The sequence below is a fragment of the Trichosurus vulpecula genome, chromosome 3 (assembly GCF_011100635.1).
Source record: "Trichosurus vulpecula isolate mTriVul1 chromosome 3, mTriVul1.pri, whole genome shotgun sequence".
Classification (NCBI taxonomy): domain Eukaryota; kingdom Metazoa; phylum Chordata; class Mammalia; order Diprotodontia; family Phalangeridae; genus Trichosurus; species Trichosurus vulpecula.
Window position 1 is genome coordinate 294,584,193 of NC_050575.1, and position 72,089 is coordinate 294,656,281.

General features: G+C 39.8%; 1 protein-coding gene across 1 annotated transcript; it reads right to left on the minus strand.

Moving 5' to 3' along the window:
- Nucleotides 1-31,891: 31,891 nt before the first annotated feature.
- CHMP7 (charged multivesicular body protein 7) lies at nt 31,892-44,999 on the minus strand. Its single transcript, XM_036751636.1, has 10 exons — nt 44,112-44,999; nt 40,909-41,080; nt 38,134-38,319; nt 37,888-38,021; nt 35,524-35,572; nt 35,167-35,286; nt 34,646-34,744; nt 34,297-34,357; nt 33,576-33,755; nt 31,892-33,321 (listed from the first exon to the last, which is right to left on the minus strand). Exons 1-10 carry the CDS (start codon nt 44,408-44,410, stop codon nt 33,269-33,271), a joined length of 1,353 nt encoding a protein of 450 aa, XP_036607531.1. The 5' UTR covers nt 44,411-44,999; the 3' UTR covers nt 31,892-33,268.
- Between the last annotated feature and the right edge of the window lie 27,090 nt (nt 45,000-72,089).

The window sequence follows — 72,089 nt, forward strand, 5'->3', positions numbered from 1 at the left end:
AAAGCAGCCAATTTGACTGGTGTGTGAAGAGCAGTAATAAAAGCAGAAAGGTTGGACCTGGGTTGTGAAGGGTTTTAAATGTCAAACAGAGGAATTGTATTCATGTTTAGAGGTAATAGGGAGCAATTGGAATACTTCAAGTTGGGAAGTAACATGGTCAGACTTGTATTTAGGAATGTTACTTTGGCAGCCATGTGGAGAGAGACCTAAGGCATGGAGGGACCAATTAGGAGGTTGTTGCAATAGTCCAGGTAAGAGCTGATGAGGGGATAAATTAGGATGGTGGCCGGGAGAGATGCTATATAGGTAAAAACAGGCTTTGACAACTGATTGTTGAAGTAGAGTGAGGGAGACTGAAAAATTAAGGATGACACCAAGGTAGCTAACCTGGGTAGCTGGAGGAATAGTGATATCCTTCATAGCAATAGAAAGTTTGGAAGAGAGGTAGGTTTGGGGAGATGATATGTTGAGTTTGTGATGCCTATGGGACAACCTGTTTGAAATGTTCAAGTAGTGATGAGTTGGCGATGTGAGACTTGAACTCAAGAGAGAGACTAGACCTGCATTTATAGATCTGAGAGTTATCTTATAGAGATGATAATTAAACCCATGGGAAAAATATAAGTGAAAGAAAGTGGGGAGACAAAAGGGAATCCCGGGAAGAGTCTTGGGATACACCCACAGATGGGGGCATGATATGAATGATGATTTTTCTCTTTTTTATTATTACTTTTTTGGGGAATGCTATTTTATTTTCCCCCAATTACATGTAAAAACAATTTTCAACTTCTGTTTTTTAAAATTCTGATTTCCAAATCTCTCCCTTCCTCCCCATCCCCCTCCCTGAGAAGGTAAGCAATTTGATATAGGTTGTACATAATGCAAAACATATTTCCACATTAGTCAAGTTGCAAAAGAAAACACAGACACCCCCAAAAAAAACCATGAAAAAATAAAGTGAAAAATAGTCTGCTTTGATCTGCATTCAGATTCCATCAGTTCTTTCTTCGGAGGTAGACAGCATTTTTCATCATGAGTCCTTTGAAATTGCCTCAGATCATCGTATTGCTGAGAATAGCTAAGTCATTCACAGTTGATCATTGTACAATATTGCTGTTACTGTGTACAATGTTTTCCTGGTCCTGCTAAGTTCATGTAAGTCTTTCCTGGTTTTTCTAAAGTCACCATGTTCATCATTTCTTATAGTTCAATAATATTCTATTATAATCATAAATATACAACCACAATTTGTTCAGTCATTCCACAATTGATTGGCATCTCCTCCATTTCCAGTTCTTTGCCACCACAAAAAAGAGCTGCCATAAATATTTTTGTACATGTAGGACCTTTTCCCTTTTTTAAAAATCTCTTTGGGATGCAGACCTAGTAGTGGTATTGCTTGATCAAAGGGTTCATTCAGTTTTATATCCGTTTGGGCATAGTTCCAAATGGCTCTCCAGAATGGTTGAATTGGTTCACAACTTCACCAAGTACATTAGTGTTCCAATTTCCTCACATCCCCTCCAACATTTATCTGAATGATCACTTTTCAAAGAAGTCTAAGAAACGGTCAGACAGGACAGAGGAGAGCCAAAAGAATGGTTCCATGCAAATCCAGAAAGGAAAGCATGTAAACAACAAAGAGTATGGTCAACTGCACCAAGAGCTACAAAAAAAAAATAAAATCAAGAAAGATGGGGATTGATAAAAAGTTATCAGATTTAAAAATTAAGAAATCATTGGTAATTTCAGAGAGAGTGGTTTCAATTGAATAATGAGGTACAAAGTCAGTTGCAAACTGTTGAGAAGTAAATGAAAGGAGAGGAAATGTAGGAAATGAGCATAGACAGCTATTTTCAAGGAGTTTGGCTGTTAGAAAGGAAGGAGAGACAAAGAATGATAGAGGGGATGTAGGACCTAAAAGTATTGGGATTCTTTAAAATATATTTTATTTTTTCTCCCAGTTACATGCTAAAATAATTTTTAAACACTTTTTTAAGTTTTAAGTTCCAAATTCTGTCTCTCCCTTTCTTCTCCCCTCCCTGAGATGGTAAGCAATCAGATATAGGTTATACATGTGCAATCATTTAAAACAATTTCATATTAGTCATTTTGTACACGGAGACTCAAAAAAAAGAAAAAGAATGGAAGAAAGTGAAAAATAGTATGCTTCAGTCTGTGTTCAAACAATATCAGTTCTTTCTCTGGAGGCTGATAGTAAGCTTCATCATTAGTCCTTTGGGATTTTCTTGCATCATTGTATTGCTGAGAATAGCCAAGTCATTTACAATCCTTCATTGAACCATATGTGTTCTTCTGGTTCTGTTCACTTCACTTTGCATCAGTTCATGTAAGTCTTTCCAGGTTTTTCTGAAATCGTCCTGCTTGTCATTTCTTATAGCACAATATTCCATTACAATCATATACCACACACAGCTTGTTCATTCCCCAATTGATGGATATCCCTTTGATTTCCAATTCTTAGCCACCACAAGAGCTGCTGCAAATATTAGTGCTGGGGGTTTAAGGATGAAAGAGACTTGACTACATTTTTAGCTGACAGAGAAGGAACCAATAAAGAGCAAAAAATGCATTATATTTCATGGATAAAAGTCTTATAACCAAAATATGTAGGAATTTGACACACATGTAATACTCAAGAGCCCTTCCCCAATAGATAAGTGGTTGGAGGACACGTTCCTATTAATTTGTGTAACTCAGACACTGTTCTGTTTGGGTCTGAGTTCCTACCTTTTGTCTGTGAAAAGAATGTATAGTTTTTCTAAGAAGTTGATTTGGGGACCAATTTTTTATTTCTTTACTTTTCTATGTATCTAATTTCAGTTGATTTTCATTTTTTATAGAGGACTCATGAAATTTAATTTGGAGTTTTTATTTGTGAAGCTTGAAACAAAGGATCATCTTTTTAATAGCAATATTCTCCTGGTGTTGTTATATGAGTGGGAGTCATAGAACACTATCATCTCTGAAGAACTGATCATGAGTCTCACCCAGAGGTGCACAGTGGATGTGAGTAGGCTGCAATAGATTTTCAACATGTAATCACAAAAGAAAAGTGGAGCAAAGGATATTGTCAAAGAAGCATATAAGTGAAAAAGGAGATAAGTTAGTAATGTGGTAAGAGCAAGGGATAACCAAACCATTGGATGGACCATATGCTACATCTGTATTCTCACTGCATCAAGAAAAAGCAAGGAAGGCCCTCTCCACCCACCCACCCCCAAGGATGTTGAATGAATCTCACACGGTTAACTTGAGTGAACATATGTGGTACATTAGATTAGATCAGCTGTTCCATTAGATCAGCTGACTGGCCCTGCAGTTGTCTCCCAACTACCTTGCCTCCAAGAACATAGAGCATGTGCTGGAGGACTTAACCCTTTAAGCCCCAGAACTCCCTCCCTGGGGTCCCCGAGGTCCTAATTGGTAGATGTGTCTAATATGTGGCTCATTATATCACAGGCTGGATGCTCCAGCCCTGCTTCACTTTATTCTCTCCTATCTTCTCACCAATCTCATTTCTTCCTCCTACATTCTCCTCCTCACCTCACCTGGAATCATAATCAAATAAGTACTGCCACCGCTGCGGCCACTAGAAAAAGTAGATCAGTCTATTCTCTTATGGTTCTACTGACTATCCCTTTAATTTTCCAAACTAAAACATCTCCCCCTGGCCACAACTCTCCCATACATGTTCTCTCATTATTATTCATTGTCATTAGAAAGTAAGCTTCTTGATGGACTGTTTATTTTTGTATTACACAGTGTTTAATTCATTCTATCATTTATTGATTCAAGAACCACAAAGTATGGTTCAGCAAGTATCAGTGAGCTGTGAGGGAATACCCACATCATTGAGACCACAAATTTAAGCATCTGTTACACCATTGGCTTGGTGCTTTATAGCATCTTGTCTAGTATGTTGGGGGGAATGACAAGGAAAGTTTTAGCATATTCAGCTGTGGACAGATTGAATGTGGAGATAACACAAATTTTTATTCATATCCACTTGGGGTTATAAACAGAAGATAGAACATTCATTTAGAAACAAAATTAAATTACAATTCTGAACCAAGGAGTATTTCCGTGCAAAGCAGAGCCATAAAACACAGAGAGAGGAATTTTCAGATGGGCTGATTTCATCTACTTCCCACTGTATTGCTTTCCAATAGGATTAGCAGACTTTCTGCTCTCTGACATATTCCACAGCTCAGCTATGTGCCACCTCTCAGTGGTTGGTTTTCACGTGAAAACCAGTTATTTGCCTCAGGTTCTGTTCATACCAATTCGTTAGGATGTGCTGACTGTGAAACTGGCCCAGTCTACCAGGAATGAACTCTCCCTTGCCTGATTCTAACTCCAACTGTCATTCCTCCAATGGCCCTGGCCGCATAGTTCCTGTGTCTTACTAGATAGAAACAGGCTGGACGGTACAAAAGGCTTTGTCCCCAACTAAAATCCTACACACAATATTTTATGTGTGTGATTGGCCACATGACATCCCAGAGCAGGATTTCATTCATAAATTAAAAGAAGATATATGTTTAGGTATAGATAGGACTGAATGATTTGTGAGTTGCCTTTCAAATCTGAATTTCTGAGATTTTGTGTAACTCAGGGTTTTTGAAGAGACTGATGGATTTAGATGGGCATCCCAACTAATAGCTGTATTTTATCTTTTGCATCGATACCATCAGGTAGTGCCAGTTAACATGATAATGGAAACCTTATGGTCTGGCAAACTTAGGTATGTATTAGACTTTATGTGGTGACACCATAAATCTGTGACTCTTATTCCTTCTACTTTATAGACAAAAGAGGGGTCAACTGTTTATTATTTGAGGCAACATGGCACATTGGAAAGATTACTGGTTCTGGATTTAGAAAGAGTGGGTTCGAACTCCATTTTCCTTTTTTGTAAAAGGTTGGACTAGAAGGCTTCTGAGGTACCTTTCAGCTCTCTATGACCAATGAAACGAAACAATGATGTGGAATCAAGGAAAATTTTCATTTAGAGCAGTTACAACTTTTAGTAAGATGTTCATCAGTCTATCTCTTTGGCCTTGATTTCAGACAGAACAGACTTCTCAGGATCCGAATTTGATCTGTTAGTTGTGTTCCCCAATGAGTGCTTCACCTATTGCTATTTGTTATCTACAGCAATTCACTGATTCATATAAGTTAAAGTCCTCACTCATACTAGTTAAGCTATGCCTGCTCTGAAACTGGCCTAGTCCTCTAGGTCATGATAAGTCAGCCCTCTGTCTACCTGATTCTAACTCCAACTGCCATTCCTCCCAAAGACCCTGACACATACTTTCTCCCTCCCTGTAACCATTATAGAATGGAACCCCAAGCTGAGTGGTTGTATCCTGAACCCATATCTTAACTTTAACCTTAATCCCTCACAGTGTCATATGAATGTGAATGATCATAGCAGAGTTAGGAGCTTTATAGTGGGGTTCACATTAAAATCATAAGAGATGATATCTCTTTTGGCGCAGGTTGGACTGAGTGGTTTCTGGGGTCCCTTCCAACTTTAAATTTATGAGGGGTTTGAGGTTAAAGTCTATTTGGTTGCGATCTCCAAGCAAAGAGTTGTTAACTGTACCCCCCTCAGACTGCTGCCATCAGATATGGGGTATAGCTCCTTATATAATAATGGAAAATAATTGGCCTGGCAAGCTTATGTCTGGACAGACTGAACCTTGAAATATCATACATCCTGATTCAAATGGCTAATGATTTATAAACAAAAGGTAAATGATTTTGCTATCCACAAAACTAAATTATGAGATTAAAAGAACTCCCACTCAGAGCAGGGCAACAACTAATATGAATAAATAATGAATAATGACTAATGTTATCGCATCAGTCTACCTCTTTGGCCTTTGGTGATTTCTGACAAGTCTAACAGCCATCTCTGGGTCCAGCTTTGTTCCCCCTAACTAATTCTAACTCCAACTGCCCTGTCATGCAACCCTTACCCTCTTGCAAGATGGAACCCAGCATGAACTCCTGGTGGTACCCCAAACCAAATAACTCTAAAATTTCATCATTCAGTGTCACATGTGCTTGAGCATATAACCATTAAATAGTTGTGTTTCTCTCTCTCTCAATAATCCAAAAGATTTGAACTCATTCTTTTCCCCATTGCATATGCTTCTTATAGTGGTGTTTGCCTATTAATTGTTCAGAAGAAACTAGTCCTTCACTCGAGTTGAATTTCCAGGGCCTACTAATCAGCTAAGGGTATCACTGCTCTGATGGAAACAGTTTCATCATCTCAGGAAGCTCTCTCTGCCAGATTCTCCCTCCAACTGCCATTCCTTCCCCAGACCCTGTCTCCAACCCTCTTGTCCCTCACAGAATGGAAGTTAAAGATGAACAGTCAGATTCTTTTAAAGGGCCAGTCCCTGAGTTGTTCCCTATGTGATGACTGAGTAGAGAAGCTGGCCACAAGGGCCATATGTACGTGCATGTGTGAGTGAGTGAGTGTGTGTGTGTGTGTGTGTTTGTGTGAGTGTAAATAAAGGTGATGGCTTTATTTTTTGCTCTCTCTAAGACTGGATGTGATTATAAGGTACAAAAGCAGATTTCTCCAAATTAGTGGCAGACAAGTTCACTGTGTAAACAAGGATTCATGTAAGGCCAGGGCCTAGCCAACCTAATAAGGCTTCAAAATGAACAAACTGGGAAGGTAAGTATGAGGAATCTTGTTTGCTGTGTTCTCTTTTGCTCTTCAGAATTGTTCTGGTTGCTCTAAATCTTAGTCTATTATGCTGGATCTTCATCCAGGTCATTCCCACTAACCTTGAGTGTTAGCCCACAACCCATGGGGCTGTGTCCCAGGCTCTCTTCTCTTCTCCTTCTCTACTATTTCACTTGATCTTATCAGTTCCCATGGATTTAATATTTAATTTCAATTAATTAATTAATGTAAATTAATTAATTTTATTTAATATTTAGTATGTAATTTTCTCAAATCTACTTATCCTGCCTCAACCTCCCTGCTGACCTCCAATCTCACGTCTCTAACTGCCTTTCAGACGTCTCAAAATGGATGTCCAGTAGATGTCTTAAGCTCAACTTGTCCAAAACTGAGCTCATTATCTTTCCTCCAAGTCTGCCCTCTTCCAAACTTCCTTATTATCATCGAGGACACCACCATCTTTCCAGCCCCTCAGGCTCACAACCTAGGGGTCATCCCAGACTCCTTGCTATCTTTATCCTCATATCCAATCTGTTGCCAAGGCCTATCAATTTCACCTCTGCAGCATTTCTCAAATATACCTTCCTCTCTCCTCAAATATTTCCATGACCTTGGTGCAGGCCCTCATCTCCTCATTTTTAGACCCTTGCAATAGCCTGCCTATCAAGGTGTGCCTACCACAGACCTCTCCCAACACCATTCCATTCTTCATTCAGCTGCCAAAGTGATCTTCGCTAGTCCAACTATATCATCCCCCTACTTAATAAATTCCACTATTTTTTTTTCACCACTAAGAGGTAATACCTCCATTTGGCATTCAAAGCTCTTCATAACCTCACCTCTCCAGTCTTCATATACCTTACACTCCTCTCCTCACAATTACTCTTTGATCCCGTGACTCCGGCCTCTTTGCTGTTCCTCAAACAAACTACTCCATCTCTAGGCTCCAGATATTTTCTCTGGCAGTCCCCCCTGCCTGGAATGTTGTCCTTCCTCATGTCTGCTTCCTGCCATTCTTGACTTCCTTCAAATCCCAACTTTCTAAAAGAAGCCTTTCCTAATCCCTCTCCTCTCTTGCTTATTTCCCATTTATCCTGTAGATAGCTTTTTTCTGTATATATTTGTATGTATGCTGTCTCTTCCACTAGATTGAGAGCTTCTCAAGGTCAGGGACTTCTTTGTATCAGCACCTAGAACGGTTCCTTGAAAATAGTAGGCATTTAATAAATGCTCATATGGCATCACATGTAGCAGAGGCTGAGTCCTCCTCTTTCTTGTGGCACAGAGGAAAGAGTGTAAGATTTAGAGTGAGAGCAATGTTTTGTACTTCTGTCCTTCCTGTCCCTTCTCAGTAAATTTCCATTTGTAAGAATGCTAATTGATATTATTTGGTTTAATGATATTGTGACCATAATCACTGGAGGGTATGGATGTATAAGAGAGATATATTAACTGTAACTGGTGATTTAATTTAGGGAGAACACACTGGAATGGGATGTTGAGCCAATGGCATTAGAGAAAACAGCACTGCCCCTCAGGGGAGCAGTAGTTAGCCTTGACTCTGGGGACCTGATTCATCAATGTGAATGTGAATTGGGATAAAGACCCTAGTTTCTTTTTTTAAAAAAATTAGGTCAGTGGCAGAGTCAACAAAAGGTCAGGATAAGTCATTTTTCCAGTGCAAGAAAACTTAGCAGGACAGGAAAGGTCTGTGACACCAGGGTGGAAGCCTGTTTGGAACCCACAGATGCATAACAGCAGCAGCAGTAGCTTCAGGAGCTCTAAGCCCAGAGATGGTAAGGGGGTTGGATAGTAACTGATCAGAAAGAAATTACAAGGGATTCTTTGCTGTTACTGGGTACAGCTAGCACTGACTGGCAACTCTGTTGCCCACATGCAGTTCTGGATTGCAGTTTCAGGGAAAAGAGAAGGACTGGTGGTTGGTCACAAGGGAGCAAGGGCCCTCGTCTTAGTCAGAGTTGGAGAGGAGTGCTAGCTCCTGTGAGTGAGGAAAGCAGGGTCCAAGGCCTCAGTTCCAGGACCAAGAAAAGGGCTAGCACTTGTGGCTGAAGTGGAGCAGGGACTAAAGACCAGAGTAAAGACCAGGAAATCACTGACCACACCTCTCCCTGGATCACACCACCTTGGAAGCACCAAAAAGTTGCAGAACCCCACAGTTAGCTCTGAACACAGGCACACACACACACAAAAAAAGCCTGAAATTGGTACAGTGCCTCCCTACCCCGAGGTGAGCAGAGCCTAACTTTAACATAAAATTAAAAGTCAAGAAATACACTGAAATAATGAGCAAACGACAAAATAACTTGACCATAAAAAGTTACTGTGGTGTCAGGGAAGACCAAGACACAAACTCAGAAGACAATAATGTGATAGCTACAAACAAAGCCTCAAAGAAAAATGCCATTTGGACCCAAGCCCAACAAGAATTCCTGGAAGAGTTAAAGAGATAAGCATGATAGAGGAAAAATTGGGAAATGAAATTAGAATATACAAGAAAATTATGTAAAGAGAATTAACAGCTCCATAAAAGAGGCACAAAAAAAGACTGAAGAACCACTTAAAAAACAGAATTGCCTTAATAGTGAAAGAAGTGCAAAGTTCACTTAAAAATCCTTAAAAATTAGAATTGGGCAACTGGAAGCTAGAAACAATAAAACAAAGTCAAAAAATGAAAAAAAATATGAAATATCTCTTCACAAGAAACAACAGATCTGGAAAATAGATGGAGAAGAGGTAATTTAAGAACAAGAAGACTATCTGAAAGCCACGATCAAAGAAAAAGGCTGGACATCATATTTCAAGAAATTATTGAGGAAAATTGCCTGATATCTTAGATCCAGAGGGTAAAGTAGAAATTGAAAGAATCCACCAATCATCTCCTGAAAAAAATCTCCAGAAAATGCCAAATTTCAGAGCTCCAAGGTCAAAGAGAAAATACTTCAAGCAGCCAGAATCAATTCAAATATTGTGGGGCCACAGGATCATACAAGATTTAGAAGCTGCCACATTAAAGGAGCAGAGGGGTTGGAGTATGATATTCCAGAAGGCAAAGGAAATAGAATTACAACCAAGAATAACCTGATGAAGAAATCAGAGCTGAATAGAAAATTTGACATTCAAACACAAAACTCAAAGGCAGTTAAAAGGAGTTTACATAGAGGGCATGAGTGTGAGTTGGTTGTTTTGGAATGATCTCCAAAAATTACAAATGAGTGAGAAAGAGGGGTGCACTAGGAGAAGGCGGAAGGGTAGAGATAGAATGGGGAAATTTTTTTCATATAAAAAGGCACACAAGAAAGAGTTTTTACAGTGGAGGGGATAATGGGGCAATGCATGAACCTCACTCTCACTGAAATTGGTTCAAAGAGGGAAAAAATATATACATGCAATCAGTTGTGTATAGAAATGTAACTTACCCAATAGGGAAATAGGAGGAGAAAGGGTATAAGAGAAAGGGGGTTTGGGATGATAAAAGAGAGGACAGATTAAGGGAGTCAGCAGTTAGAAGTAAAATAGACTTTTGAGGAGGGACAGGATAAAAAGAGAGAAAAAAAAAACAGAAGAAAATGGGATGGAGGAAAATATACCATAATCATAACTGTGAATGTGAATAGAATGAGTTCTCCCATAAAACAGGAGCAGATATCAGAATGGATTAGAATATTTTGTGTAAAAGAAACACACTTGAAGCATAAAGACACATACAGAGTTAAAATAAAGGGCTGGCCAGAATCTCATACAATTCAGCTGAACTAAAGAAAAAAAAAAAGGCAGGGATAGCAATCATCATCTCAAACAAAGCAGAATCAAAAATAGACCTAATTAAAAAGGATAATCAGAGAAACTATAATTTTGCTAAAAGGTACCACAGACAATGAAGTTATATGAAAAAATTTTACAGGGTTTCTCTGGTAAAGGCCTCTTTTCTCAAATATATACTGAGTATAGAACTGAGTTAAATTTACCAAAACGAGGGCTACTCCCCAATTGATAAATAGTCAAAGGATATGAACAGAGTTTTCAGAAGAAATCAAAGCTATCTATAGTCATATGAAAAAATGCTCTAAATCACTATTGATTAGAGAACTACAAATTAAAACAACTCTGAGGTACCACCTCACACCTATCAGAAATGACAAATGCTGAAGGGAATGAGGAAGAATAGGGACACTAACAAATTGTCGGCATAGTAGTGAACTGGCCCAACCATTCTGGAGAACAATTTGGAACTAGAACCAATACTGAATACCCTTTGACTCTGAAATGCCACGACTAGATCTTTTTCCCAAAGAGATCAAAGAAAAAGGAAAAGGCCTATATGTACAAAAATCTTTGTAGCAGCTCTTTTTGTGGTAGCAAAGAATTGGAAATTGAGGGGATGCTCATCAATTGGGGAATAGCTGAACAAGCATATGACTGTGGAGTACTATTGTGCTATAAGAAATTATGGGGGAGGGGTGTTTCAGAAAAACATGGCAAGACCCATATGAACTGAGGCAAAAATGAAGTGAGAAAAGCTGGGAGATCATAGTACACAGTAAAAGCAATGTTGTAATGATGATCAACTGTGAAAGACTTGGCTACTCTGATCAATACAGTGATCCAAAACAATTCCAAAGGACTCAGGATGAAAAAATGCTATATCCGAGAGAGAGGGGAGAGAGAGGCGGAGAGAAAGAGAGAGAGAGAGAGAGAGAGAGAGAGAGAGAGAGAGAGAGAGAGAACTGATGAACTCAGAGTACAAGCTGGAGTATAATTTTATTTATTTTTTAATATGACCAATACAGAAATATTTTTGCATGATTTTACAAGTATAATCGATATGATATTGCTTGCTTTCTCAGTGAGTGGAGAAGTGGTAGGGAGGGAGAGAATTCGGAACTCAAAATTTTAAAAGAAAAGAATGCTAAATGATACGCATGTGGCCTATTTTGAATTGCTTGCCTTCTTAGGGAGGGTGGGCGGGGAGGGAAGAGGGGAGAGAATTTGGAACTCAAACTTTTAAAAACAGACGTTCAAAAACAACAACAAAGAAAAAAAGTTTTTGCATGCAATTAGGAAATAAGATACACAGGAAATGGGGCATAGAAATTTATCTTGCCCTAGAAGAGAAGAAGGGAAAAGGGGATGGGAGGGGAGTGGGGTGACAGATGGGAGGGCTGACTGGGGAATGGCACAACCAGAATATACGCTATCTTGGAGTGGGCGGGAGGGTAGAAATGGGGAGAAAATTTGTAATTCAAACTCTTGTGAAAATCAATGCTGAAAACTAAATTTATTAAATAAATTAAATTTAAAAAAAGAATGCTAATGAATAAATATTTTTTTAAAAGAAAAACTGGCTCTATGTCTAAAGGAGTCTATGTGGAAAGCCCCCTTCCTACTTTGAGTAACGCTGATTCCATCACAAATACAGCTTCTGGAAAGTGGGAAATCCAACTCTGATAATTAGCAGCATGATGAGAGTTGCTGTTTGAGAATTCTTTCAAATGTTCAACAATACCAGCTGCTTAAGGATAATCCTTGGTGAATTAATTCAACTCTTCACTAGAATCCCTTGCCCCGTTGTCCTTTTGCCAGTACCTTACCAAATCCCAATCTTGGATTACTCCTACCATCTGTTACTTCACTCCAATTCAGGGCTGCTGAATAGAACTGAAGAAAATCACATGACCATATCTGGGTCCATTACAAAATTATGTTACATAACCTCAACTGAGCCTTTATTGCAGCAAAGTGATCATTTTATATCTCCCTACTTGGTTCACTATCCCCCTCACTGTAGTGGCTATTCCAAACCTTTCCATCCTTCCTCAAACCTCTTGTGGGAGGTTTGAACTCTGGTCCTCCTGACTCCAGGGTTGGCACTCTATCCACCGTGCCATCTAAAAACTTCTGTACAAACATGTCCATGTCTCCCCTGCCCCATCCTTAAAAAATAAATGAATAACCCTCATTTGATCTTACTATTCCTCTAGTATTTAGTATACCATCTAACCCATCATAGGTGCTTAATAAATGTTTGCAGCAGCTAGGTGGAGCCATAGTGCATAAAGCGCTGGGTCTGAGGTCAGAAAGCCTCATCTTCCTGAGTTCAAATGTGGCCTCAGACACTTACTAGCTAGTGACCCTGGGCCTGTCACTTAACCCTGTTTGCCTCAGTTTCTTCATCTGTGAAATGAACTGCAAAAGGAAATGGCAAACCACTCCACATTCTTTGCCAAGAAAAAACCCAAAGACATGACTGAAAATGACTGAACAATATATGTTTATTGACTGACTGATAGCTATCATCCTCTAGTGTCCCTCTTTTTCTTAGCTAAAGTTGTTGAGAAAGATGTCTAGACTAGATGCCTCTACTTGGAAGAATGAAGCCCATTGGAACAGTTCAAATCTTTCAAAATGTTGTGTCCCCAATTCAAGTTCCTACCTCAAATTCTAATGGCCTAATTCCCTCACAATGGGGATAATAGCTGATTGGGCCAAGGATGTTACAATGGGGTTTCATTTTGATAGTGGTGGTTGGTTATATTTCACAGTTATTATGAAATGAAGTTGGTCAAAATGGGTTACTTGATCTAGAAGATCTCTGTATAAAGTTTTTAAAATAATGCATAAATATAAGATGTCCTGTTGATTTCCTAAAGACACCAGTTGGTTAGGGCACCTGACTACTGTCTGTCATTGTTTCTATGGGAAAATGGGTTCTGACTTCCAAACAAATGAAGCTTGGGAATGTAATTGTTTTCCAACTTTCCCTCTTTGGTGGGAGTTGGAATCTGGAGGCAGAATTTATCTCTCAAAAGAATGAGGCTTTGCCTTCCTTTTTTTGGTAGGAGCCTGGGTCTTCTATGACGACTACTTTTCAAATACTCCGAAGTTAGCAATCAGGCAGAAGGCGGGAAAAAAAAAATGCAGAATCCTAAGAGGAAAGGCTATGAAGGACAGTTAACGGAATTCCAATGAGACTGTGTGGTTGACACAGGGAATGTCATCCCAGCAAAGAGGAGGAAGGAAGTAGAAACCAAGCAACATGGCAAAGGCTTGGTGGGTCCTAGGTCATAATACTGACCAGGAACTAATCGGTGTACAAGCCGGATGATCTGGATCCATTACCAGGAGGTAAATGCAGAAACTGCCACCGTTTGCCTAACTTTTGTAGAAAACGCAGCTTCTCAGAGTAGAATGAGAAGTGAGAACTACAAGCAGTGTGCCTTCAAGGCTGCCAAGACTCTGCCCCATTTTCCCATTTTTGGGTGTCGGTTTGGAGGGTGAAGGTGAGGAAGTTTTCTTCCCGTGCTGTACTTATAAACAGGCAAGTGGGAAGGTATTCATTGGAGGAATGGGCCCTGCTTTCATGTTTCATGTTTCAATTTCATATTTTCATAGACAGTACGCTATCATTTTCCTGGGCTCTGTTGGCACGGCAGTAACTGAAAATCTAAAACCAAGATGAATTTAGAAGTCCTCCGGCTCTGGCTGGATCGGAAGATAGCATGCTAATAATAACAACAATAACCAGTATTCACACGGCACTTTGTGGTTTGCAAATATTATCTCATCCTCGCAACAATCTTTGGAGATAGATGCTATTATTGGCCCCATTTTATACATGAGGAAACTGAGGAAAACAGAGGTTAAGGGACTTGCTCAGGGTCACATAGCTGGCAAGTGTCTTGAGACAAGATTCAAACTGAAGTGTTCCTGACTTGAAGTCAAGTGCTTCAGCCATCAAATAATATAGAATAGGAATAGAATAGGAATCCAAGCCCAAGATGGGCCAGTGCCGTCTGACACACAGATGACAGTGTGCAGGTTCATCCAGGAGTGTTTATGGATGTTAATGGGTTAAATTAAGGCTACCTGCTATAACATTTCAGGGATCTGCTGCTTTGTTTTTGTCTGGGCTACATAATATTCTAAATTGTAAATTGCTTAAACTAGTAGCCCTGTGCTAGTAATTTACAGTCATTGTTAGGTATTTGAGGTGTTTGATTTGGGGGTTTGTTTTTTAACTCCAGGCTACAAGTGTGGAATGTGGTCTACCATGATTTTTTTAAACAAAGTTTTATTGATATCTTTCATTTTTAAGTCGCTTAAATTTCTCCTTGTATTCCTTCCCTTTTGTCCTTTTTCCCCCTCCCAGGGGGTCATCCTATATAACATAGATTTTTTTTTGTAAATTAAGATTTTTATTTTTAGTTTACAACACTCAGTTCCACACGATTTTGAGTTCCAGATTTTCTTCCTCCCGCTCCCCGCTCCTCCCCCAGACAGCATGGAATCCAATATGTCTTCTACATATAACTTCGCATTAAACTTATTTACACAATAATCAAGTTGTAAAGAAGAATTATGACCAATGGAATGAATCATGAGAAAGAAGAAACAAACAAACAAAAAAAACAAAAACAAAAGAGAAAAAACAAACAAAAGAAAAAAAAAAGGAGAGCAAATAGTTTGCCTCAAACTGCATTCAGACTCCATAGTTCTTTCTCTGGATGTGGATAGTTCTCTCCATCATGAGTTCTTTGGAGTTATTTTTGAACCTTGTATTGCTAAGAAGAGTGAAGTCTATCAAGGTTAGTCATCACAGAGTCAATATATCTGTGATTGTGTATAATGTTCTCCTGGTACTGCTCCGCTCACTCAGCATTATATTGTGAAGGTTTTTCTAGGTTATTATGAAGTCAGTATCTTCCCCATTTCTTATGGCACAATAGTATTCCATTACATCCATATACCACAACTTGTTCAGCCATTCCCCAATTGTTGGGCATCCCCTTGATTTCCAATTCTTTACTACTACAAAAAGATCTGCTATAAATATTTTTGTACATACGGATCCTTTTCCCACTTGTGTGATCTCTTTGGGATGCAGCCCTAGAAGTGGTATTGCAGGGCCAAAGGGTATGAACATTTTTATAGCCCTTTGGGCATAGTTCCAAATTGCTCTCCAGAATGGCTGGATCAGTTCACAACTCCACCAGCAATGTAACAGTGTTCCAATTTTCCCACATCCTCTCCAGCATTTATCATTTTCCTGTTTTGTCATGTTAGCCAATCTGACAGGAGAGATGTGATACCTAAGAGTTGTTTTGATTTGCATTTCTGTAATCAGTAGTGATTTAGAGCATTTTTTCATATGCCTATAGATATCTTTATTTTTTTTTATTTTTTTTTTTATAAATTTCTTTATTTATTTTTAGTTTACCACACACGGTTCTACATAGTTTTGAGTTCCAGTTTTTCTCCCCTCCCTCCCCCCTCCCTCCCCAAGACGGCATGAAGTCTCATATAACTGTCATGTATAACTTCGCATTGAATTAATTTATGCACTAGTCAAGTCGTGGAGAAGAATTTTGACCAATGGAATGAATCATGAGAAAGAAGAAACAGAACCAAAAAAAAAAAAAACCCCAAGACAAAAACAAAAGAGAAGCAGAAAAGGCGAGCATGTAGTGTGCCTCAGTCTGTATTCAAACTTCGCAGTTCTTTGTCTCGATGAAGATGGCATTCTCCATCGTGAGTCCCCTGGAGTTGTCCTTGCCCCTTAGGTTGCTGAGAAAAGCGCAGTATGTCAGGGTTGGTCCTCACGGAATCCACATATCTGTGGCTGTGCATAACGTTCTCCTGGCTCTGCTCCGCTCACTCAGCATTATGTCGTGTAGGTTTTTCCAGGTTGTTATGAAGTCTGCATCATCCCCATTTCTTATGGCACAATAGTATTCCATCACCTTCATATACCACAGCTTGTTCAGCCATTCCCCAATTGATGGGCATCCCTTTGATTTCCAATTCTTGGCTACCACAAAGAGAGCTGCTATAAATATTCTTGTACATATGGGTCCTTTTCCCGCTTGCGTGATTTCTTTGGGATACAACCCTAGAAGTGGTATTGCTGGGTCAAAGGGTATGAACATTTCTATAGCCCTTTGGGCATAGTTCCAAACCGCCCTCCAAAATGGCTGGATCAGCTCACAACTCCACCAGCAATGCAACAATGTTCCAATTTCCCCACATCCTTTCCAGCACTTATCATTCTCCTGATTTGTTATTTTAGCCAATCTGACAGGAGAGATGTGGTATCTAAGAGTTGTTTTGATTTGCATTTCTCTAATCAGCAGCGATCCAGAGCATTTTTCCATATGCCTGTAGATATCTTTAATTTCTTCCTCTGAAAACTGCCTGTTCATATCCCTTTGACCATTTCTCAATTGGGGAATGACTTGTGTTCCTATAAATTTGGCTCAGTTCCCTGTATATTTTAGAGATGACACCTTTCTCAGAGAGACTAGTTGTAAAGATTTTCTCCCAATTTTCTGCTTCCCTCCTAATCTTTGTTGCATTGGCTTTTTTTATACAAAAACTTATCAATTTAACATAATCAAAATTATCCATTTTTCATTTTATAATGCTCTCTATCTCTTGTTGGGTCATGAATTCTTTCCTTTCCCATAAATCTGATAGGTAAACTATTTCTTGTTCTCCCAAATTGCCTATGGTATCATCCTTTATTCCTAAATCATGAACCCATTTTGACTTTATTTTGGTATACGGTATAAGGTCTATGCCCAGTTTCTGCCCTACCATTTTCCAATTTTCCCAGCTGTTTTTGTGAAATAGTGAGTTCTTAGCCCAGAAGCTGGATTCTTGGGGTTTAATCAAAGAGTAGATTGCTGTATTTGTTGACTACTGTGTCTTGTGTACCTAACCTATTCCACTGATCCACCACTCTGTTTCTTAGCCAGTACCAAGTAGTTTTGATGACTGCTGCTTTATAGTACAGTTTAATATCTGGTATGGCTCGGCTACCTTCCCTAGCATTTCTTTTCATTAATTTCCTAGATATTCTAGACCTCTTGTTCTTCCAGATGAATTTTGTTATTATTTTATCCAGTTCTGTAAAATAATTTTTTGGTAGTTCGATTGGTATGGCACTGAATAGATAAATTAATTTAGGTAAAGTTGTCATTTTTATTATATTAGCTCAGCCCAACCATGAGCAACTGATATTTTTCCATTTATTTAGATCTGACTTTATTTGTGTGAAAAGTGTTTCATAATTATGTTCATATAGGCCCTGGGTTTGTCTTTACAGATATATAACATATTTTTTTAAGAAGACGAAAAAAGGAAAGAAAAAATCCACAAAACCAATCAATTCATCAAAAAAGAAATCTGAAAATATATGCAATGTTGCACACCTATGGACTCCCCAACTCTGCAAAGGAGTAGGGGTAAATGTATCTTCTCATATCTCTTCTTTGGGGCCATGCTTATTCTCCGTAATTGTGTGATATTCATGTTTGACTACAGTGGTTCTTGCCATTTAAGTTGTTGTAGTCATTGTTTATCTTGTTCTCTTGACCCTGCTTACTTCACTCCGCATCAGTTCATGGAAGTCTTTCCATGCTTCTCTGTATTCATCTTTTCTTTAGCAAGTAGTACAGTTTGAGACATTCATGTCCCATAATTTGTTTCACCATTTCCCAATCCATGAGCATCTAATTTGTTTGTGGTTCTTTGCTACCACAAAAAGTACTGCAATAAATATTTTGGCACATATGGGAATGTTCTTATGAATGACCTTCTTGCTATATACCTAGTAATAGAATCTCTGGTCCAAATCAGGGATGTGCTGGTAAATGTTTGACACCAGCTCTCTGGGTATGAGGTGAAACTTCAGGGTTGTTTTGATTTGCATTTTTTATTACTAATAGTTTGCACTTGTTCTTTTGTGACTGTTTGTTCATATCCTTGGACCATTTATGTATCAAGGAATGGTTTTAGGTTTTATACAAGGTGTTCCAAAAGTGTTAGTTTAGTTTTAAAGTTAAAACTCTACTAAGACTTTTGGGATACCCTGAATATCTATCTAATATCTATCTATCTATCTATCTATCTATCTATCTATCTATCTATCTATCTATCTATCTATGCATATGTGTACGTGTATGTATACATTTAGAGAGATCAATATAGTTCTATTTATATCTATCTAGATATACGTATCTATGAATCTATTGAGAAAATCATGTGATTTTTAGATGTCTTTGTTTCTAATATGATTAATTATGTCAATTGTTTTCCTAATGTTGAACCATTTCTGGTGTAAGTCCAATTTGGTCCGGATGAATGATTTCTTGGATAAATTGCTGTAATATGCTTGATAGGATTTTATTTAAAATTTCTGATTCAATATAAATTATGTGTGTATAAATATACATATATACACATAAATATACACATATATGTATGCATAAATATATAGTTATATATCTAGATAGATCTAGATAGATGGACAGATAAGTATATAGGGTCCCAAGAATCTTATAGTTTTACCGTACTCCTATATTTATTGGGAAAGTTTCTAGCATATTCCCATTGTATATGATACTTGCCTTTGGTTTTAGATACATACATTCTATGATTTTTTTTTAAAAAGGTTCCTCTGTGCCTATACTTTCCAAATGTTTAGGTATAAATGAGTGCTGCACTTTCTCAGAGCTTTTTCTGAATCTGTTGAGATAATCATGTGGTGTTTAGATGTTTTTGTTTTTAATATGATTATGTCGATTGTTTTCCTAATGTTGGAAATGTTTTCTGGTATAAATCCAACTTGGTCATGATAGATGATTTCTTGGATAAATTGCTGTAGTTCAATAAGATTTTATTTAAAACTTTTGACTCAATATTCATTAATGACATCACTCTACAATTCTTTGCTTATCTTAATGTTTGGTTTAGGTAATTAGAACTATACTTATCTCATAAGAGTCTGATAGAGTGCTTTCTTTCTCAATTTGTTAGAATAATTTATGTGGTTTTAGTATTAATTGTTCTTTAAAAATTTTATAGAATTCTCCTGTGAATCCATCAGGACCAGTGTTTCTTTGTAGCTAGTTCTATTTCAGTAGTAGCTTTACACTAATATTTTACAGTGATTTTTTTTTAACGTTAAGGTACATGTGTTTTTTTGTTTTACTCCAGGCTACATATTTGGAACATAGGCTATCGTGTTTTTTTTTAAACTGCATGTATCTGGGCCACCAGTTTTAACAACATCATAGCATCAATAAAAACATCTAACTGGAACAGAACTAGGAACATAAAACAATATAGACAATTTCAACAACCATTCCTCAAATAAATATCCTCACGCCTCTTTTTCTTAGTGTATGCCAAGGATGAAGCTTCCCCACTCTATGATCCTCCCTGCAAACTGGAGAAAACAGCAGAGTCTCTGCAGGTTAGGTGACCCTCTCGTATCGCTAGGCTGCACACCTGATAAGTCCATATTAATTGATCATCTGTTTCAACTTTTCCCAGAGTTGCCTGTTGTTCATAACTCCTGTTTGTTACCCCACCGCGACTGCCACTCTCTACAACCCCTTCACATCAGCGTCAAATCCTGATTGTTTTTACTACTGTGTAGCCTCATCTATTCCTCATAAATCAGCCATCTGCCTGCTCATCCTTCCAATATGGGCTCTGCTCCTACCTAGCTCTATGACTTGGAATCTGCTGCCATCTCCATTTCTCCTCCTTTTCCTCCTTCCCTCCACGCCTCTCTTGTCCTCACTATGATAACATTCCTCTACACAATTAACATCTCACCGGAATTTGAGGTATGCTCTGCACTAAGCTTTTAGATGTCAAGTTAGGGTACCACTAAAATTTCATATTACCATAGCATAAGTGATAGAATAAAGCTTCCTACCAAATAGATTTTAAGTAATATTTTCCATCAAATGTTGCCAAGAATTGTTTAGCCTAACTTCATGACATAGTAGTCAGAAGTCCAGCAGTCATAATTGCCACCCCAATTCCTAGCCCCTCTCTATCCTCCAGGAGCCATTCCATCTCTACAACAGTTAGAACCCTTCTCCTCCTTAATAGAATAAATTTTATGAGTAACTCACCTTCACTAAATTTCAAATGAAGCAAAAATATTCACTTCATCTAGATGCAGGCACTGGAAATACTTGAAAGATATGTACCTTAACTCAGGGGCTTCCAATTGCCTCTAGGATAAAACACAGCTCCTTTGGTTGTCATTGAAGGACCTCTACATTGTCTAGGGCAGCTAGGTAGCACAGTGGGCCTGAAGTCAGGAAGAGCTGAATTCAAATCTGGCCTCAGACACTAGCTGTGAGACTCTGGACAAGTCACTTAACCCTGTTTGTCTCAGTTTTTTCATCTGTAAAATGAGATGGAGAAGGAAATGGCGAATCGCATCAATATCTTTGCCAAGAAAACCCCAAATGGGGTCACAAAGAGTCGGACACAATCGAAAAATGACTGAATGACATACATTGTCTTCAACTTACCTTTCCAGGCTTATTACATATTATTTCTTATACTGCAAGTAAACTGGACCACTAGCTGTTTCTTCAACCTGGCATGCTACCTTTTGCCTTGGTATATTTACATAAGTCATTCTCATACCTGAGATGCACTCCCTCCTCTCCTCTACCTTTTAGGATCTTTACCTTCCTCTGGTGCCTGTGAAATTGACCTCAGTCTGCAGCAGGTGTTAATAACTAGACATTACTTGGTATTTCCTTGTGTGTATACATGCCTCACCCCTATACAGAGTGTTCCTAAAGTCTGGACACATAGGCAAAAATGCATATTTTCAAGAAATGAAATGAATGAAATTTTCAACAACATTTTATTTAATTGGAATATTAACAAATAACATCTTCAATATGATCTCCATCATTTGTGATACAAAGGTTGATGCGCTTTGCAAGATTCATGTGAACTTGATGCAATAACTCCATATTGCTGTCAATTTTCCTGTGTGTTCAGACTTTAGGGACACTCTGTAGAATGGTTGCCTGGGGTCAGGGTTTATTTCATGTTTTGTCTTGGTACCCCAAGGCCCAGCACATTGCCTTACAAACATAATGTGGTTAATGTCCAGGGAAAGTAGATTCCAGGTAAACTATTATAAGCACTTTTATTCCATTGAGGGGGGATGCAAACAGGTTGACTTTAGAGAAATCTAAGGCTTTGAATCAACATATAAGGTCAACCCAAAATAATGTAGAAGGAGGAAGGAGATATCAGGGAGAGTATGAGGAGACCAGGAGGCAAAAGTACTTATGAGGAACAGAGCATCAGTTCTGGAGCTACTCTCCAACCCCCCTCCACTCACAATGGTGGGCTCCATCCCCAGAGGGTGGCTGCAACATCTCCCCTCAGAGTTCTCGGGGCCAGTTTCCCAGGGATGGAGTGTGGTTCTGGTCTAATGCTTTAGCTCATAAATCCCATCAGTGTGTTTTCTCTCATGATTAGCAGTTAATATCAGTTAGTCAGACAGACTTAATTAGCTTTTAGAAAGCAGTAATTACTAAGGTGCTATAGTAAAAAACTGTTGGTGCAAAACCTCAAGTCTGTGACACACTTTCTCACAAATACATAGAGTACAATGGGAGGCTGAGTCTTAGAACATACAAGTGGCAAAGTTCCTGAAAGGCCTTTTGCTGTGGCCCTCAAGATGTTCCCCTTAAACTCACTAGCTGACAAAAAGGGCTGAGAAAACTGGAAGAAATTAGGTTTAGGCCAACAATTCACACCATATACCTACATGAGCTCAAAATGAATACATGACTAAGATATGAAAAGTCACTATCAATAAATTGGAGTAATTTCTCTTCAGATCTATGGATAGGGAAGGATTTCATAGCCAAACAAGGGATAGAAAGGATCACTTTAGATAAAATGGAAATTTTTGATTACATAAAATAGAAAAGTTTTTCCACAAATAAAACCAAATGCAGCTAAAATCAGAAGGGAAACAGTTTACCGGGGAAAATATTTTTAACAAGCTTATCTGATAAAAGGAATATATAAAGAATTAACTCAAATTTATAAGATTAAAAGCCATTCCCCAATTGATAAATGGTCAAAGGATATAAACAGGTAGTTCTCAAAGGAAAAAATCCAAGCTTTCAACAGCCATATGAAAAAAATGGTATATATCACTAAGAACTAGAGAAATGCACATTAAAGCAATGTTGAGATTCGACCTCATGCCAATGAGATTGGCAAAGATGAAAGAGGAAATGACAAATGTTGAAGGGGCCACAGGAAAATGGTTACACTAATGAATTGTTTGTAGAGCTGTGAATTGGTCTAGCCAATCCGGAAAACAATTTGGAACTGTGCCCTAAAAGTCACTAAACTATACATATTCCTTGGCCCAGTGGGGACCAACTGAATAAATTGGAGTATATGAATATAATGGAATACTATTGTGCCATTAGACATGATGAAAGGGATAGATTCAGAGAAACCTGGGAAGATTTGTATGAACTTAAGCAAAATGAAATGGGAAGAACTAGGAACATAATTTACATAATAACAACATTGTAAAGATAAACACTGTTGAAAAGTTTGCCAAAACCCTGACCTTGTTTTACTCCCTCCATCTACTTTCTTCACTCTTACTCGCTTGCTACTGAACAGAAAGTGTTCCGGCTTTGTAGGTGGTCTGAGTGTTTACAACTGGAGAAATCAGGAAGGGAATGGCCATTCACAGGCCCAGACTTGGGACTGCAGATTAGAAACCATGAAGATAACAATCTACCCACAAAACGTGTGGAGACTTTCAGTCTCAGTACAGGAGTGACCACAAGTCACCACAGAAGGACCTGGACTACCTGGCCAGTGATAAGGATGATATACAACCCCTTAGGAGTTATGGGAAAGGTGCCATTCATATAACCAGGTGAGGTCAACCAGCATAGGTCAAGGTACTATCTTTGGGGTAGGATGACACTTAAATCTTAAGAGTATATGTAACTTTATGGTGTGATGTTTTGTAGTATATTACCTGCATGTGATGTAATTATCCAGGATAACTTGCATATATGTAATTTGATGAATGTTATATAATGTACACCTACAATCTGTACTTATGTACCTGATGCAATTTGTAGAGACTGAAAATTACTTACCTGAAAGAAGAGTAAAGCTTACTTGGTGAAAGTAGCAGTGAGAAGTCTATCTCCCAGAATGCTACTGACTAAAGGTTCATCACAGAAAGCAAGAGATAGTATTGGTTGGGTCAGAAATAGGACCATGGAGAACTTATTCTAAAACCACCAAGCTGCTGGGACTTGGACCCTTTAATGAGTTGGAAGACTGTCCCTAAGAACACCAAGTGAACTGCCATAAAGCTAGGAAACTTTTCTCTGTGGGGGTGGCAAATCTTTTCTTCCATCGTCACTTCCAACTAGAAGATTCTTTAATGTGTCGATTGCTACACATGCCTGCCACAAAACTTGACAGTTTAATATAGTTTAATCTAATTTAACTTTAATATAGTTTAATACAGTTTGATATAGTAGAAAGTGTAGTACCTGGACTCAAGTGACCCTCATTTTAACTCTGACAAATAGTGATGAAAAGTCACCCTCTCATCCTCAATTTCCTTATCATAGGTTGCATTTCTATGATGCTTTCAGATTTATAAAGCACTTTCCTCAAAACAACTTTGTGAAGTGGGCAGGACATGTGTTATTATTCTCATTTTATAATTTAACAGACCCACTCTAACAATCCTTCTCATTTCTTTACACCATCAACTTTATATTTGGAGCAATGGGTGAAATGCAACTGCACTTGTATAATGCTCCATCATTATAAAGCTTCCTATGAACTAGCCCAGAAGACTACCATTGCCCATCCCACTCACTGTAGTCATCTGTGTAACAGAATATGGTTATGTTACTCTTTATGCCTGGGGTTTTGTTTTGGAGCATTATGTCATAGTCTTAGATCTATATTGAACCCAGGGCCAGCACTTACTCAGCAAGAGCAGTGGGAATTCAGGGGGATGGGGGAAGTGGGGAAAGAAGTCATCTAAGACTTTGTAGGTTGAATATGCTCTGCTGAACATGGAAATATTACAGCCTTTGGGAAAGTCAGACAATGCATACTGAATACCCTCTGAGGAAACCATCTGGCTGGTAGCCTGAGGGCAGTGTCACTTGGTGGCCAAATTAATACACTGCACTCCCTCACTGGTTAATTAATTAAATTAATTTTTTTTGGTAGTTGGAAGGAGCCAATTGTAGATTGTTACTGCTCTTGAAGCACCACCAAGAGTACACCTAGCCCACATACTGTCTTTTATAAATGAGGAAAATGAGAATAATGTTACAGTCCCAGTCAGGAAATCACTGTCAAAAGATACAAGCTCTTGGTGTATACATTGCCACATCACTTTCCAGATATACTACACCAATTCCCATCTCTGCCAGCAGAGTAACACAGTGACCACCTTTTCTACAATCCCACTGAAATCCGCATTGCTTCATTTAAATAAACACTTGCCCTTGACAAAGCATTTTTCTTTTCTAAAAACAGTCCCTAATACATATATATATATACACATATATATATATATACACATATATATATATATACACATACACACATATATATATGGGGGAGGGGCTATACCAGCTGCCTGAGCTGTCAATCAGCAACATTAGAAAAGATTTCAGGGAAAAGATGAGACTTGAGCTGGAACTTGAACAATCAACTGCTGGCACCTTTATCTTAGCCCAGGCCTAAGGGTTTTTAGGTAAATGCCTCCACCTCCTTTGGGTTTCTGCAGTCTCTTATGTACAGATTAAGCAAATAGTGCTACCAAGAAGACCAAGGATTAGCCTTCTCACTTGAGCCCATGGCATCTCACTTCCTTACCAGACCTAGCACTAGAGCCAGAAGGAGGCAAAAGTAGCTCTTCATATCTCCTTGCATTGTAAAAGGGTTAGCCTCTCCCAGCTTCCCCCATGCCCTCTCACTTTCAGTTCTTCTTAAAATATGGGCCTGATTATTGTGATTTCCATCCACATTGGAAGAGCCAAGATTCACCCTCACTTCTCAGGTTCCTTCCCACCTCCTTTCCACTAAAGCTCCCTTGCTTGGTCACTCTGTTGCTGTCTCTCTGGGTAACCACAATTCACATTCTCATGGGTATCAATTCCTCTACTCCCTCAAATTCCTCTAACCTCCCTTTCCCACTTTACTTCCTCTGTCAAAACCACAGGCCTAAGTTCCAGGTTGTTCTGGTGTTGTAAGGCCAGACCTGGTGAGTAAATGGGTTCAGGGTAATTTGCAACAGTCAGTTCCCCAGCCAGGCCCCTTCCTTCTCTTCTCCCCCGCCACCCCCAAACTTGAACCAGAGCCTGGACTCAGCCATTTGGGTCCCTAGCTCACCTCTAGAAAGTATTTTATCTCAATTGTCATACTTTAGTGTGAATTTAAAACTATTAAGTCTCCTTTCCCTGGGGTCTTTGCATTTTATCTAATTTTGCAGTGAAAGGCTTTGTCTTTTAATTTAAAACTTCCTATTTATTTCTGCATCAGCAGAAGTGAGGGGAGGTTTTGAAAAGGGGATTTTTTGAAGAGGGGATAATTTCTAGGGAAATCACACTCTGCCCTGTCAGACAGCCCCAAATGGGGAGGGGCCCTGCTAAATGACACACAGGGCAAGAAGCGGCCACGTGAGTGGCAAAGGGGAAATCCAGCCTAAAACCCATGATTTATAGGGAATTCCCAAGTTTCAGAGACACAGAAGGATACTGTCCATCCCGCTTGGAGCTGAAATTAGTTTAATCTTGCCGCCTGAGTGCAACATAGTCAAAGGAGCATCCCAGTCTTGCTAGATCCTCAGCGCCATACCTTACGTCCTGTCTACCATCTGCAATTCACTCCACCCCACTCTGGTGCAGGTCCTCATTACCTCACACCTGGCTATTGCGATAGTCTGCTGGTGGGTCTGCCTGCCACACGCCTCTCCCCACTCCAGTCCATCCTCCATTCAGCTGTCAAAGTGATCTTCCTAAAGCACAGGTCTGAACATGTCCCCCTACTACTCACTAAATTCCAATGGCTCCCTATCACCTCCCGGATCAAATACAAAATCTTCTATTTGGTGTTCAAAGCCCTTCATAACAGCCCCACCTACCTTCTTATGCTTCAATCTTCGTACACCTTACTCCCCCCAAGTACTCCTCAATTCAGTGACACAGCAGTCTTTGCTATTCCCCAAACAAGATACCAATCTCTCAGCTCCGGGCATTTTCTCTGGCTGTCCCCCAAGCCTGGAATGCTCTCTGCCTACTGACTTTAAGTCCCAAATGTAATCCCATCTTTTACAGGAAGCTCTTCCCAACTCCTCTTCATTCCAGCGTCTTTCCTATTTTAATCATTATTTATCCTGTACATAGCTTGTTTGTACTTGTTTGCTTGTTGTCTCCACCGTTAGATTGTGAGCTCGCAAAGGTCGGGTACTGTCTTTGGCCTCAGTGTGTATCCCCGGTGCTTAGCACAGTGTCAGGCACATAGCAAACACTCGCTCTCTCCTGGTTCTCCTGACTGTTCCTTCTCGGTCTCTTTTGTTAGATCTTCATCCAGATCATGCCCCCTAATCCTGGGTGTCCCCCAAGGCTCCACCCTGGATCCTCTTCTATTTTCCCTCTATACTGTTTCACCTTGTAATTTCAGCAGCAGCTCCGTTGGTTTCAACTATCATCTCCATACACATAATTCTCAGATTTATTTGTTCAGCTCTAATTTCTCTTCTGACCTTGTTTCACATCTCCAACACCTCCTGGATATTTCAAACCGGATGACTCACAGACATCTTAGACTCAACATATCAAAAACTAAACTCATTACCTTCCCCCCAAACCCTCTCCTTTTCCTAACTACCTTATTACTGCCAACGGTACCACCAGTCTTCCAGTGACCCAGGCCTGCAATCTGTGAATCTGTGTCATCCCTGATTCTTCACTATCATTGCATGCCCTCTCCCCACATCCAATCAGCTGCCAAGTCCTGTCCTTTCTACCTTCACAGCTCTCTTGTATATGTGCCCTTCTCCCCTCTGACAGTGCCACCACTCTGATGCAGGCCCATGTCACCTCTACCTCGTGTCTGACCTACAGCAATAGCCTGCTAGTTGGTCTCCCTGACTCATCTCCTCACTCCATTCCATTGTCCACAGGGTTGTCAAATTGCATGTTTGACCGTTTCACCATCCAATTTAGTCAACCCTAAGGGCTCCCCATTGCCTGCGGGATCAAATATAGAATTCTGTTTGGCTCCTAAAGCCCCCTATGACCCTATTCTTTTCTATCTTTCTAGTCTTACTCTGTGCATTCCCTCGGTAGGCTGCAATCCAGTGACAATGGCCTTCTTGCTGTTCCTCGGAACTAGATATCTATCTCCCAATTCTGGGCATTTTCACTTGCTGTCTCCCATGCCTGGAATATTATCCCTCGACTCCACCTCCTAATTCTCCTGACTTCCTTCAAAGCTTAGCTAAAATTCCACCTTCTGCAATGAGTGTTCCCAATCTTCCTTAATGCTAGCATCTTCTCTTTGTTGATAACTCCATTTTACCATGTATATTATATATACATGCACACATACATATATAGTAATCATACATATTACATATCATATATATGCTATATTTATTGTTTGCAGGTTGTCTCCCCTGTTGGACTTTAAGTTACTTGAGAACGGGCCTATTTTAACCTCCCTTAGTATTCCTAGCGCTTAACACAGTGACCAGAACATAGTAGGCACTTAAATGCTTGCAAACTAACAATAGAAGCTAAGTGTAGTGTAACGGATAGAGCATGGATAGAGTCAAGAAGATCCAGGCTCTTAGTAGCTGTGTGACGCCAAACAACTCATTTATCCACTCTGAGCCTCATTTTCCTCATTGGTAAAGTGAGAGGGTTGGACTCAATGACTTCTAAGGTCCCAGCTAACTTTGCAACTCTGGGGCAATATTCAGTACTCCCAAATAGAAAATTTCAACCAGATACAGGATTCTTCTATCTCAATTCAAGCCTACTAAATGATAATAATCTACTCACCTAGAAATAACATGTTTTCTGAGGCTGTAGTTAAAGGCAATCACAAGCACTGTAGTATTGTCATGCAGTTGCTGGGAAAAAAGCCATATTCCTCCTCAGGAAGAGTTGTACCATGAGCAACCAGGCATCTGTGTTGATACAATTGCCTCTTTCAGAAGGAAAAGTGTTCCTAAAACCTTCCTCAAGTCCCAAAATACAATCTCAGTGAGTCCCCTTAAGCCCTCAGTCTTTGCTTTGGTTTTGCCTTCTTTAACATCTTTGGGAGGCTGAATTTCTACTCAAGTATCAGAATGATGACTTTTTTCCTCGATATATATTCAAGTCCTAAGTCTCTCAAGCAGATCACAAACTACTATACCAGGCCATGGCAGATGTAGTTTTTTTCTTGACATGTTCCTATCTCTTGAGAGGACTAGCACTGAGAAAAGCAACATGGGTCCCAAGAACTCTTCTAAGAAGCCCTTGCTGGGGAACAGAGCAAAGGAGAGTGATTCCCCAACTCTGGACGGGCAACACATTTCTCTACAGCTTGTTAACACCTTGTTCTTTCCCAAAGGAATTTGAAGCAAATTCTCAGCAACTATTTATCATGAACCAACAGGCACCTTGCAAGGGAATGATGAACAGGTTCCAAAGGAATTTAGCTCCGCTGCCTTGTCCATGAGCTGTTATTAGGAGATGGGAAATGAGAAGGCAGGAATTGGACAGAGGAAACACTGCTAAGAAATAGAAAGTGCATCTACATACTCTTCCAAGTAGATTCATTTCTATCTCTGTTATCTTACCAAAACATCCTCCCCCCGCCAATCCCACCACTCTCACTCAATGACTACACTACTTTGATGTTCCTTGAGTAAATATGACAAAATAACAGCAAATTCATGGGAGAGCCTCGACCACAACCTATATGCCCCAATTGCTGGTTCTTTGTTTCTAGAAAACAAAAAGTTTGACTTGGGCAAGTCCTTTCTGATCTGCACCTGTTTCCTCATCAATAGAAGAGTACAGACTGTATCAGGGACGGGCTCTTAGCCAGGACTCTGTGATTTCTTTTTACACTTTGATAACTATGTCGATATAATTGGTTTCCTTTGTAATGTTATGTATTTTATTTTATGAATTTAAAGACATTATTCTGAGAAGTCTAAGCTTCACCAGTCTTCAGCAGACCAAAGGGAGTCCACAACATCAAGAAAGGCTAAGAACCCCTGGACTAGAGGTGCTTTAAGATCGATTTCAGCTCCAAGTCTTGTTGATTCTATCTTCTCAACATCTGCCATGTATGCCCCCTTCTCTACGCTCACCAGCCACCACCAGGTAAGAGGTCAGCCTGATAACTGGTCTCCATTCCTCAAATCTCTCCCTTCTCCAATGCCTCCTCCACACAACTGTTAAGTGAGATACCTGAAGCACGGGGTTTGATCAGCCACTCTAGGATGTGTCTGGCATTCACAGTGCTTCACAGTCTACCTCCCACCTACCTTTCCAGATTTGTTACATAGTACTCTCCTTCACACACAGTACCTTCTAGTCACACTGTCCTTCTCGCTTTTCCTTATACAAGGCACTAAATTTTCTTTCCCTCTTTGCACAAATACCCCCCCATTCTTGGAGGTCACTCTCTCATTTTCATGTCACAGAATCCCTGCTTTCTTCAAAGCTCAGTTCAAGTGTACCTCTTCCTAAATAAGGCTCTTCCAGATCCCCCTACCACACAATCACCAAATTATTTTCTATCCTGCACTTACTCATTTGTGTACTGATGGCTTCCTCTGATAAAACAAAAGCCCCTTAACAGCAGAGACTATTTCATTTCTGTCGGAGTCATCCCCAGTACCTAACCCAGTGTCAGCACTGATGGATTCCCAGTCCACAAGGACTTCTTCCCTCCTTTGAACACAGGTGCCCAGAGTCTATACCAATTGATCAGACTGTATTCTGACCTTTCTGTGCTATATAGAATCTTCTTCAACTTAGCCTTAGTTTATGCCTGGTCTCTCCAACTATGCTGAATTTTATCAAAGACAAGGAATGTGTTTTGGACTCGTGTCCCCACACCACCTAACAGATCTGGGTATACATCACTCTCACTAAATGACATGAATACAAATCATTCATTCAAGAAGCATCGTGCTATATCCAATACGATATGCTACAGTGATACAAAGACAAGACAGAAAGAATTTTAAATGGTAGTTGGCAATGGAAAAGAACAATTATTATTGAAGGCAAAACACCCAAGGAATTCTAGAGAGCTATTAAGAGAAAGAAGTCTCCTTCCTCGAGGGGAATGTCAGTTCTACCACCCACCTGAATTACTGCATCAGCCTTCCTATCTTGACACTTCCATGGTGCCCCCTTCTATCCCTTACACCTGTTGATCATTTCACTCTTCACATCAACAATCATACTGATTTCCTGTTGCTACACACAAAATAAGTTCCAAACAACGTAGTCTGGTCATCAAGGTCTCCCACAATCCAGCAACACCCTACCCTCTCAGCTTTATCTCACATTACTCCTTTATCCGTTACATTCCTACCAGACTATACGGGTCTCTGCCTTCCTGAACATATTTTGTGTTCATGCCTCCATCCATGCTCTGTTCAAGCTGTTCTGAAATGCCTCTCCTCCCTCCAAAGGGTGGATTTTAAAAATTCTTTAAAGACCAGCTCAGATGCCACCTCCTCCATGATCCCCCTGGTTAACTCTTTTCCCTCGGACCTCACATAGCATGTTGTTTTGCAACTTCTGAATGTACTTGACAAGCATGAGCATTCTGCATAATCTGCAAGGCCTTTTTTCATTTAATACCAAATCACATTTTCAGCCATCCTCCCCAAGACCAACTTCATACTGAAGTGACTGAACGTTGTTTAGTTGGATCTCGTCAAGTTCCTTTTAATACACTTACATAGTTTTTGGAGCATAGCAGTCTGTGTTGGCTGTCAGTGCTTGAGCCCCCTGTGACATTGTAAGGTCCTCAAGGCAAGGGGCTTTTCTTATCTAACCTTTGTATCTTTATAGCACTTAGTGCACTGCACATAGTAGGTGTTTAATAATTGTTGCTGCATGGTGCCAGGACACTTCTGAGGCTTGTCTTTTATGCTGCCTATCACTGTCCAGGACTGGCCTAACAGACGTTATGTCAAACAGAGCACAAACTAGACAGCATGGAGCAGTAACCCAAAGGAAAAACAGAGCCAGAGTGGACAATGACCACGATTTGTTTTTTCTTTTAATTATGTACCAGATAGAAAAGGGGAAAAAATAGTGATTGTTTCTCTTCACCCCCAACACTTCTGTTTATCAAGGTGGAATGGGAGAGAAATTTGTTGACCATAAGTCTTGCTCCTGCCCTGGAGTAAGTTCCTTCTTTCCCTCTGCTCCGTTTCATTGTGGGGGCAAGAGCAAATAGCTTAGGCTGAAATACTTGTGCTTCTGCAGCCACAGTGGCAACGTAGCTGCCATCTTCTCCTCTCCAGACTACTGTTTCACTCGGCTCCTGCTGTGTCCCAAAGGGCAGAGACAGAAGCAAGAATATGGTAGCCTCAAGAGGCAACAGTAGGTAGTGTGTGTTCTGACAAATAAATAGAATGTGGGAGGCATATACCAATATGACAGAAGGGCAAACCCTTCTGCCTCTATTGCACAAATTGGCTCAGATTCCCCTACCCTTATAGCAGTGGTCTATCTGCAAAAGAAACTTCTGAAACTTGAGCAAAGAACTCATTCTTGTTTTACAGGCTCATAGAAGGGAGGTTCTGTTGCGTAGTTTGTTCAGGGTTTTCTGACCATACCCCAATAAAGGCCGAGCAAGGGGGCAGCCTCTTGCTTTAAAAGATGTGGGACCTGGCCATCCACAATCCACATAGGATGGCTCCACAATCACCTAGGTCTCACCACCCCAAGTTCAAAGGCCAAGAAGAATTCTCTTCCCCTCTGCACAAAATAAAATGGGAGTCAATGAGAGCCAGAGGTGCCACCATCTTGAATTACTCAAGGGTGAAAATTTCTGGGTCTAAAAACTTGATGCAATGATAATAAAGAGCAGAAACTTTTGCACTGTTTGTTTTCTCCTTGAAGAAGCAGCAGTTAAGTCCCTTTGAATAAAACTTGTCTGATTCTCCTCACCAGTGAAAATGGAAATGGGTAGGATTAAGTTGTTTAAGTAAACTTATAAACACCTACAGGTAAAGATGACAAGTCCCTCTAACCAACGGGAGAAAAACTGTCTGCAATCTCTCACCTTTGTTGGCTGGAACAAAATTCTAGTGGGAGTTGGTGGGTGAAGACAAACATAAGTGGGCCAAAGTCAAGGACTGCAGGCTATATGGAACAATAGGTCAAACACAGGACATCATAGATTGTGGCACTATAAAGATGAGAAGACAGACAGGTCCATGACACCAGCTGGGAGCAAGCCTTTGGAGCATAACTTCCAGAAATTACTTCTGTCCTGCAGTAACTGGTAGCATCCAGCTAAATGGAGTAGTCTTTCTTCCCCATCCCATCAAATTCTGAGTTTTTCAATTAAATAACTATGTACAAACACGCACGCCTGATATCTCCTTAATGTGGAAGTCCTGGGATAGCATTAGAGAGTGGGTTCCAGCTGTCGTTTGGAGGATTCATGGCTTGGAAGCAAACCTGCAGAGGAGAGAGAAAGGTTGAGGAATACAACAAGACAGACCTGAGCCTAAGATAGAGAAGAACCCAGACACTGAACCCTAGTCTTTGGAGAACATGGGACGCAGATGACTTAACTTCAACCCACTGTGCTTTTGACTACCTCGGTGCCTCTACATCCTAGGTAAGCTGAGAACAAGGACTAGGATTTACCAACATGGCTAGCTAAGCTGCCAAAATCCCATCAGTAGCCCTTTCTTAATACATGTCCATACCTCCTTCTGATAGGGACAGTTTCTCCAGCTCAGCTTCAAGCTCAGCATCTGAAATGCTGGGATTAGGCACGTTGGTGGAGAAGAATGGCTTGTGGGGAGTCTCAGGCAGATCCAGAGGTTCTTTGGTGGTGTCCTGGAGGAGGATATCCAGTTCCTTCTCCAGTTCCTCGCTGTCACTATCTGGAGAGAAAACAAGGCAAGAAGCACATAAATTCCCATACAAAGAAAACAATCAAGAGTCAATACTGACAGATAATTTTAAAAAAACAATGACTAAGTCTCTTAAGTTGGGAATACACTGCAGTAGAAGGTGGAATGGCTATTTTTTATGGAATCACTTGAGAAAAGGGGTACTCTCAAAAGGAGCTTCCTCTTCTGTCCCCACAGAAAAAATATATATGTGGTAGGGCCTCTCTCCTAACCCTGGGGAATATCCCTCATCTTTTATGCCATTTAAGGGAGTACAGTTCCCCCAATGAGAAACAAAACCCCTTATCATATGCCCACATCGAAGGAGCTGCTTGAGATACAAAAGGTGCCTTAAATCAGAATGTGGGTGGAGGCATGAAAGGACATATCATTTCCTATAGCAGCTTCCATGTCAAAAGTGTTGGGTACAGGAGGAGCTCTGGATAAAGCCCTGTCTGCTGCCACATGCGGGAAAAACATGGCTGGATTAAAAAGAATTTTAAGGCGTGAGGACCTCTTTTTGACAACTCACCTAAGCCATTTATCCCCACCCCAGCCAGGGTCTGAGAGACTTCATCCTGGGTATCACAGAGCTGTAAGAGAAATAAATGAGATCCTGAGTCAGAGTATTTCTAAATAGTATAAAATGTGGATGGGGCCAAGGAAATGGCAAATACTCAGAAATGGAAACAGAAAATCCAAGTAGGACCCCAATAACAAAATAACAAGGTTAAATAAGCTTCTGCACACAATTTCAAACAGAAGAAAAAAGAGGTTTTCTTCACTTAAGACTGCCCACACAAAGTAAAATCTGACAGCCCAGTGTGAGGACAACACACTCAGTATCTTCCTATAATCTCTGTTCCCAGTTCATCTTATACCTCTTGGATCTGGTCCACCAGACTCTCTGCTTTCTCCACTGTGATGTCTTTCATGGAAAGTTTGAGGGCCCCTACACCAGCTTGATAGGCATTAAAAACCTAAAAGGAAAGCAGAAATATTAGTACAGATGGAGAATATCTGCAAAAACAAACACTATTGTTTTTAGCTTTTTGAAATCTCTATATCCCCACACCAACTTGGCCTTTCAGAACTGCTAATCAGGAAAGACTAGAGACCTGCTACAAAGAAAGAACCCTGATCAAGCAGATATAGGAAAGGGAGAACAGGTAGCAAAGAGAAAGTAGAAGGTTGGAAAAGCAGAATTGACAATGAATGCTGCAGTAATGAAGGACATCCCTTGGACTTTCAACAAAAAAAGGAGCTAATCGCATTTTGTATAGGATAATCAGAGTAAACCTAAAGTACGGGAGAAAAATTACAGAGTAGTAAAAACACCAGCAAAGACAAATAGTAACTACGAGCTCGACTAATTTTGTTATCCCTGGTGCAAGCGGATTACCATCTGATCTGTTTGGGAAGCATAGATCCGATCCAGAATGCCTTGTACTGTGTCCAGCTTGGCGTGTAGTGCCTCAATGCGTTTCTCTGTCCTCTGCTTAGACTTGAGATGCCTTAGTGCCTAGGACAGCAAGGGGAAATGTGGTCAGGATCTCAGTCAAACCATAATCCATAATACTGGGGAGTAAGGAAAGAGAGTAGCAGTTGCCCTACTAAGAGACTAAGACTTCCCAATTCCCTACACATAATCTCACTCCCAAGTTATGTCACGGTGATGGAGCCATCTTCATCTCTTGTTCCCGTGCCGGCTGCTAAGTGTGACAGTACAGAGTTGGTAGGGGAAAAAGAAGACACTCACCAGTTGCTTCTTTCCAGCTCGGCATGCTTGTCGGGCATCTTCTTTACATCTGTGAAACAGAAAAGCAGATTGAGGACATTTGATCTAGGGCAGGAAGAGGGGTTCTAGCACAGAAGAAGAGGCAGATCCCTAAGAAATCCTTAAAAGGAGAACATCAGCCAAGAGGGCAGCTAGGTGGCACAGGTGGATAGCGCTCTGGGCCTGGAGTCAAGGAAGACTCATCTTCCTGAGTTTAAATCTGGCCTTACAAACTTACTGTATGACTCTGAGCATGTCACTTAACCCTGTTTGCCTCAGTTTCCTCATCTGTAAAATGAGCTGGAGAAGGAAATGACAAACCATCCCATTATCTTTGCCAAGAAAACCCCAAATGAGGTCACAAGGAGGCAGACATGACTGAAACAACTCGACAACAGTCAAGCAAGAAAAAAAATGGCAAGGGATTTTGAGTCCACATCTCATTCTACCTACTGATTAAAAGCAATAATGAACCATTACACCAAGTCTTGTGTTATAGCACAGCTCTAGAATGAAAGTATAGGATATCTTAGAACACTTGGTCTGGGGGAGGCAGGGCAAAGGTGCTTGAAAGACAAAGTCCTGATTTGGAAGTTGTAGGTGTTACATGGAACTTCTCTCCCTCCAGATTAACTGTCACCAATTTACCTTTTTTATGCACTATCACAAATTGACTGACAGGTAATGAAACTAGGAATTCCCATCTCAGAGCTAACAACTACCACCCCAAGGCTCCCACTCAACAGGGAAAATGATCCATTTACTTCAAGGGACCAAAAAAAGACTAAGAGCCCAAAAAAGGGCATCTACAAACTGGTCAGTCTAAATGCCTACTTCCAAACTTTCATCCCTCCACCCTCAGCTAATTGCTCCTTAAGGACTTTGGAAAGGCAAATCCATGCTATTTGAATTTGATCTATATAGACCACCGGGTCTGGCACTATTCATATCTAATGGTCCCCATTTTCTTTTTCTAAATTTTTAAAATTTTAAACAAATACTAAAACGTATATACACAATAAGAAAACTATAAACTTAAATATAAAAGAAAAAAAGAAAAAAGTCATGTGCACAGCAGAACATAGGAGAGGATTCAGAATATATAGCATTAACTTATCATTTCAAGAAAGCCTATATATTAAATACTATATGTTATGTTGAAAGCTGTCCATCTTTTCTTTGCTTCCTTGTAGGTTTTCTTTTGTTCTCTGTTGTATACTTTCTACTTTGTTCTTTTTTCCCCTTTCCTCCCCCCTACCCACCACCCCAAGGCTACAATTGAGCTTTACTTTGCTCTCTACACCACCCCGCCCCCCTCACCCCCACCCTGCTCCCTAGAAGGCTACAATTAAATTTGGATATGTTCTCCATAGCTATAGATATATGCATATACATATATATACACAGACATATATCTTCTTTTTCTTTTTTTTGGAGGGCAGGGCAATTGGGTTAAGTGACTTGCCCAAGGTCACACAGCTAGTGTGTCAAGTCTCTGAGGCCAGATTTGAACTCAGGTTCTCCTGACTCCAGAGCCAGTGCACTACTCACTGTGCCACCTAGCTGCCCCAACATATACTTTCCCAGACAAATTCTACTGGTGATCTTTGTTTTTATGTTTGTACTTATCTCATTTCCTATCCCTCCCGCCTCCTCCACCTTACTTCTACCTGCTACCCCGCCCTCCTATTACTTGCCCACCCCTTCCAAGGATCCCTCCCCTACCTCTCAGTCCCATAAATCCAAACATCTGTCTATATGCCCCTTTTACCTATTCCCTCACCCTCCCCTCTAAAGATCCTCCCTTGTTCTCTCCCCCCTCCCTATGCCCTATTGTTTTATTTCTTCTGAACTTAGAAGACTTTTATACTCTTCTAAATATATACGTATTGTTCCTTCTTAAACCCCCCACTTTCTTGGACTCTGAACTCATTTTTTTGTTGTACGTTTTGGCCTGCAACTAAACACTGAAATAAATCAGTACATGCATTTTTGAGTGCTGTTTTTGCTAGCCCACTGCTTCCTCCATCCCCCACCTTATAGAATTCAGAAGACCAAGATTCAACTCCCATCACCACTGGTGCCATTGGCCATATCCCTTCCTCTCTCTGGTTGAGTCTTCTCCCTTCAGTAAAATTCCACTTCCTAAGACTATGCCTATAGCTCCTCAGCAAAGCAGAAAGGCTGATGGCATCACTTCACCAGGGGTGACCCCACATATCTACAGAAAAAGAGAGTGAGAGAGGGACCTAAAAAGAAAACATCATGGCCCCAAGTACTCTTGAGAGCTATGAGGACTAGTCAGGGCAGGGAGTGCTCACTTAAAGCCTTGTGGGAAGAAGTTACCTCTCTGCTTCCTGGGAAAGGGACTCCACCTTTCGTGAGAGCAGTCGTTCACTTTGCATCAACTGGTACACCCCCACATCTACATCATTTACCGGGGAGACCTTGGCATGTAGCCCTCTTGCAAATTTCACAATCTGTAGGAGAAGAACAAATTACTCCTACTCTGAAAAAAATTCATATAGAAAAACTGATGGCAAGATTACTAGATATTTAATAGATATTTATAGAAATTCCATCATTCAATACCTTCTCACCATTCTGCTCTAAAACAGTGACTCTCTTCTCTTTCTGCAGCTGGAGCAACACCAAATAGAACGTTCGCTCATCCGGGCAGGAACTAGCACAGAGGGTGCTCAACTCTGACAGGGCCACCACAGGATGAGAGGAGATTGGAGAGTTCTGATACAGACGATAGACATCCTCTGCTTTTTCCTGTAGGAGAAGAAAGGAGCTTGTACTCAGTGTCTAGGTATAGAGACTAAAGAGCTGTGACCTTTCTTTTGTAAAACTAGACCCACAAATGTTCAGATTGAGCCAATTTATTCACTTAAAGTAGGATTTTTTCTTAAAAGTTTTGCTTTTTAAAGAATCTGGAAGAAAATTTAACTAAAATGTCTACAGTGAGGCAGCCTAAGCTAACAAATCAAAATCAGGCCTCCAAGTCTGTCCAATTTAACTATGTACTGAGAACCCATTATATGCCTATTTTCTACTTGTCACTGACTTCAAACAAGTCTTTTGCCTCCACTATAGCAGTGTTTCCAGTAAAATGAGGCAATTTAATATAGTGGGCTGGAATTAGGACACCTGAATGTTAATCCTGGCTCTGCCACTAATGAGTTACATGACCTTGGTTAATTCATACCTCTTTGCATCTGCAGTGTTTCTAAAGTCTGGACACATAGGCTAAAATACATATTTTCAAGAAATGAAATGAATGAAATTTTCAGCAACATTTTATTTAATTGGAACGTTAACAAATAACATCTTCAATATGATTTCCATCATTTGTGATGCAAAGGTTGATGCGCTTTGCAAAATTCACGTGATGAAATAACTCCATATTGTCATCAATTTTAGTTCATTCACCCTTTATGCATTTAATCAAGTGTGTCACATCTGTGATTTTCATTGAGAAGTCTTTTAGCATACCCAGAAAAAGAAGTCAAGGGGGCTAAGGTCTGTTAATATTCCAATTAAATAAATGTGGTTGAAAATTTTTGCCTATGTGTCCAGACTTTAGGGACACCCTGTAGTTTACATTGAATAAAATCAGGGTATTGAACCAAAGCATCCTTAAAGTCCCTGTCAGTTCAAAAAAATGTTATGAAAATAGAAATAATAAACCTTGCTCTTCTCCCTTCAACCAAAGAGTTTTATGTGCAAGTTAATTACTAGGGCTAAAAAGAACTTTAATTTTTTTGTAATAAAGATACAAGAAATTAAATTTTGAAGTTTTTGCACAAACAAAACCAATGCAACCAAGATTAGAAGGAAAGCAAGAAACTGGGGGAAAAAGTTTACATCAAGTTTCTCTATAAAGGCCTCATTTCTCAAATACATAAAAAAGTAGGTCAAATTATAAAAACACGAGTCACTACCCAACTGATAAATAGTCAAAGGATATGAACAAGTAGTTTTAGAAGAAGAAATCAAGGCTATCTCCAGTCATATAAGAAAATGCTCTAAATCACTATTGATTAGAGAAATGCAAGTTAAAATATCTCTGAGCTATCACCTCACACCTATCGGATTGGCTAATATGACAAAAAAGGAAAACAACTAATGTTGGAGGGCATGTGGAAAAATTGGGATGCTAATGAAAGAGTTGTGAGCTGACCCTACCATTCTGGAGAACTTAGGAACTATGCCCCAAGAGCTATAAAACTGTGCATCCCCTTTGACCTAGCAATAACACTCCTAGGTTTGTAGCCCAAAGAGATCAAAGAAAAAGGAAAAAGTCCTATGTATACAAAAATATTCATAGCAGCTCTTTTTGTGGTGGCAAAGAATTGAAAACTGAAGGGATGTCCATCAATTGGGGAATGGCTGAACAAGCTGTGATAGATGATTGCAATGAAATACTATTGTGCTAAAAAAAAATGATGGGCAGGATGGTTTCAGAAAAACCTGGGAAGACTTATATGAACTAATACAAAGTGAACTGAGCAGAAACAGGAGATCACCGTACATAAGTAAGGGCAATATTGTACAATGATCAACTTTGAATGACTTAGCTATTCTCAGCAATACAATGACAGAAGACAATTCTTTAGAACTTACAATGAAAAATGTTGTCTGCCTCCAGAGAAAGAACTGTTAGAGTCTAAATACAGATAAAAGCCTGCTTTTTTAAAAACTTTTTTTGGTCTGTGTTCTCTTTTGCAACATGGCTGATACGGAAATATGTTTTGCATGACTACACATGTATTATCCATGTCAAAAGCATTTCCTTTTCAAGGAAGGAGAAAGGAATTTAGAACTCAAAAATTATAAAAAATGAGTGTTAAAAATTAAATAAAAATATTCTTAAAAATAATAAAGGTACGAGAAAAGTAGATGAAATGACACTGTATAATGATTTGGGGAAACAGAACTATAACTCCTAAGAAATCATGCCATCTTTTTCCCCCTGGACAGAATGACTTTCTTGGTTGTCAGATAACCTAGGTATGAATTTTGTTAACAAATCTCAGACCACGAGAATTTCTTAAAGCTTGGTTCATTTTTTGTCCCTTTAAAACCCCAGAAAACAAATTTCTTGAGTCCTTGATTTAATCCTGAGACAAGGGGTTTTCCTCAAAGCACAGATGAATGTATAACAAGTAACAAATAAACATTGTAACACTCCATAAGAGAAACTCCCGCTTCTGTTACCCCTAGATATTATGTGGCAGACTGGGAGTACACCAAAAAACTTAACCAAGTAATTAACTCTGTCTCTGTATCAATAATGGTGAAGTTCTTCCTTTAAAAAAAGGAAAACTCCTCCCTAGTCTATTTGTACCCAAACGCACCTACCTTAAGCAGCTCCACAGCCACCAGCACCTCTTCAGCAGGGACCTTGTTGTCCCCCAGCACATTAGAAAGAGTCCATTTGAGAGGTTTCAACAGGAAGACACCTACTCCCCATGAAATCCAGCTGCTGTCCACACTGGCCATGAAATCTGACTCCCGCTGTAGCTCCCCTCGGCTCCAGGAACAGAAGGAAAAAGTCATGTCAGCAGAGGTGTACTGGACGGTTTCAGCCAGTGTCCCCAAACAATAGCCATCAACCAGTCAAAAACAGAGACAACAGAAGCTATGGAGCCCATGCTGTGGTCTCTTCATGCGCCACATAAAAAGAATCAACAAGTATTTATTGAGAATCTACCAAGTACTGCGGGAAATGAAATAAGACACAGTCACGGAGTTCAGGTTGTCTAGGGCAGTAGTATCAAATTCCAACAAAAATGGATCCTGATGGGCCCCATATTGACTTAACCACATGTTAACATTATTAACATTGTATCATATTCTCATTTATTTTGTTAAGTATTTCCCAATTACAATTCAATCTGGTTAGGGCTTGCACTCCGGTTCTGCAGGCTGTGAGTCTGACACCTCTGGTCAGAGGACATTCCACAGGACTTTCTCCAGAGCGAGCTACTACCAACCCAGTCAAGCGGTGAGGAACACTGGAGAGGGGACCATGGCTTAAAGGAAAGACCAGCAGTTGATTATCTGACCCTACTACACTGGCTAAATGAAATCATGAAATTGACTAACAGGGGCTTTTCCAACGACTGTCTCAATAGCTCTCCATTACAGTCACGATCTAAAGCACACTCCACAACAGAACAGGCAAAAAAAAGGTACAAAAGCCTTGTGAAGTCCCATCGGTGACAATCTGAAGTATGGGGACTGAACATAAAAAGGGATGACTTCCAACTGCCAAAGAACAGGTATGTTCACCCCATCAAGTTCTTCCTCAGGAAAGCCCCTAAGTAATGTCTCCTCAGCACACAAATGACTGCTGCCACTTCCCAGATCACAAGACATCTCAACAAAAGGATCATTAGGATTGACAAATGTGTTCTGGATCTGAGAACCAGTCTCCAAATTTAGGAACTAAACTAGTTTTTCAGTTTCTGTGGGGAAAAAAATGAAAGAGAAAGTATGTAAGAGTGGAACACTGGATCTCCAGCTAAGGTTAAAGCCAAATGAGATTCATCCATAGTCTGTCTTCTGGAAAGTCAAACCCAAAGAAGAAGAAAAGAATCGGGCTCCTCCCTCAACCCTGTCCTTCCCTTTCCTCTTCCCAGCTTCAAACAGGGAATGAAGCTAAACCCAATGGGCAGCAGGTGCATTGGTAGCTAACAAACCCAGAGTCCCCAGGTGGGTCCCCATTAATGCCCAGATCAAATGGCACTATCTGGTACTAGAGACATCTTGCCATATTAAGAAAGTAAAACATGAATACATATGAAGCCTTTTCTGTAGTTTGGTGAAGACTGAATAGAAACTATTGGGTACCATGGTGGCCAGTGTTCCAGTTGTCTACACTGGCTCATGCTTGACTTGCTATGGTCAAGACATAGAACCACAGATTTAAAGATGGAAGAGGCCTTAGAGGCCACTGAGTCCAACCCCCTCACCTTAACAAATGAGGAAACTGAGGGTCAGGCAAGTTAAGTGACTTGTCCAGGATCACACAAGTAATAAGGCAGGATTTGAACCCAGGTCTTCCCAATTCCAAAACTAGTGCCCTATCCATTATGCTGTGTTACATTCCAAGCTACAAGGAACATATACATACTTTTTATTCCTTTAGAAGGACACCTACATTCCTCTCCCAGGGGTCTCAGGGTTAGGATCAAAATTATGTCCCCTCAATCTGAATCTACTTAGTTCAATAGCTCTCCTATCTACTCCATTGCGACCACTTCAGTTCTGACCCTTTTAAAGTTCACCTCAATTATTGCAAGAGTCTTTTAATCAATCTTCCTTCCCCAGGGTCTCCGACTAATGAATTCCTAGTAATATTTCAAGGCCTAACTCAAATTCTACCTGTTCCATGTCGTCTTCCAAAACAAGCTCTCCTCTTACCTGATGTCATAGCACTTTATACTCCTCTTATACCATACAGCTTAACCTCTGATATGGTTACTAGACTGTGAGTTATCTGACAGCAGAGCCCAGGTTTCATTTGTCTTTTTATTTTCTCTAATGTTTACTCAGTACAGGGTCCTGAAAAAGTAGGCACTAAATAAATGTTTCAATTCCATTTGTACCAGTAAGGAGGAGACCCTTTTCTCCAGGCGATTTCAAACTTTGAGGTCTTAAGCAAAATTCTATAAGGAGAATACCTTAAATAATCATACTGACTATGTCTACTAGGGAAGGATGGGGGTTGTAAAGGTGTTTTCCTAACCCCTGAAGCCCAAGACTCCTCTTATTTGCCCCTCTCAAGCCTCAAGTTTTCCCTAGCCTGTCTGTTCTTTCTCCAAGAAGCCCTAACCAATTCAGTTAAACAAACACTTATTAAATGTCTACTGTATGCAGTGCACTGGAAGAGATATAGAGTTCATATAAAATACATAATATCTATCTTCTCTTAGGAAGTTTACAGTCTGGTAAAATATGACACAGCTAGTCAACAGATACTTATTAAGCAAATCCGTGCCAGGCACTCGCTAAATGCTGGGGATACATAGGAAGCAGGAAGCATTCCCAGGGTAAAGGTATGGAGGTGGGAAATGTTTTATGTGTATATGGTACAGCAAGTAGGCTAGAGATGAGCAAGAAGAGTGGAAAGGCAGAAGAGGCCAATGCATAATAATAAGAGCTCGTACTTCTAAGGCCGACTGTCTCTCTTACTCCTTACAACCACCCCACTTTATGTAGTTAAGTGCTTTACAGAGCTGAGTTGCAAAATGAAGTGCACTGAGGTTTGAAGGCGGGAAGTGGAGTCAGGGAAGGCCTCCTAGAAGACGTGGGTCTTAAACAACAGCAATTCAAGAACCACCTCCTTTCCCCCACAGACGCCGAAACTCAGAATTTATGGCACAGTCGAATTTAGAATCATTAGACCTGGGTTCAAATCTCAGCTCTGCCGACCTCTCTGGGCCTCAGTTTTCTCATCTGTAAAATGGGAGGGGTAACACTAACCTGCTCCTCAGGGTCCCTCCCCTTCAGCCCAGACGGGGAGAGGAATGTCGCCCCGCCCCCGCCCCACCCCTCACCGGAGCAGGTCCTGGAGCACCGTGGCCAACCCGAGCGGGACGCTCCCCTTGCGCTGGAAGGCCTCCTGAAGGTCGCGCAAGCGCAGACGCACCGCCCCCTGGCGGCGGCTGTGGCTCAGCACCAGCGGCGCCCAGAAGCCCATCTTGCTATCCCAGTCGGTGCTGTTCACCTCCCGACTCCTCTTGAAGGCGGAGAACAGGAAGGACATCCGTTCTTCATCTTCCTCCCACTCGGGGGGCAGCAGCCCCGCCGGGTCCCCCCCGGCTGGGGCCTCGGACTCCTGCCCCGGGGACCACATCGGAACCCCCGCCCCGCCGAGGCTCCGGACACAGCCCTGGCCCTAGTCCCCTTCCGCCCTAGTCCCCTCCCGGCTTCCGTTCTTCCACCGCCGCCTCCTCTTCCGTCATCGCCGTCGCCACCGCCCCGGATGAAATAAGTCCCAGACGGCCTCACTGCGCATAAGCCAAACCCTCCTTTTTTCGCCTGGTCTCGGGGACTGACAGAGCGCCTGCGCCACCCCCTTGTGGCCTTTGTGGAGAAAAGAAAACCTAATGCATGCGCGGTTGAGGAGGAACGCGAGGCGTTGCTGCAACCATAGAGTCTTTCCAAGAGCAATAGAGTGGCAGAGCGTTACGTCACCTATCCACGCGCACACACTCCTTCCAGCGAGTGGAGCTGGCGCATGCCCACAGAAAGGTCCCCACAACAACTCCTCCCGGATATCTCGATTCCTTCCCAAGTCCCGCGCTAATGCCCTTACGGACTAGCCCTCATTCCCGCTAGGTTTCCGTGTCTTCCCGCCCCGGTGACGTCACAGGGAGCCCTCCCAGTGGGCCTGCGCGCCAGGCGCGTGCATCTGCTGGCAGCGCGGCCCGTCCTCGCGTCACGCCGTGGGCGTGCCTCGCGCTTCCACCCCTGGAGCGCGGAGGGATCGGGGAGGGCGCGCAGTCAGCACCCCCTGTGCCCTAGACGTCTGGAGCGAGTTGCTGTCTAGCCTTTCTCCCTGGGAGAATGTCCGCTTCCTGAGGGCAGGGCACGGCCCGTGTCTCACCCACGACAGGAATGCGCGTTGACCCCTAATGTGGTCGCAGGTATCTCTGCTGAAAGTCCGACAGCCTGAGGAACTGACGCTTGTTTTTGTTTCGGTTTTTTTGAGTTAAGGTCCTATTCCTCAATAGGGTTGGTGGTCAAACGATACGAAGTGTCTTCTAGAATTCAGTCAACAAGCATTTATTAAAGCTAAACATGTTGCACGCAAACGTGCCAGGCGAACAGCTCTGGGTGCTCAGGAAGCTTATATTCTAAAGGGGCTTGTCTAATCACGACCCACCCTAGTGACCCCATTTGGGGTTTTCTCGGCAAAGGTACTGGAGCTCATTTTACATCTGGGGAAACTGAGGCAAACAGGGTTAAGTGACTAGATCAAGGCCGCACAGCCACTACGTTTTCAAGGTCATATTTGAACTGAGCTCTTCCTGACACCAGACCGAAACTGTTCACTGCACCACCTAGCTTCCCATCTACACCGCAAAAAGGACATAAATCAGCACGTACAAGACACATTGGGAGTAGATACATAGTAACTAGAGGAGAACGCCCTCGTAGCTGGGGGGTGGGGGAAGGGGGACGGGTTGACATTGGGGGCGAACGAAACAAATTAGCAACGGTCACAGGAAATGAGGTTCAAATTCTAAAAATGTAAGGAATGCAAATCAAAACAACTGAGGTACCACCTCACATTGGCAAAGACGGTTTGAAAATTATAAAATTTAACGTTGGCAGTGCTGCAGGGAAACAGGCACACTGATAACACTGGTGAAGATGTAAATTGAGCACTTTTTGCAAAGCAATTAACAATCAGGCCTAAAAATAACCAACTAAATACCCTTTGACCTAGTGATCTCTACCACTAGGACTATACTCTAGGAATAGTAACAAAACAAAGGAAAATATATATTTAGAAAAAAATATTCCTAGTAGCAATATTCATAGTGGCAAAAAATTAGAAACAACTTGTGCCCAGCAATTGTGGAATTGTATGGCATATGAATATAATATGATACTATTGTGCCTTAAGAAATGACAAGTATGAATGCTGCAATGCAAGACAAATTGAGGTAGAGTAAATTAATAAGAATCAGAATAACTGTCATCGACTATGACTATAAATAAGATTAACAGCAGCAAGATCTGGAAAAATATACAGAGGAGCTTGGAATAATACACGGAGATAAACAGGCCATTTTTGTCACTATCTTGCTAACACTAAACATTGCTAACATTAAAAAAAAAAACCTGAAAAATAACAGAAGTTGTAAGAATTATGTGTTATCTCCCCTGAACTCATCACTAATCATCAGCTGCCGGCTGGTTATCTTCTGGGTGTCTCATGGACATCTCACACTCAGCATGTCCAAAAAGGAACTCATCTCCCACTGCTAAACCTGCATCTTGTCCAAACTTTTCTGTTGAGGGTTCCATCATTTTCGATCATTCAACTTGGCAACCTCTCCCTTACCCTGATCTCCCCATATCCATTCAGTAGCCAAGTCTTGTTGATTCTGTTCAGGGTTGTGCTGGTAAAGATTCAACAAGAAGCTCTCCCTGCAAGAAGTATTCACAAAACACTATTAAGTCTAATCTACATTAACTATTTCTCCATCACTTTTTAAAAGTCTGGACAATCAACAAACAATCCAAGTACTAATTTGGGACATTTGCCAATTTCCAAGGGATCAATGCTCATTCTGAAATTTTAACAAATGGTTCTATTGAGATGTCCTTTCAAACTGGCTCCAGCTTAGTCCTAACTCTACCTCTAAGACATCTCTCCAGTCTGTTCCCTTCTCACCACTCACACATCCACCTACATAGTTCAGGCCTTCATCACCTCTCACCTAGACTGCAATAATTTACTAGTTGGTTTAATTGGTTCTAGTCTTATCACTGTCCAATCCATCTTCTCCACACAATTGCCACTGTGGGAAAAAGATATTACAAGTCAGAGAGAGAGTTCTGAACAGTACTCTCCTTCCTATATTCTGTGATGTAGCCAACTAGTCCTCCCTCTGTTCCTCACACAGGACACTTCATTTCCCTCTCTTCCTTTAAGATGAATCCCAGGTAATATCTTCACATGAAGCCTTTCCTAATCCTCCCCCCGATTCCTAGTACCCTCCCTCTCAAACTATCTTGTATTGAACCTGTTGTTGTTCAGAAGTTTTTCAGGCATTTCTGACTCTTTGTGACCCCATTTGGGGTTTTCTTGGCAAAGATACTGGAGTGGTTTGCCATTTCCTTCTCCTGCTCATTTTACAGATAAGGAAACTGAAGCAAACGGGATTAAGTGATTTGCCCTGGGTCAAACAGCTAATAAATGTCTAAGGCTGCATCTGAACTCAGATCTTCCCAAATCCAAGCCAGTGTTCTATCCACTGTGCCACCTATATTTTATATATTTGTATATATTAACTTTATCTTTATGCTCTATAATTTTTAATATTGGGAATTTCTCTCATTGGAATATAAACTCATTGCAACTAGGGATTATTTCATTCTTTGTGATAATTCTGGTGCTTTGCATAATGCCTAACTTAATAAATACTGCTGATTAATAATAGTTTATAATAACTGCCTAGGACTTCTGGAGTTCTGTTCTAACTGCGTCCTGCTATAGAATAGAAAGTACTAATAGCTATTGACTAATTATAGTCATAAATTAGAATAAGTTTTCCCACATTAACAATCTTACAAATAGCAGTTAGATCCTACAATATTATTAGTACATATGAATTACTACTACTACTACTACATACTATATTAACACATATATTACTAGAAATATGGGTTCAGTGAAATTGAACAAAACATTTATTAGGCATCTAGTTGGTAAAAAAAAAAAAAAGGCACTTTGAGCTAATTTGAAAATCAAACCAGCATTTAGAAAATTACAGAATATTGTGTTCCAGTTTCAAATTCCCCACTCAGAGTGAACTTTTAGATTTTTTCTTATAAACTGTAGAACCCTCATATGTGTATATGGACATGCCTATACAATTATAGAAATATATGTGTATGTATATGTATGTGTGCAGAGAGAGACAGAAAGACAGATAAAAACAAAGCAATCAGGAATTGTGGTTAGGTCATCTCATCAAAGTGAAGAGCCTGACCTTTAGTAAATCTATCCAAGGAACCAGAGCACATACTCCATGGGATCACTCACACTATGTTTTCCCACCAGTTAAATATCAACTGGGATGCTTTGGCACATGTTCCTAATACCGATTTTGAATAGCTAGGCTTTGAGGAGGCTCAAGCATTGTCTTCTTAGAGATTTCCCTCATTACTTAAAGAATCTCACAAAAGTCATATGGCAGAGTAATTAATGGCTGCCTAAATGCCAAGCAAAAACTCTTTAAGACAGACCATTCAGAACAATTCCTAAACCATCCCAAAATCAAGGGTTTTTTGCAAAGGCCAAGACCTGCCATTATGCAATGTATTCATGGGTTATCACCTGCCTGCTGCTTGTTAAGGGACTGTTCCAACTCTAAATACTTAGAAAAAGGCAAAAATAAAAATAAACAACAAAATGTCAAATAGTAAAAGAAAGAAAATGAGCTTCCCCTCTCAGAGGGAAAGTCTAGTTTCTAGATTCAAATGAACTTTCTTTCAACAAGGATTAGGGACCTGGGTTCAATTGGAAGCCACCCTTCTCAAACTAAGGTGAGAAACTAAATTATCCTAGGTAAAGAAAACGGTTCCCACAGATACCTGAGGTACATCCCATACATCTGTCCATGGAGTCTTTGCAAATGCATAAGATAGAATCTCTCCAGGGATCTCTGCAACACATGGAGTCAAATTTCCCTTGCAAAATCATAGCGTATTCCAAATGGAGGTCCAAATGGATCCCACAATAGGACAAACAGGCTGTGACAACAGAGAGGCACTTTGTTGATTTTTCACAGTTGTTGACCTGATTAGCAAGAAGGAAAGTTTCAGGAGCATCTTTCACTATAATACCTTACCTGATACCTTATTGATGAGGGCTCCATAATTCTTGGGACTGAGTTATATACTGAAGCAATACCAGATACCATTGAACAGTTCTCAGCTAAACAATTTAATAATATAAACAAGATTTTCAAATATTATTTTTAAACTGCTTTATCTGTTGTGTAAAGCTTTAGAAGATCTCATATACAGTGAATATTATTTTCAAATTTTCTATTATAACACTAATCTATTAATTAAATCCTATCACTTAAAGAATACTAATTGATCAAAAATTTCTCCAGACCAAAAAAAATTTACTTGTAACTATAAGTCACAGGAACTGCGGTTTAAAAAAAGAATTTTCTCCAATTCAGATTATTTTAGTAGGATTATAGACCCAGATGAGAATGTAGAGGTAATTTACATTATCTTCACCACACCTAATTTATCTTTAATTAGTAATGTTTTAAAATATTAGAAGTGTCCTTTGCAGAAATAGGGGACTACAGGCATGGGCTAAATGATCTATATACAGTGTCTGACTTGGTATGTTTATTAGTTTTGTGTATCTGATTTGTTTTCTTCCTTTTTATTAAATATAACAAACTGTCTCATTGAAAATAGAAAGGGGAATAGATTTGTTCAGAAATTAAAATGATATAAATACAAAAGATGTCAAAAATATTAAAGCGAGGCAGGATAGTTTTTTAAAGTTCAGACATTGTGGAATCAGTTTCCTTAAATTTGGTACGTAAGCATTCACGAGACTGCCAATTAGAGAAAGGAAAAGGAAAAAGGAAACAAAGGAGGGACTGGCAGGTTTAAGGTCTCCTCCTTCTGGTCTGGCTCTTAGAAAAGGTTGAGAGTCAAAATAACTGCTTCAGGCAGTGCTGAATCATCTTGGGGACTGTTGGTCTTTGTTCTATATTCTCTAATGGTTCAAAAAAATTTCTTCTAAATCTTCATGGTTAAGGAATTCAGGGACTGACTAAGAAGCTTCAGAGAACTTTCTCTGCTTCCTGAAACCTTGCTAGCAGTCTTACTGTGGCGAACGAAGAATAGGCCAGTGGCCAAGGAAATTCCAGAAGCAAATCCTTAAAAAAAAAATTTGTTAAATATTGCCAAATTACATTTTTAAAAATAACATTCATTTTTTTAAATTTTGAGTTCCAAATTCTCTCCCTCCATCCCACCCTTCCCCTCTCCCTTGAGAAAGTGAGCTATAAGATATCAGTTACACATGTGAAGTCATGAGAAATGTATTTCCATATTAGCCATGTGAGTAAACCTTTTTTGCCAACAGGAGGAAGGCTAAAGCCAGCTGAGTGTACAGCTGGGTAATAAAAAGATAACTAACACCCACTTCAGTCACAAGGCTTTGAGATACCTAGGCAACCATGGAAGAATCATTAAATGTTAGATCTGGAAGGATCATCTACTATAGCTTATTTATTTCATGGAGGCAAGAAGCTGAGGAACAGAGAGGGGAAGTGACAGAGCAAGAGATTTTGAATTTTGGAAGCCAACTCTAGGGATTTTTCCACTAGGTCTGGTTTCTTTCCCAAGGCAGCTATGCAGTTTATAGGTCTAATCTATAGGACTAGATAATATTATTGGCCAGAGAGGCAGGTATGAAAGCTTTCCAGGGTGAAAAGTGGAATACTGGTAGAGAAGTGACCGTATTCATCCTGAGATTGCCTTCTCTGTTGAAGCAATTGCCTCAGAGAAAGATCACTTATGTTACTTAACTCCCCATTCCAGCTCAAGCTATGGGATGATTGACCCTTTTCCCTTCTCCACAATTTATTCCCAGGTCTATCTGATTCTCTAGGACTATATTCATAGCTTCATGATTGCTAAACTTTCTAGGGTAAAGAAGAAGAGGTAACAGATTACCATAGGATTTTTATTCCAGTTGCCTCCAAACTTCACTCTGTCACTCTTCTTCCAGTCACATTTATCTTCTGCTACTTTCAAGTCAGTTGGAGCCTGTGGATTAGGGCTTGGTGAGAGTGGGGAGTGAGGAGGCCAGCCTGTGTGGGAAAGATAACAGTCTTAAAGGAGGTGGTAAAAAGTCAAAGCCATTCTGGAGTTCAAGCTTTGCATGGAAAAAAGAAGATTCCCAAAGATAATATAACATCACTGTAAATCCTGGGGAAGGCTGCAAGCATCCAAGTGAGGCTCCTGCCCAGCTTTGAACATAATCAAGCATTAACCAAGAAGTCCAAGACACAAGCAGGAATAAAAAGCTATGAACCAGGCAGAGGCTTCTGATCTCCTGTCCCTGTAGGGATTTCTACATAAATCCAGACTGGAAGGAATCTATAGAATAAATTAATGGGCAATGCCTTTCAATATACAATTTAGCATTTTCATCTTCTTTACCTTCTTTTCTAGAACTTCAGTAAAAAATGTGTGACTCTGGCCAAGTCACCTCTCAGTCCCAAGGTCAGTCTCTAAGGACTATAAATTACAGAACATTTGCTGATCTGTATTGGTAGATGGAATCTCCTGACCAGGAGTTCTCTCCCAACAATGAAATCATAGGTTTTGAGGGAAAAAATCTGGACAATTGTAAGGATCCTAAAATACTGATGAGTGACCCTCTTTTCTTCCACATTTTCATCAATGACTTGATTGAAGGCATAGATAACATAGTTATGCCTTAGTTGTATCATAGTTATGATACAAAACCTAGAGGAATTGCTAATAAGTTGGCCTTGGATCCAGGCTGGGATAATGATTGTAACTGAAGAATATGAAATATAATAGGAAGATATATACAGACAGAGAGAAAGAGACAAAGAGCTGTACTTGAGATAAAAAAAACCAGCTACATAAGTATATTATAATGAAACCACATTTATATCACACATTAAGGTTTATTGTTGTTCAGCTGTTTCAGTCATATCTGACTCTTTGTGACAACATTTGGCATTTTCCTGTCAAACATACTGGAATGATTTGCCATTTCCTTCTCTAGCTCATTTTACAGATAAGGAAACTGAGGCAAGCAGGGTTAAGTGACTTGCCCAGGGTCACACCGCTAAGTAAGTGTCTGAGGCTGAATTTGAACTCAGATATTCCTGACTCCAGGTCTAGCACTTTATTCATTGTACTACCTGGCTACCCATGTTAAGATTAACAAAGCTTTTTCTCATAACGGTACTGCAAATTTGCTTTGACTTCAAGTTGTGATTTATTTGATGTGTGTACTACCTATGCCAGCGTGGATCCTAATACCTCCATGCCTGTGAAGACAGTCTTCATGAGTTACTGTGATTGGGGCAGAGGTGAGGGGATGTGGGGGCGTGGGGGGAGTTGATTATCTGGTGGCCAACATTCTGATAATGATCTTTTTCAAACAGAGTGTGGCTAGTTCTTAGATGACACACAGTGTACCTTTGACCTTGTATTATAAGTTTTTTCATAGCTTTTGAGAAGCAAGAGTCAGGTAGTCCCACCCCCATCTTTGGTACTGTGTTCAGTTCCACATGCCATCTTTTAGAAAAGACGTTGATAAATTAGGATATTTGCAGAGAAGAGCAAACAGGATAGTGGGGGAATTTGAAATCATGGCACAAAAGGATAAGTTGAAAGAAATATCTTGGGGGAAGATATGATTGTTATCTTCTAATATTTGAAGGGCTATTATTTGAAAATGGCATCCAACATATTTTGTTTGGGCCCTAGAAGTCCAATGGATGGAAATCTCAGGGAGAACAATTTAGACTCAACATAAGGAACAATTTCTTACCAATTTGAATTTTCTAAAAGTGGAATTGGCTGCTTCAGTAAGTAGTGAGTTTCATATTACTAATGAGTGATAATTTGTTTCGTCAGAGTTTTTACTTAGGGAATTCCTCCTTTAAGTACGAGTTGGACAAGATTACCTTGAAGGCCCTTCCAACTTGAAAGTAAGAGGACCCAAACACATGAGATTTCCTTGAAATCTAGAATCCTCTTGCTTAACCAATATTAAGCAGAATCTTAATGAGAACTTCCCCACTAAATCCCAGGCTGGGGAGCAGAGTGGTAGATGAAGAACGTCTGGGGCACCAAAGCTTTGTTTGTAATTTTTTTTTAAATTAAAACTATGCTATTCTACTGATTTAAAAAGTACACTTTAAAAAATAGGCTTAATGGAAAAACTTAGATGAACTAATGCAAAGCGAAGTAAATAGATCCAGGTAAACAATATACACGATGACTTCCACAATATAAATGGAGACAATAGGAACCATGTCACTCCTTTTCTCAAAACCTTCAGTAGTCTTTAGGACAAAACAAAAACTCTTGTGTTTAAAGCCCTTCACATCTGACTCCAGCCTGATTACACATTTTTCCAGACTTCTAGGCTGATCACACATTATTTTTCCTCAGATTCCCAAGGTTTAGTAAAACTATTGATTTGCTGTCCTCATACACTCACCATTCTGGTATTAATATAATGCGCTTCTAGAAGAGCTTGATGACACACAATTGAGGACTGTAGCTCTCCACTTCAAAGCATGAATAGGCATGACTATTTCCAGTTCATGAACTACATTGTGAAGAAATGGACTTTTGAATGAGTGATGAGTCAGAATTGGGTGTGTATTCAAATAGCGGTAACTAGCCACAGTGAACCTAAATAAGCCTCTGTTTCCTCTATGGATGCTTTGGAGTAAAGAGGCAAGGATTCTTACAAGCCTCTAGATAGAGACAGAAAGCTAGTGCCAGCTGCATAGGCTCCCTATCCAGATGGACGTGTGGTCTGTGAATGAGCTTCCTATTGCTTCTGTCCCTGCTATGTCTATTTGTTCCTGATGCCGGGCCATTGCCAATCATCTTGACTCTTGTCTTGCCACTGGACTCCAATGACTCTGGAGGAGGGAGTGAGGCTGATGACTGTGCAGCTCTGCCTCACTTAAATCTAACTCATGTGCAAGTTAAGCCATTGCCCTCATGATGTCATTGGTCCTCTGAGAACAAATGACAAATAACAATTCTTTCTTGCCTTAGTTGAAGAAATGTAAGAAATATCAGAAGTCGGGAAGCTGAAACCCATGACAGTACAGACAGGTGAGCCCAGTCCACCAGCACAGCCCAAAGGAGCAACAAGGACCCTGCCTAGTACGGATTTGACCCTGCGGTCAAGATGCCAAGTCCTTTACTGATGTTGCATTTGGAAGTAAATTTAGTGGGTCAAATATTTTAAATTAACTGCTTTAAGTCTGAGCCTACCTGCTATGGGAAAACTGTTGCACTGGTATAGTATTGTTGAAGCTGTGAATTGGTCCAGCCATTCTAAAAACCAGATGAGAACTAAACCCAAAAAGTTACCCAACTGTGCATATCCTTTGACCCAGATACACCATTGTTAGGCCTATATGCTGAAGAAATCAAAGAGGAGAAAGACTGACATAACAAAAATATTTATAGCAGCTCTTTTTGTGATAGCCAAAAATTTGAAACTAAGAGAATGTTCTTCCACTGGGGAATAAACATTGTGTTATATAAATGTAATAGAATATTATTGTGCCATAAGAAATCATGAAATAGTCACTTTCAGAGAAAAGATCCCAAGAAACTAATGCAGAGAGAAGCGAACAGAACTAGGAGAAAAGTTATACAATGATAAAGTAACAGGGAAAAGAAAAAAAAAACCTTTGAAAAACTTTAGAACACTGTTCAATGCAATTATAATCTGTAAGTCCAAAAAGAATGAAGATGAAACATGCCACTCACCTCATGTCAGACAGGTGATGAACTTAAAATGCAGAAAGAGACATGAGTTTTTAGACATGGCCAATGTGGGCATTTATTTTGCCAAACTATACCCATATGTATTGATTTCTTTACCTTTCAGGATTTTTTTTTGGCTAATTCCTCTATGTTACTTGCTGTCTCTGGAGGATATCAGTAGTAGATGTTGACTATTGGTTATCAGTCACTCTGTAAAATGGTTATTCCATGTCCTACCATCAAGGACCTTGTTTCCATTCATAAATTTGTTAAGTGATATATTTTACCCCACTTTTCCTTCCAAATTCCTTGTTTGTAACATGCTACACTGCTAATGCCTCTCTGCTATACCTGAGTGATACTTAATTTCAGTTCTTCAGAAGTGGTAGTATTCCATTACTCATAGTCAACACTGATATAATATTGACATTTTTAAAATGGGCATTTGTTTCAAACACACACAAAAAGTGCTCACTGAAGATAGGAATAGTAAAAGGGAAAGATTAATCGAAGTAGGCCTGCACAACTTGTGGCCCTTGGGCCTGAATTCAGGCCTGAATTAAAGGGAATTTTTTTTTTTAATTTGGGCCAGCTCTTCCCAGAGATCCAAGGTGGTATAGGGGAGAGTGTGTCCCTAGTTAAGAATGACGTTTTGGACTTTTGATTCTTGCCATGTTTCTTTCAGTAAAGATCCCTTTAAAAAAATCTAATTGATATTACAAAATTAAATGATACTGGGGAATGACTGATTTTGGGGAAAAACACTAGAATGAGAGTTCAAGTCAATAACATTAAAGAAGAACCCTACTGTCCTTCAGGGTACTCCGAGTTCCCAGAAGGGGATATGTAGCTACCATTGTTCTGGGGGACTCAACTTGTTAGTGTAAATAGGAGTTGGGGAAAGGACCCCTAGAACTTACATAGGCTATACTTTTATACAGATTTTTATCAGAAGAGCATAAATGAATAAAAACAGATTGATACCAATACATCTAATGTTCATATTTCCAATCTGAGTTCCTTTCAGTTTCTGGCATCAATATCCCAAAGTGGCAGACAAGTTTAAGGTCTGGAAATTCAGCTAAGAATAGTCAAGGTTTTCTGACCAGACTTTTAAAAAAAATTTCACAAACAGCACTATTGTAAACCAACTTTCTTTGTTGGTCTTTCCCAGAGGTGGTATGGGTTGAGAAAGCAAGACAACACCAGATATGGTTTCACTTTCAAGTGATCTTGATTCTATTTCTCAACTGTCAGTTCATCTCAGGTGTGTGCATTTAGTTTAATCACTATCTCTATCATACTAAGCAAATCTAAGAGGGGAAGTTTCCCTGAGCCTCAAGATCTAAGCTCTCCAGTTATCAAAGTCCCTCCAGGGCAGATGTTGAAAAGAAAGTGTGAAGTAGACACAAGAAAAGAAATATTTAGTCCCCACTACATTAAAACTCAATCTATTTTTAAATCATCCACCTTTCCTGTTTTGTGTTAGGTGTATGGCCTGAGTGAGCATGCTCTGGATCATGCTTACCCCTGGACCTCTACAGGTGGGGCAGTGGTGCTCCTGTCTAGATGATTAGGAATTCAGATAAGGTTATATGCCCAGTCCTTTCAAGCATGCTCAAGATGTACAGGTGATATAATCCCCAAATGGACTTTAGAGCATGTGCAGACATTTTCTAAATGGTTCTGGGACTTTTGATTGGCTTCTGAGCTGGAACTGGGGTGCATTCAAAAAAACCAAAGCAAGCCTCTTACTCTTTCCTCCATGGCTACATTTAACTGAGAAATGCTAAGCTCCAAGGAGGAGAGATATCGACTGTATCAGAGGGAAAACACTAGTTAAAACAAAGATTTTGGTTGAAGACTACTGTTACTAGTTCTGCAGTATCAGAGGTCCATCATCTTGTTTATGGAAGATACACACTTCAGCTTGGAGAAGGGAGGCAGTGCAGTTGCACTACAGGGAAGCAGTATGATATGGTAGACAGACTGCAAACTCTGAAGTCAGAGGACCTGGGTTCAAATCCTACCTCTGACACAACCTGTGTAATCCTAGGCAAGTCATTTAATCTCTCTAAAAACCTCATTTTCATCATCTGTAAAATGGTGGCCTCTGAGATCCCTTTCAACCCTAGACTCATATGATTTAATATACACATGTGGGATGTGAACACAATAATTTATCAAATATAAACTTCTCTATTTGATATTTAAAGCCCTACCCAAATTAGCTCTACCCTACCTTTCCAACTGTATTCTACATCATTTCCCTTCATGCACTCTCCCGTCTAGCCAAACTGGTCTTCTACTATTCTATATGCAGGAAAAGTAGCTTATCTCCTGTCTCTGTCTTCACACTGCCTATATGCCCTGTGCCTAGAATGCGCTCCCTCTTTGCCTCTGCCTCTTAGAATTCTTTCTTTCCTTCAAAATTCACTCTTTATGAAGAGTTTTTCTGATCTGTCTAGCTGCTAATGCTTTCTCTCTGTATTTTTTAAATCCTTTATTTATTTTGTATATATTTATATATGTAAATGCTTTCTCCCTGGTTGGAATAAAAGTTCCTTGAGATCATGGAGTTTTTCAGTTTCCTCTTTGTACCCTTGGTGCCTATCACATAAAAGGCAATTAATAAATTTTTGTTGATTGATTGCCCTCATCCTCATCATATTCTGAGAGGTAATATTGCATAGTGAAAAAAACACTGGCTCTGGAGTAAGAGGGCCTGGGTTCAAATCTTGCCTCTGACACTCGCTGCCTATATGACTTTGGGCACATTGCTTAACCTCTCAGCCCAAGTTTCTTTGTCTCTAAAATGAGGGCAATTGAACCCTTTGAGAGTTAAATCTATGAGCCCATAATTAAGTTTTCTGGAAATCCTCAGGAGCAGTCAATGCATAGACTCATAGAATCTAAGCATTGGAAGGGATCTCACAGGTCTACCAATCTAAAATGTATCTTAAAAAATACACTACTTACGAAATTCTGAACAAGTATTCATCTGTCTTCTGCTCAAAGAAATTAAGTAATCAGCTAAATATTTCTAAGTCACACCCACATTACAAAGAAGTCCTTGAAAGGGGAATTCCAAATTGATTCATAAAGGCAAATGTAACATGTGGGTAGAAAATGCTTATTTCTTTAAAGACGATTCAGGGATTCATTCATTTAATAAACATTTATTGAGACCTAACTATTGCAAGAAAATGAGTATTTTAAGCGCTGTAGTGATGTAAGGAATAAGACAGATTATATCTGTCTCACTTTAATCCAAGTGCCATAGTTGAAATGCTTTGAGGCATGAATCAGGTCAGTGCTTTGCATTCAAACCAGGAAATAGATGTCTGCTAACGTCTTCATATGAATGATCCTTAAATTATTGTTATAATATTATTGATTATAATGTAATATTAAATGACCCTATCATTATTGTTATTGTCACCTATTTTCAGGGACTTCCATGATCTGTTGCTTTGAGGTATGGACATGAACCTAGATTTCTGAAAGGGATGCCGTAGAAACACAAATGCCAGAAAGGCTATGAGTATGGTCCCAGAAACAGACTATGTTTACTGTCCAAGGACCAGCCTAGCTAAGTGTAGAACAGTTCTTCACCAATAGCTTGACCAATATGTAAAAATTTCTGTAAAGAGGGTGACCAGCCCAGTTCTTTCAAGCATGCACAAAGTATGTAGCATAATATGTATACATAATAAGTATAATAAAAGTATGTAGCATAGTATAATCCCCATATGGACTTTAAAGCATGTGCAGACATTCTCTGAATGGTCCTGGGACTTTTGATTGGCTGCTGAGCTGGAAGTGGAGTGTATTCAAAAAAGCCAAAGCAAGCCTCTTACTCTTTCCTCCATGGTTGCATTTCATTGAGAAAGATATACTAGATGCCTCTTAAGAGAGAGAGGCCTCAGGTTCTCCCAACCTGGGAGAATTTCCTCCCATTCTCTGCCTTTGTGTTTATTTTTTTCCTGCTTTTAGGTGGAGGAATAGTGAAGGCAGCTCACAAGGCCAGAATGGCAAGCCACGAGAGGGCCAGGAGCCAGAGTCTCTGCCAAATTTTGTAGCCCCCAAGATAGTAAGGAATTCATCCATCAGCTAAGTGAACTTGGTGGGGCAAATACTATGTAGAAATGAACAAAAGAAAGAAAGAAAGAGAAAGAAAGAAAGAAAGAAAGAAAGAAAGAAAGAAAGAAAGAAAGAAAGAAAGAAAGGAAAAGAAAGAAAGAAAGGAACAAAGAAACAAAGGAGAGAGAGAGAGAGAGAGAGAGAGAGAGAGAGAGAGAGAGGTAGGGAGGAAGGAAAGAAGGGTTTAGACCAGCACCTTATACTACATATCTCAGTAAATTCCAAAGTGGATAAATTGTGTGTGTGTGTGTGTGTGTGTGTGTGTGTGTAAAAAGTAACATTTTAAAATTACACCTGAATGTAATGTCTTTCAAGAAGAAAATGTGTAACAAGACACAGGCTAGATCAGTTTGTTTTTCTTTTGACTAGACTGTAATTTTCATTGGAGCAGTGTGCTCTAAGTAAGGAATTTCCTCTACTCATACAGATTTACTACTTCTCTGCAATTTATAATTTTAGAGAGTTGCCTAGGAGCACTGAGAGGTTAAGCTACTTGACCAGGGTCACAGAGTCAACCTATGCAAAAGATAGGACTTGAACCCAGGTCTTGCTGAGGCCAGATTGTATGATATGGTAAAAAGAACAATGGATTTAAAGTTAGAGGACCCAGTAATTTACTACCTATATGACCTTGAGAAAATCACTTAATTTCCATAGGCCTCAATTTCTTCATCTGTAAAATGAGGGAATTGGACAAGATGACCTCAGAGTTCTAGCTCTATGATCTTGTTAAGGAGATTATAAAAGACAGAATAGATAATATTGATTATACAATCTTTAAAAGTATATATACATGTATGTATATATTTATATACACACAGCATAACTTGAATAAAAAGAATATGGGTTGGTTAAGATTTTTTTTTTGTTAATAAATATCTCTGATAAAAAAGCACAGCATCCAGAATCTATGGTGAATGGATACAAGCCTATAAAATTGAGTCATTCTCCAAAAGACAAGTAGTCAATGAATATGTTTTTGAAATAAGAAACATAATCTCAAATTCAAACAAAAAAAGTGTTCAAAATCACTAAACTGGAGAAATACAAATTAAAATAACCCTGAGGTATTACCCCACATCCATCAAAAAAAAAAGATCACTGAAGATAAGAAAGACTATAGGAAGACAGGTACACTAACTCAGAGCTGGTAGAGCTGGTTCAACTCAGAGATACAAACAGATTTGTAATGGGACTTTGATGAATGTCCAGATCACCAAAGACAGAGGAACCCACTTGGGAGATTCCAAAGACCTGCTTCTGGGAGAAGGCATTCTGCCATTCCTCTACCATGTGGGTGAGACCTGGATGTAGCTGCAAAGTGAGCCACTTTGAGGGCCCCTGGGTCCTAAATATGTTGTTGATTTTTTTTTTAACAGAGTGGACTATTTAGTTTCTAGAAGACTGACAGTTCTCAAGTTTGCCTTCCTTTACCTCCTTCAGGTTCCATCCTACATATCTACATTATATTTAAATCATTTTTTTCCTCAATGCGGTTATTTTCTGGACTTGGGTTCTCTAAAAAAAAAAATCTAACCCATCAACACAAAGCAAACATTTAAATAAACAGAATTTTTCATTTGTGACTGAAGGTGTGGCCTACTATAGAAAATCAGCTGCATACTCAAGACGGGTATAAATATAGTTACAAAACCCAGGCACTATCAGTCACTAGAACTGTACTCAAAATATTTCCAGGTGGGTAAAACTCACCAGAGTTTGTACTCTCTTCCATAGCCTTTGAGAACCCATGGTCACTTTTATCCCATGATGAGGTTTCAAAAAAGGAGAAAAAAAATCTGAAAAGAATAGAGATAGAGGATAGGCCTACAATTTCATTGATTAAAGGAACTAATAGAAGAGGAAGCTCCCTCTACCAGAACAGACAGGCATCTTCTTTGCAACTTAGAGACTTTGAGAGTTACCTAGTGCACTGGGAAGTGACTTGCCCAGGGACCTGCAGCTAGTATGTCAGAAGGGGCTCTTGAACTTAGGTCTTCCTAGCTCCAAGGGCAGTTTTCTTTCTACTACATCAAGCATTCTTTCCTGAAACCAAAAATTCAAGGGAAAAAAAAAAGACCAAAAGAGAATACAGAAGCAACACAGGTGGTTTTATTTACTTTCTTAAAATATACAATTTTAATAGATTGAAAATAATTTGGAGTTTGTGGTGTTATGTACTATCATTTAAAAATATTTATTTATTTAAATACTTCCTTTGTGTTGATGGGTTAGATTTTTTTTAAAGCACCAAGTCCAGAAAAGAACCACATTGGGAAAAGAAATATAATATATATTACATATAATATATAATAATATGCATTATTTGTATATAATGTAAGTGTATGAGATGGACCTGGAAGGAGATGAAGGGAGGCAAATCTGAGAACTATCAATCTTCTGGAAAATGAAATATTAAGCAATTATTATAGTGGAAAAAGCAGCAACAATGTATGTAGCACTCAGGGGCCCTCAAAATGGCTCAATTTTCAGCTATATCCAGGTCCATGATATCAATGTGGTAATTGTATACCTGAATGTATAGTTCATGAATCTCCACCAATGCCTCTTTTATCAAACCAGATGACAATAAATTCAAAACAAAAATTATAGGATCATAGCTTTAGAACTGAAAGGGAATTTAGGGTCCTTCTGTCCAAACCCTTCATCTCACAGATAAGAAAACTGGGTCCTAGAGTGTGTTTAAGTGAGTTCATAATAAGTGATGGGGAAAGAATTTAAATTAAGGTGTTGTTCCGTCATTTTTCAGTCACGTCTAATTCTTTGTGACCCCATTTGGGGTTTTCTTGGCAAAGACACTGGAGTGGTTTGCCATTTCCTTCTCCAGTTTATTTTATAGATGAGGAAACTGAGAGAAACAGGGCTAAGTGACTTGCCCAGGGTCACATAGCTAATAAGTATGTGAGGCCAGATTCGAACTCACCAGCACTCTATCCACTGTACCATGTGCCTTTGAATACAGGTACTCAGAGATCAAATACACTCCTCTTTCCACTCTCCACTCTACCTCTAATTAATGAGACAAAATACCTACCCAAAACAGAGAATTAAATGAGGTATTGAAACATTCTTATGGGGTGGTGCCAAGATGGTGGCTGGAAAGCAGGGACTTGCGTGAGTTCCCTACCAGGTCCCTCCAAAAACCTATAAAAAATGGCTCTGAACAAATTCTAGAACTGCAGAACGCACAAAATAGCAGAGGGAAGCAGGGATCCAGCCCAGGACAGCCTGGATGGTCGCTGGATGAGGTCTACCGTGCACAGAGCAGAGGGGAGTAGAGCTCAGCATTGGCGACGGAAGGACCAACCAGACCAGGAGCCGGGAGGAACAGGCCCTAGGACCCTGAATCAGTAAGCTGTGGCAGTTACCAGATTTCTCAACCCACAAACACCAAAGACAACAGAGAAGGTTAGTGAGAAAAGCTGTGGGGGACAGAGTTCACGGTTTGGTCACCGCCCCAGAGGCAGTGGGGGTGGTGTTGCTACAGAACTACAGCTGCAGTTACTTCCGGCCCCAGGCCCACCTGGTGGGAGGAATTAAGTGGTGGATCAGAGCAGGAGTGCAGAGCCTGCTTAAGATTTGCGTCAGGTCCTGGTTGGAGGTTCTTGGGGAAGGAGTGCTGGTGTGGCAGAGCTGGCTGTATAGAAATAGCTCTGAAATCAACAGCACCTCCCCTCAAGCTTGAAACAAAGTATTCTTTACTCTACGAACAGTCATACCCTGCTGAAAAACTCAAGGGTCAAGTAAGTTGTCTGGGAACATGGCCAGGCAGCGAAAACCCAGACTTTGGAGTCTTTCTTTGGTGACAAAGAAGACCAAAACATACAGACAGATGAAGTCAACAAAGTCAAAGAGCCTACATCAAAAGCCTCCAAGAAAAACATGAACTGGTCTCAGGCCATGGAAGAGTTCAAAAAGGATTTGAAAAAGCAACTTAGAGAAGTAGAGGAAAAATTGGGATGAGAAATGATAATGATGCAAGAAAACCATGAAAAACAAGTCAATGACTTGCTAAAGGAGACCCAAAAAAATACTGAAAAAAATATTGAAGAAAACAACACCTTAAAAAACAGACTAACTCAAATGGCAAAAGAGCTCCAAAAAGTCAATGAGGAGAATAATGCCTTGAAAAGCAGAATTAGCCAAATGGAAAAGGATGTCCAACAGACCACTGAAGAAAATACTACTTTAAAAATTAGATTGGAGCAAGTGGAAGCTAGTGACTTTATGAGAAACAAGATATTATAAAACAGAACCAAAGCAATGAAAAAGTGGAAGACAATGTGAAGTATCTCATTGGAAAAACCACTGACCTGGAAAACAGATCCAGGAGAGATGATTTAAAAATTATTGGACTACCTGAAAGTCATGATCAAAAAAAGAGCCTAGATATCATCTTTCAAGAAATTATCAAGGAGAACTGACCTGATATTCTAGAACCAGAGGGTAAAATAGAAATTGAAAGAATCCACAGATCACCTCCTCAAAATGATCCCAAAAGGAAAACTCTTAGGAATATTGTTGCCAAATTCCGGAGCTCCCAGATCAAGGAGAAAATACTGCAAGCAGTCAGGAAGAAACAATTTGAATATTGTGGAAAAATAATCAGAATAATCCAAGATCTGGCAGCTTCCACCTTAAGGGATCGAAGGGCTTGGAATATGATATTCCGGAGGTCAATGGAGCTAGGATTAAAACCAAGAATCATCTACCCAGCAAAACTGAGTACTATGCTCCAAGGCAAAATATGGATTTTCAATAAAATAGAGGACTTTCAAGCTTTCTCAGTGTAAAGACCAGAGCTGAATAGAAAATTTGACTTTGAAACACAAGAATAAAGAGAAGCATGAAAAGGTAAACAAGAAAGAGAAATCATAAGGGACTTACTAAAGTTGAACTGTTTTGTTTGCATTCCTACGTGGAAAGATGATATGTATGATTCATGAGACCTCAGTACCATAGTAGCTGAAAGGAATATGCATATATGTGTGTGTGTGTGTGTGTATATGTGTGTGTGTGTGTGTGTGTGTGTAGGTATATATATATTACATATATATATAGACAGAGGGCACAGGGTGAGTTGAATATGGAGGGATGATATCTAAAAAAAAAAATCAAATTAAGGGATAAGAGAGGAATATATTGAGAGAGAGAGAAAGGGAGAGATAGAATGGGGTAGATTATCTTAGATAAAAGTGGCAAGAAAAAGCAGTTCTGTAGGAAGGGAAGAGGGGGCAGGTGAGGAAGAATGAGTAAATCTTGCTCTCATGGGATTTGACCTGAGGAGGGAATACCATATACACTCAATTGGGTATCTTACCCCACAGGAAAGGAGGAAGAAGATAAAAAAGGGGGGATGATAGAAGGGAGGGCAGACAGGGGGAGGAGATAATCAAAAACAAACGCTTTTGAAAAGGGTCAGGGTCAAGGGAGAAAATTCAATAAAGGGAGATAGGTTAGGAAGGAGCAAAACATAGTTAATCTTTCACAACATGAGTATTGTGGAAGGGTTTTACATAATGATTAGAATGTGCCCTATGTTGAATTGCTTGCCTGCTTAGGGAGGGTGGGTAGGGAGGGAAGAGGAGAGAGAATTTAGAACTCAAAAGTTTTAAAAACAGACATCTTTAAAAAGAAACATTCTTAGAAACTTTCCCAAATGACTACTTTCACTCCTCCTAGCTCCTAATCTATCACTCTGTTTACCCAACTCGGTAGGAGATGAATGTATCTCTCACTCACAAAATGCACTTAGGGAAGGTTGTTTTGCTGCTCTGAGGAACACAGAGATGGGGAAAGGTCCAACTACTCCTTCCGCACCTGACTCTCAGAATATAGCTTTGAAAAAGTCGAGAAAGAAAGAAAAAAGAAAGAAAGAGAGAGAGAAAGAAAGAAAGAGAAAGAAAGAATGAAAGAAAGGAAAGGAAAGGAAAGAAAAGAAAAACAAAGAAAAGAAAAGAAAATGTCCTGTGTGAGTTGGAGCCTGAAAGTGAGGGAAAGTTGGAGAAGTGGGCCTCCCCCTTTTGTATGCTTGCTGAGTGAACATGGCCTCAGCATCAGAACCACAGTCACTGAACCTTACCCTTGCATCCTCTTTATAGGTCTGCCTTTTGTCTTGGGAACCAAGCCAGATGTCAGAGCTCAGGAAACAACTGAATGTCATTTTCATTCATGGGTGTTATAAGGTTCAAATGAGATAATGAATGTAAAGCACTTTGCAAATTTTAAAGCACTATATAAAGGTTGTTGCTGTTACTATTGCTGTTGTTATCAGCCTACAATTCACCAGGCCTCCAGTCAGGTGATGAAGTCACTTCCTGATCCTTCCACAGCATTCCTACTGAGTTCAAGCTTATAGCGTAGTGCTAGAGTGTGCTGATAAATGTTTAGCAACCTGACTGGCAAAAAAAAAAAATGAATGCAGACATATTTTGAAGATTAATTATTAATATTTTCTTACATCTAGACAATAAAATAAATTGAGCCCTGATTTGTAGCAATTGCTGATTTCTGAGGTGTCAGTGCTCACACTGAAAATCTAACAGTTGGCTCTGGCAAGTGATTAGAGCCAACTCCAGCATGTGTCTCTTTCTCTTTCTTCTTCCCTCTCTTTCTGTCTTTCTATCTCACTGTCCCTCTCTCTCTCTCTTTTTCTCTGCCAGTCTCATCCTTTAAGAGACTTCTTGCCTAGGCATCAGTTGTGTTTTCCTCACTGTTGTCCAGAAAAAGGATACAAAAGAGAACAACAAATTTAGGAAGTAAACATCTGGCTAAAAAGATGGTGTTTGGGAAGGTGATTTGAACTTCTGGACAATATATTAAAATATAGTGCTGATAGATTCCTTGCCAAAAACATAGTGCACTTAAAGATGCTAGTATGAATATATTTTCCGGGGAAAAGCTTCCTAGTAATTAGGCAAGGTAAAGCAACAAGCACTTCTTAAGCATTTACTATCACGGTGATAATTAAAGTTTTCCAAAAGGGAAATGGGCTGCCTCAAGTAGCAGTGGGTTCTCCCTCCTCAAACTAGGAATTCTTTTTAAATATTGATTTGTTAGATGATTACTGATATCCCTTCTAATTCTTATATTCTGTGTTTCTATAATCTTTACCTTTTAATTTTTACATTGTAATTTTTATTTAATTAAATCTCACAAGACTTTTCTACAAGAAGAAGAAGCTAAGGAATATATAATTTCTTCCCAAGATTAACCGCTATTTTCAAAAGCAAAAGATGAATATTTGAACACCAAAATAATTTCCCAAAGTTCCCAAAGAAAAGATCCAATTTTTGAACAGCTTCAGTTTTATAAGCAAGATAAACTTTAATGGTTAATTAGAGCATTATTGAATTGTGTGTTTGAAAGAACAACTTGAATAGTTGTTAGAACAGATCCAAGTCATGAGGCTAAGCATTTTGAGTATACTGTGAAACTGTGGTTAACTGTTTGCTATCTCAGTCCAGTTACCATAAGAGGAAAAAGTAGAAGGTAGCAGGTCTTTATGTGATACTGACTGTGGTTCCTTGAATTGCTTCATTATGGATCACACACACACACACACACACACACACACGTTTAAATTTTGCTTTTTGGGCTATGGCATTCTTGGAACTCTTTCTTTTGGGGTCCCTTTCAAGAAATGATTAATGGATTCTTTCTATCCTTTCTTTGTCCTCTGATTCTAACAGATCCAGGCAGTTTTGATTTATAATTTCTTGAAATATAGGATCTACTTTTTTTAAACCATAGCTTTTAGGAAGCCCACTCTTACGGGATAGAATTTTCAAATAATAGGAGAGACATCTTTAGGAAAAGCAAAATGAATTTATTTTACAAACTTTGCAAAATTTGGGTGTTGCCTCCACTAGGGAAACCTAGTGGGGGAGGCAGGGTAAAAGGGAACGCTGCTCTGATTTATACTCTTAATGAAAAGAGTCCCACCCACCTCTATCCTTTCCACCATTGGCTGGGAGGCGGGCTTACAATCTAGGCGGGAAAAACTAGAACTCCACTGCCAGTGTGGCATCCGAAAGTCTAGGAGAAGAAATGAGGAGAGGGGAGGGAGCCAATTCCTTCGGCCTCATTTAATGCTGGTCACAGTGACCCTTTCCTTATCGGGTCCCAAGAGAGGGGGAATGGAAGGGCCCCAACAGCTCCAGGCCCTGACTTTCTAGAAGTTAGCTTAGTCACTATAAGGTTAAATTCTAAGCCTCTCCTACTCCCTCAGACGTTCCCTATTTCGGAAATATGAGAAGAGTGTAACCCCTGTAATCACAATTATCCTTCCCATTCACACTCATTCCTAAATTACCTCTCCTTGACCTATTTTAATAACAGACATCTTGCATTTCTCTCTCTCTCTCTCTCTCTCTCTCTCTCTCTCTCTCTCTCTCCCTCCTTAAAAAAAAAAAAAACCAACAACAAACTCCTTGCCTTTTTTTCTTTCTTGTGTTGTCAATGTTTTCTGTTTGCTCTATTCTAGTTTTCAGGCAGTCCATTACTAGGTTAAGATTCACTTTGTCTTCTAAGATACTTATTCACCCAATTATTTTCTTCAGTACTTTTACTTTCTTTTTAAAAAATCTCTTCCTTCATATTTTTCAAGTATTCCTATAGTTCTTATTACAAATCCACATTGCTCTTTAAATTTCTGCTTATATTAATTATGAAGTTATTTAATCTTTATTTTTTGAGATCTTTAAATTTTTAATAATTTTTATATTGGTCAGTATGTTATTTGATTTACTCATTTCTCTAGCTTTAATTTTTAAACGGAGGTTTTGTGCCAGACCCAAGTGAGCCCTGCTTCATCTTACCCTGGGTCTCCTGAATTCCCATAGTAATTTCAACCTCTCTTAGTTAGAACTCCCTGTATCTTTGAAGTTCAGAGCCTTCTCTGGTATCTCAGGACAGACTGTTAGGTATTTCAGATACCTCTGGGTCTGGGATATATTGGTCTGAGAGATTGTAATAGTAATTAAGGTGGGACTTTTTGCTGCTCTTCTCTTAAGTGCCTTTACGTATTCTGGCCTTTGTTTGAATGGGGCAGATAAAGTGAGATCTTTTTGTCTTGGTTATTTCTCAGCACAGAGACACTTGGGAGTCATTGATTTGTATGTGATGTGATACTGGGTATGGGCAACTATCCCACACCCAGCCTGAATGAGGTCAGAGCCCTCAGGGCTCTGAACAGGATATAATTGAGGACAGCTTGGCGCTTGACTTTTGGGGCACACTCACAGAAAGAGTGTTAAGACTTTGGGCAAGCTGAAAACTGCCCCTCAGCTTTGCAACCTGGAAGTTAGCACTATGTATTGTGATTTGAATCAGACAAGGTCTGTCTGTTGATGTTTGTAATTTCTGTTTGTATTTGCCTTGAAGTTCAGGGGGCTGATCTTTTCCCCCTGAACTGTGAATGATATTTGTATGTTTGATTAAACCAAAATTGTTAACCCCTTAAAGTTACTTTCCTTAGTAAAGCAGATCAAAGAACCTGTGTTGGCAGCTTTCTGGGTGCTGGTTGTTGGTGGGTCTTACACGCCCACAGCAGCTGCTAGCAAGATTGTTACTGCAGTGATGCAATGCAGTGCTCTTTGATGCTTTCATTCCGGATACCTCCGAGGTCTCCACCTTGTGTTGTTCTGTTGAGCCTGGGGCTTTCTCAATTATACCTCTCTCCCTGCTGCTACCAGACATATTGCCTTATATGTTACACATATCTAGTCAGACAGGGGAGAGCACTAGCAGGTCCATTTCCTATTACTTTTGAGCTTCAGACTGACTTCTTATGTAGTTCCAGACTGAAAGAAGTCAATGTTATTTCCTACTGGATTTCTTGATTTAGTCTGGTGCAAATGTCAGGGTTTTTCTGGAGTAGATATGCATGTGGGAGTTGAGCAGTTTGCCTCCCATCCAAGCAGTCTTCTTGGCTGGAAGTGATGGCTTTCTTCTTGAAAATTGTCTCTTATTATACCAATACTTACTATACCAAGAACAGTTGATACGAAAACTACCTCCAAACCTTGGGTGATCTCTCGCCTTTCTCACACTCAAAGTCCATGGTAAGAATTTGCTCAGATTTTAAGTACTTAAGTTGTAAAGTACATGTGTAGAGAGCAAGTGTGGCAAAGGAGTATCTCACAACTCCCGGCATGAGGAATCCTTTTCTTCACATGTTTCCTATAGCTATAGCTCCCTACAAGGTAGGTAGCCCAGCTGGGCTCTGAGGGTATGGGCCTCTGGTGAATACAGACAGCTCAGAGTTGTCTCCATGCTTTGAAGTCAGAAGGAAGAAGCAGCTACGGAGGAGGTCATTTCTTTAGTGTAGCCATGGAGGTCTGGCTCAGCAGCCAATAGGGAGACTCAGCTCAGTGATGAGGAACACATTGGCAGAAGCCAGCTGTCCAGAGTTCCCACATGGTCACTTGCTGTATGTACTGGAGATTGAAGATGCTGATAGAGGAGGTAAGGGCCTCATTACACTATAAGATATGTTGATTCTCAAGCATTCTTTTACATCACGACTTACATACATGTCCTTTGAAGAAAGCAGACCTCTCTATTGTTTATATCTGGTTGACAAATAAATATTTTTGTAGCCCTTAAAAGAGTCACCAATTTGTCTTACCTGATAAAATCTAAAGATCCATATCCTTCCTTGGAGAACAAGAGGTGCTTCCTCTAGAAATGGTCTAGCTATCCTTCTATAGGAAGAACTTCATGCCTATTATATCATCTCCAACTGTTCAACGATTCTTTTTCTTCTCTTTCTTCTTTGTACCACATTCTTGTACTACCCCACCCCACCTCTTTATACCCCTTTCTTCTTTGTTTCTATTCTCTCAAGAAACATTTCATTCTTCCTGCTAATCCCGGGGGGTAGAAACCCTTCCATCCCTTTAGACCTGAAACTCACTCACACTTTGCCAATACATAGGTATTATACTGCAGTGACAGAAACACAAACAATTCACTCTTAAGAGTCACAGTAAATTCATTATGCCTTCTATTTTATTTATTATTTTTTTGAAAGCAAGTCCTACAATTGTTCGTTTTCCTGTTGCTAGCTCCCTTGGCAAACTCTTGTAGTTAACCATGGTGACAAACTGCCTATTTGTGAGATATGAGATATAAATATGAGATCCACCCACATTGTTTTTTCTTGCTGCTGATCTCAGGGACTTCACTGGATAGTTGGTAGTGTGGTATCTCTTGAAGGACAAGGCTTAGTTTATTCATCAGACAGAGGCAGACATGATACAAACACACCAGAAAAATATAGTTTCCTAATGAGATCTACTTATTTCATTTTCTTGTGCTGCTTTCTAGAAATTTCCTTGTATTTCTGTATCCTTTGCCTAGGCTACTAATAGTAGAATCAGCTCTGATGCTTCTGTGAGTTAAGCACATTCTGCAAAACTGCCCAATGTGGTCTTCTGTTCATCTACCATTAGCTCTAGTGAGTGGGGAACTAATAGGTGCAATTTAGTGGCAAAATAAACCCATTATAGTGAAGTTTAGGACTCAACAGTCCTAAACTGTTTGTTGACTGAGTGCAAGTAGAAAATTCATGGATAGAAGCCATTTTCTGTAGGTGGGAGGTTTCTGAGTGGATGAAGTATATTAAATTGCTATAACAAAATTCAGCAGTGACCACTGGGGGTACTCCAGCAATCCTGATAGTAGGAAGTGTAGCTATAGAGATACTTACTATTCCAGGGCTTGATCTATGTGCTCTATCAGACTCAGTCTTAAACCATTCTTTACCTGACTCTTTACCTGAAGAGTTTTGAATAGGTCAGTCCTGATATGTGAAATGAACTGATAGCCCACATCTGAAGTGAAAGAGAAGACAATAGAGCCAGAAATTTCTTTCAGGACCAGGTGAGTGGTCTTGACCATAGTGGGAAGCATTTCACATGGCAAAAGGGAGCTATATTGGTCAGGGGGAAAGTCTGTGAAGAAGTCTGATGCTATTTCCTCCCCAGGCTGAGTGGGAGATTGTAGGGGGGACTTGGCAACTCTAGAAGCAAGCCTGTAAGACCTATGGCTGGGTTTTTGGACTAGGCATCTATTGGGTATGGCTAGATATATCAGTTTATTTTGTGTCACATTCATGACCACCATAAGTCATGAACAGCTATTAGTAAGGATTTGAACCAGTCTTCATGGCCTTTCACTAGACTATCATGACAGAGAGGGCACTATCCATCAAGGCTTATAGATTAGAGATAGATTGCAGGGTCCATTACAGCCTAACTCTTCCTTGGCTACAAATGTTGAGCCCACATAATGGGTAGACAAGTGGATCTAAATATAGATATCCCAAACCCCATTGCTAACAACTTATCTCTAATAGCTCCAGCTGGGACTGGTTTATTTTTATTTAATATTTTATTTTTCCCCGATTACATGTAAAAATAATTTTAACAGCCATTTCTTAAAACTTTGAATTCCAAATTTTCTTCCTCCCTCCTTCCCCTCCTCCCTTATTGAGAAGCCAAGTGATTTGACATAGGAGATATATATGCAGTCACGCAAAACATATTTCTATATTAGTCATGTTGTAAAAGAAAAGAGACAAAAAAAAGAAAAAATAAAGAAAGTAAACAAAGTATGTTTTGATCTACATTCAGACTCCATCAATTCTTTCCCTAGAGATGGACAACATTTTTCATCATTAAGTTCTTAGGAATTGTCATGGATCGTTGTATTGCTCAGAATAGGCTAAGTTATTCATAGCTGATCTTCAAACAATATTGCTGTTACTGTGTTCAATGTTTTCCTGGTGGTGATTCTATATATCCCTTTGGCTTTGACTGGGAGCAGTTCCATTGCCTACATATCAGGATTCTCTTCTCATCTTTAATGTTCTTTATTTGTCTTTTCTGTTTCCTCTCCCTTATGCTATTTACCCTTTCCTTTCTCCACTCAGATAGGCATGTGGTTAAAAATCTTCCCTTCTCCAAACAACTTCTTACTTAGCTTAAGTAAATTTTTTTTGTAGCATCCTTTCCAAGAAGTTTTGCTTTGTACTCCTTATTTCTATTCCCCTTCTAATATATAATGAATCCTATTCCCCC

Bases quoted from the DNA above. Each gene is read 5' to 3' on its own strand.
- CHMP7 (XM_036751636.1), bottom strand. From the start codon at position 44,410: ATGTGGTCCCCGGGGCAGGAGTCCGAGGCCCCAGCCGGGGGGGACCCG. The intron at 38,320-40,908 runs GTAGGTGCGTTT...CTTCTCCTACAG, and splicing joins TGGCTGTGGAGCTGCTTAAG to GAAAAAGCAGAGGATGTCTA. The intron at 33,322-33,575 runs GTATGGACATGT...TCTCCTCTGCAG, and splicing joins ACTGTCCCTATCAGAAGGAG to GTTTGCTTCCAAGCCATGAA.